The following is a 72,089-nucleotide window of genomic DNA, read 5'->3' as shown; positions in this document are numbered from 1 at the left end:
GCTGGAAGCTGCCGTAATTATGTGGCATCAGAAGATAAACTGGGGGCATGAGCCAGCAATAGGCATTCCCACCATCATATACATATCAACACTATACTTAGACTCCACTGCAAAGAGTCTGTTTGGACTTTGCCATGCTGATATTACCGATATGATTTTCCACTAGTGGACAGAAAAATGTAATCAATCCGTCCATGCGCTGGCAGATTTCTTGAAAAATGCACTCCGGCTCACTGATCCACGCCTAAACAGAAAGTCTCTGCCAGTCTAAGCATGGTATCCACAACCACAGAGGAGGCTCGGGGTGGAAAACACCTGCTTCATACGCTGAGCATTAAAGTTAAACCAGCTGAACAGTCAAACAGCAACTAGTAAACATCAAAATTCAGCCTGAAAATAGTTTTTTCCACCTGCATGAACCATAAGGAGGTGGAAATTCAGGTGTGCAGAGATATTGGGAGCAGAAGGGTGGAATGGTTCTTCTGCCTGCACAATGGGCTCACAGTAGCATGGTGGTCCGAGCCTGTGACCCTTGTGTGCGATGGTGTGAAGGTGTGAGGGGACGTTTCAGACAGCACCTAATATCCAGCAAGCTGGAACAAGTTCCCAGAGAGTTCTTGGCTTGTTCTCTGTGCTGTTGACAGCAAAGCCAGAACCCTGATTGCCTCCCTCCCTCCCTCCCCCGGCTCTTTGGACTTGAATAGCTGCTCCAGTGAAGCACCGAGAGTTGATTATGCAGAGCAACGCATGCTGGGAGAGCACCAATTACCCTGATGTGCCTTTTCATGTTTGCACATTGTTGATCAGCACATCGGCTGGTGTCCCAGGAGTGCACAACAGCACACATGTCTGAGGAGGCAGGGCCAGTGACAGCAGAGGTGACTTTCTCTGAAGGATAGCAAGAAAGGATGCAGAGCACAGTTATGATTGTCGCAGGGAAACATCATGAATATGAATATAAGTAGGCCAGAGAAAATGCCTATGAAAACTGCTGTCAGTCCTGTATTGGTCAGAGTGAGAACAAAGACACAAAGAGTCATCAAATATTCAGAAACTGTTTTAGGGTGGAAATGAAAGAGTTTTTATTATTATGAATCTGGATTTGTTTGACTATCCAATTTTATGTTCAGTCCATAAGCCAGCTCAAGATGTGTTTCAGTGATCGTAAAAACAAAGAAAAGTCCCAAATACACACTTTTGAGAAGCTAAAACCAGCAAATGTATGCATATTTCATTGGAAAATAGCATATTACAGAAAGTTAGGAAAAGTGAGAGACACACTGGAAAACATATGTTCAACATTAATGTAACTAAGGCCTAGATATGGAGACTTTTCATCTCAAATACGACCAGAAATGTTGAGTAAATCAGTCAGCAACAACAACCACAAAAATCCAGCCGGAACCAGTAGCTCACACTAGTGTTGGAAACTCTATTACTGTACTTAGCTGTTGTCAACTTGAGTAACATTGTCTTCACCTTTTTTGCTTCCCCTCTGCTCTGCTCCATGTGCTCCAGTATAGTGCATGAGTTTCTGTTTTACCATGACACACACACACACACACACATGGTGAAACAGGTAGCAGATGAATGTGAGGGAATGCAGCAAAACATCCATAAAAAACTGCCACACTGAGCTTAAATGTAATGCCTGCATATAAATTAGGTAAATAAAATACTTTTAAAACTTATTTTAAAGTTGTTTTTTGGGACACTGGCTCAGTGATCAGGACTGAATTCTTGCTTTTACGATTCGGCGTGGTAAGTCACTTATGGCCTGTTTATTAAATCCTACCAGTTTCAAAGGGAGGAGCTCAGGTGCACTAACATGCACCCACAGCTGAACTGGCAACAAAAAATACAGAGCAGGCAAGCTTGGGTTACAAGACAAATATATAGAGAGTGTAATTCATTCTCTACTAACAACAATAACACTCCACGAAACTAACAACATTAGTGCTATATTATTGTTTGAAACCTCATATAGAGAACCTTTAATAAATGTTTTACCATCATGTTTCGCTTTTTATAGTGTTTTACTGTCATAAAAATGTTGCACTTAACTGGAGTCGAACATCTGGCCTGAAAATCATATTTCATCTCCACACTCAACCACATATTACATTTTCCAACTTAGCATTCACAAAGGGCTTGTGGTTTGATGTGAACTGCAATAAATAGATGACCCCATGTCAGCTCTGGACCGGCACCCCGACCTTTGAGATCCTCTGTGCCGTTAATAGCCTCATTGGCAGTTGGCTGACGCTGCTTCTCACATTCCCCACAACACCAGGAGAAAAAAAAAGGAGGAAAATGCAAAAAAGGGAGCAAACTGCATCATTCATATTCAGAAGTGATAAGCTGTAATTTTTCCCAGCTGTATGTTAAGCTTCAGGATAACCACATTTCATTTTGTGCATTAAATCGTTTAGTATCCGTTTCAGGATACGGCCAACTGCAATGGTTTTTGTGCTGCTTTATTTAATGCATACATGAAATTACAAGAAGCTGTTGAATGCTGATGTGTACATTAGGATGAATGGAAAAAACAGGCTGTTGCATATTTATCCCGGTTTAAGCCCTTTAATACCACAAGCTTTGGCTGACTCATGGTATGTGCTTGTGTTGTTACTGGGGTAATCACACTCCCATTTGGTTGAATCAACAAAGACAGCACACACACTGTATGTCTTCTCAATACAATATCTATAGCAATGTTGTTGCTCAGTTTATATCTGATAAGATTTCAAAAAGTGATTGTTATTGTCTTCACAGGTCAAAATTTCAATAAAACAGCTCAGATGTTCAGTGGATGAAGCAAGTCCACGGTGCCACTTCTACTTTGGGATATAAAGCCACTGATTTGCTTCTAGGCTTCTTTGGAAAAAAAATATCAATTTAATTTTCGAGGTTGCTCGAGGAGGAGGCAGCCGTAAAGCTCGGCGGTGCTTTCCTGTGGGATCCGGCACGTACTACCTCCCTCTAACCTCCTGGGCTGAAAAACAATCATGTGTGAGCTGGAGGTCTCCAAGCATCTGCCTTCAGTAATAGCACCTGCCTCTCCCTGCTAGTGATGTGTGAGCGGCAGCCAGGTTGGAGGGCTTTTCAGGAGCTCGTTTTGTCATTGCCAGCTCCGGCCCAGCAGAGGCTGATGTGCTCAAACAGAGCCTCTAGCTCAGGAAGACTCAGAATAGTCGGAAGGATTGAAAAAGACAGACTGACTGAGATCCACCTACCAAGAATATCGAAGAATACTTCGTAAAAAATGCACTGGACAGAAGGGACGAAGATAAAACTGCAAAGTAATATGTCCATTAAAAGGCTTAACACAACAATATACCTCAGTCTATTTCAGATTAAATGACCAATTACTCAATAACTGGTAGCATAAACACAAGTGTTTAAGGTTTTACAATTATGAAATTGCGCACTCAAGGTGGATAAAAATTATTTGGCTGTAATTACCAACAGCATTATGTAAACACAACTCATCAAGACAGTGTTGGCAACCTAAAATGATTATATAAATCATTAAATTACAATTTTTATTTTGCATCTGAGCATTTAATTAAGTGGTGGTAACAGGTCCCCTGACTTACCTTTAAAAGCAAACGATAAAATAAAATAAAACAGTTTTGGTTATCTTCTTTTGAAGCCACTGGGTCAATATATAATTGTGGGACTTTTTGTAACATAGTTTAAAGGTATCATAGTTGACATTTTTGCTGTTTTCAGGCCTAAAATCAACATGGCCGCCTATAACCAAACACCACATGGCATTGAAGAGAAAGATTCTTCTAGATATTAGAAATACAGTTGAGTAAAATTGAAAGCTATTTATAAAGATATTGTAGCAAACCTGTTGACTACTTTATATTAAATAACTCAGAAAGCCTTGGAGTCTGGCCAGTCTTTTCTTCAGGAGGAAATGACATCATGTGCAGCAGGTCATGTGATCTGGAATTAACACACTTCCTTCAGAGGTGTTTTTGTAATGGGGAACTTCGTGGAAAGTGATTTCTGAGGCACAGATACAATCATATAAAATTTGATATATCACCAAAAAAGAAATATCTGTCATGAATATCTCAACTTAATAAAAATAAGACAATCCAAACTCTTTTTGAAAAAGCTCATTTTATTATTGTTTAGCTAATTAGAAGGTGGTTGTTTTTTTAATTCAGACGATTATTTAGTTGACATTTTAGTGATATCCAGTCTTTTTTTTTAATATAGATAAGTGATTGTTTCCATAATAAATAATTATAGAATTTGTAAAGACATGATCATAATGAACATAAAAACATTATTTTTTTTTATTTTTAATAAAAATGTATGCAAGATATATCCCATGGACTTCAAAAGTCCCTCAAATATATATTGACCCCACAGATTCTTACAGTAAAAACGGTCCACATTGTAAGGAGAGAGGATTAGCATTTCCCTTTAGCTCTTGGAAGCATTTTAGAATCTTTGAATTTACAGCGTTAGGTTCTTAGCTGCACTTTTACTTTAACTGCTCTCTTCAGGGTTGTTTTCTAATGCAATATGCAGCTGTTCTTAGCAACAAAGCCCTAAAGATGAACTGTGTGCATTCTGCAAAAACACCAAACATCAGACAGACGGCGTTAGCAATCAGCTTGTTATGAAAAGGCAGCATTTAAATGATTTGTTTCCCTCAGGAGTCTGTGGAGACCAAAACAGAGCAAAAAGAAAAGTGAATATCAGACTTTATTTATCAGGTGGAAGAAGAAAAGAGTACAAATAAATGTTAATGTTTCCCTATATGCTTGGTACAAAAGAGAGGGAACATTTATGGTATGACAGTTATAGTGCAGTAAAAGAACTTAGAAGCAGTTACTGCAATGTCAAGGAGTATTTCAACAGCATTTCTTGTGCTATGACATTTTTTCCTCTTCCCTCATTGAAAATGTTAATTATTTATTTTACCATTCAGACTCTCTGATGCAGAAATTGAAAATGTGGATAAAAACATGTGAGTGAAAATGAACCTACATTTCTTCTGCACAAACCAGGAGTGCAGGTTAGTGTCTGCAGTTCACCCACTGAATACAAACACAATTTTTTAGCATGATTCAGGCAATAAGTATGGCATTAAGTGTTTCTCTCCAGGTTAACTTTTGATATTCAGCACTGAAACCGCACAAAGCTGAGGGTTTTACTGGCACCGAGAAGCATCTGCTAGTGTTCATTAAACGTGAACATCTAAAGAATGTGAAGTAAGGGCTATTGACCGAGCGCTCCCCTCCGATGCCACAAGTTAATTCAGGCTGCATCATTAATCAGAGAAATCGGTTTGATTAAAAATTTCCGGTTAGACTGATAGATGAGGGCTTTTAAAGGGTCAGAGATCTGCAATCCCATGTGTGATATTTGGCTATAAATGGAATATACTGTACAAACACAGGGGATTATCTACAATTAGGGATGCATCCTCATGAATATGCATGAGGGGTTACAAGTGTAACAGGATTCTGGATCTTTATCAGCTCTATGGAGATACCTGGGGCCCTTTTATAGAAGAATCTTTTGATCCTCTTTAGTCGATTTATCTTTCTTCAGACTTTGACAGATTCCTTTGGCGTATTATTTTATATAAATCATGTCTCGCAAAGTAAACATGCTTGAACCTACTTTGGGTTCCTGCACGCTTCAGGTAACAGTCCTTACCAGGCTCTTAAGCATAAGCCTGTAGACGCATGAGAAATAACATATTGGCAGCGAGAAATCAATATCTGCCTCCATCTAATCTTTCCCTGACATTCTGTGTGTGTGACAGCTTTAACCAAGCACAAGGCCTCCCCGCAGTTCGGCTCACATAATGACGAGAAGCGAAAAAAGCGTCCATACTTTAAACACTCTATAGATGTTTTCCATCAGCAAGCCGAGCAGAAGGAGACAATCTTTGACTTCATCCATAAACAAGCAAGTCTGTCGATCCTGCAATTTACCTCCCCCTCAAACTGCCTCCTTCGTCACATCCAAGCAACTTTGTTCTTTAGGAAGTGCGCAAGCATGCAGCTGCCAGTACAGCTGCAAAACACAACAGTGACCTTTTCTCGGATAAATGAGGAGGAAATTCTGCGTGGCTGTTCTGAGACACTCCGTACCCGCTGCTCAAAAACTTGGCGACCTAAGAGGACATCAGCGCTGACCAGAAAGCAGTTTCCAGGGTAATGTGGCCTTCATACTTTCCACATTAAAGAAACATGAGCAGAGAGAATGTTCAAGAACCGTGTCTTCTTAGAGTTGAAATTGCAATGACAGGCAAAGGGAGCCCTCGCAGGTTTGTATGTGGGCCCATGCGGTCGAGATGATGTTTCCATTAACACACCATAACAGGCCACAGCGGCGCAGATGAAAATTCCTGTCGATCCCACACTATGATGTCCTCTATCAAAGGGAAGAGAGCTGTGATGTAGCTATTAAACTGCTAGCAGTTCCTTACTGTAAGTTCACTTGCAGATATATATTTATACACAACAAAGAGACCTTTCTCGTTCAGCAATCTGTACTTCATTTTGTTTTGAAAGTCAAATTTTGCATAAATGGCCAAAGAAAAAGCTTCAACCCTCTAGAGGATCTGCAGTTTTGTTGGTGTCTGGGCTCTGAAAAATTAATCTCTATCACTGGACCATGTGATTTACTTTTATTTTAAACTTTCTTACCCTCTTTTCTTTGTTGTGAAGAGTTTATATGACAGAAAATGCTGTGTTTTGATTGATGCTCCAAGTTTAAATCCAATGTGGCTTCACATCAAAATGCATAATAGCCGGTTAGTCCAAGGCACAAAACATAATAGTTTCAAAATAAAAGCTGTAAAATTGTGACATGCCTACATTTCTTTTGGTCTATTCTTTTCAACTGGCCAGCGACTATGTCACTTAGCTTGTGGGTTTCTTTTCATTTGCACATAAAAACAAGCAAAAAATTCAGCATTTTGATGAAAACTGGTGGTGTGCATTAACCAAACAAAACACACAAATCACAGTTCAAGTCCTATGTTAGACCTTTATTTATCATACTATTTTTTCCCTTTGCTGCATTGTCAGTCCCTGTTTTTTTCCTCAATGTCTTCAGTCACTGTAGCTACTTGTTTAGGTTTGGACATCCTACAAAACACACCCTAAAAAATGCAAGCATCTCACAATTCTTTTTGTAAAAACAATACATTTTGCGCTGTGATCAACTTACACATTTTGGTGTGAAACTAGGCTGCTAAATTACACTTCCATTTCAGTGAAGCTGTGCTGTGATAGCTATAAAAAGATCCATATGCATCTGTTATGTTTTGCTTATTTATTTATCTATTCATATTTGCACTTTTGACTGGACATTTTTCTGATAAAGTTTTATATTGTTCCCCCGTTTTTCTCTTAAAATGGCCAAACTGCTCTTAAGAAGACAAAATGTTGCTGCACAGCTTGACAGACACAGGATGTCAGGAATGAAAGTGGTCTTTGGACACAACTCTTTTCCACATTATGCAGATGATAACAGACCACAGGCTGTGTTTTCGCTCTGACGGGTCTCTGCCAAGCCATGGTTGGGAATTCAAAGTATCTGTTCTCTGCTTGTTTAAAAGAAAAATACACTGCAAATTAAAACCCTGAAAAGTAAAAAAAAAAAATCCTACCTGCAACTAATGCCTAGCTTGTTAGAATGAATAAGATAGTATCCCTGTATAGCGTAACTAATTACTGTAATCCGGATTAAAAAATGTCAGTTTAAATTTACTTTTTTGGGCTTCACAAGATACAGTATGAGTCAGACACTCTGCTATTTTTCTACTTTCTGCTACACAAATGTGGCATTCTGTTGTCTTTACAGTGCGACTGTGTCTCTGCTCATCTTTTGAGGCTGCAGTCCTGTTTGCAGGTTAATTTACAGTGTCTTCTGTCTACTTGTAAACAAAAATGAATTATTGCCCAGCAGCTGTTATATGCGCCAGAATAAGCATCCGAGACAGATCGACTGCTAAGCAGCGGAAATGAAACCTAATCCAACACTTGGTGATAAACAGCTGAAAACAAAGACGGGTACCAGAAACAGAGGTGGAACGAGTAACAGATGTAAGTTTAGAGTGCAGGTCATTAGATTTAATTCAAACAATATCAGCTGGGGAGTTACTAAGTCCTTCAAAAACCACAGAAGTGCTGACAAACAGATTTAACGTGCATGCATATGAAAGCTGAGTCACTCTTGTGTGGAAAATGTGAGGCAGTTGTGGGGAGATTGAGCTCATTCTGCCTTTGTTGTGGGACACAGAGCTGAGCCCACTTTGAACTTTATGCCTCAGTTTCTCACTGTCGGACACAGCGGGCATCATCCCACTGTTTCCCCATGAAAGCGGCTCGGACCGACCATTATCCGGCAATAAAGCCTTTGGCTCTGGTGTATGGTGGCCAAAGCCCTGGGGGATGAGATAAGACGTGAGGGTGGATTTGGCTCTCAAAGCTGTAAATCTTTTTTACATGCCCTCCTCTCAGCTCATGTTGGAGGCTGTTGCTGTCTGAGCTAATTGGCTGAAAGGACTCTCCGAGCTCAAGGCTACGAAAAGAAAAAGAGTGGCAGAATCCGATTGGTTTTGGCTGAGCAATACAGGAGTCTGGAAAATGAGTGGTGAAATGGGGGTGGAGAAATTAAGGAGAAAAAACAATGACCTCGGTGTAACAATGTGCGGCGATACAAAACTGTGTTGATATGCAGCAGTAAAAAAGACCAGTACATGAAGGAAATATTTGCTTTATAATTGTTGTCCCCCTCCCTATGAAATTAATATCACTAAATATGAAGCTAAAACCAGCAGAAATTAGCTTAGCTTAGCATAAACACTTCATCAGGTGGAAGCAGCTACACCGACTCTATCAAAAGGCCTAAAAAAGGAGAAAACATAGATTTAATTAATAAAATATAACAAGTAGTACTGACCTTTTCTCTTGGCAAAAAAGCGAATGGAGACATTTCCCAGAATTTTCGACTTGGTATAAAGTAACAAACACCAGCTACAAAACTGTTTGGACTCAACAAAAGCCTTAACTTCTGTCATGAAATCAGTCATTATGGCATCATTAGCTAAATCCCGTCCTTCTGATCAGTGTGCTGGTTGTCATGTTGAAAATAATTCCATAATTAGGTCGATATTTGATAAGACATGTATGCTTGGAAGCTTAATTGACATTTTTGGTTGGGTGTGACTGACAGACCCTTTGGGAAAAACATGCCAGGATGGTCATTAACTGAGTCACACAAAGGCTGTTTTGATTCAGTTATTCTGTCATCATTATTGATGGAGTATGAAATAAATTTCACACAGTTTTTTTTTTGTTAATTTGCTAGTTTTTCAGTTATTTGTATTAACAGAAGTGATGCAAAACTTGCATTCTTTCTGATGGCCAGCAGGAGGGTGACCCCCTTGTTTGCAAACTGTATGGAAGTCTATGAGAAAATGCTTCTCAGCTGATTTGCTACCTAATATACCTGGTCTCAATCTCTATTTTCAAGTCTTCTTCAATACAGCATGATGTTCATTTAGTTAATTATTGTCCCATTTAGAGGAAATTAGATGATAAAGTAGGATGTGTTAAACCGAATGATTCTCAGTCAGATCCATCCCTTGCTCATAGTTTCTCCTTTTAAAAGATGGTGATGGCTAAAACCCAAACTCAATGCTTCAGAATGGTAATGCACAAACCAACAAGTAGAGTCAGTGTGCTACGTCCATCTTTTATACACACTCTATGGTACTAACAGACCCTCAAGGAATTCAGAGATCTTTTTTTCTTTTGGTAAGTAAATGTTTCTTTAATGGTTTTTACTTTTGATGGATTTTATATGCAGTTTTTCATCAGGTAGAGGCATAAAATTGCCCTTCCCTGTTAGCTAACATACAGATAATTCAGTTTGGCTCCCATGCAAATCAATTAGTGACACCATCGCTCACTATATCTATCTTTATATACAGTGTATGGAGTGGAGACAAACATGCAAATTCATTCTAGTTGGCACAAAACGAGTCTGCAAAATGTCCTTAGTTGAAACTAAATCAGCTTTAGCAAAACCTGTGCTTATCCTGGGGTTTTATGAATTTTATGAATGTGGATGAAAAAATAAGAGAAACTATGTTCATGTTAAATTTTAGGCAAAGTATGTACTGTCACACAAAAACATGCATACATAAGCACGTCTTGTAACATGTGGTGCAGCATATGCACCAGCCATGTGTGGGCACATAACAGCAAATGGCAATTTCTTGTAACCAGGCCAGCAAAAACAGGTTTCTGTATTCACCCTGAACCATCTGAGCGGCTGCCTGAGAGCCTTATATAAGACGTCCTTGTCCTTCTCTAGAAATCTAAGATCAAATTGTGTGAAGATGTTCAAGCTGAAGTTTGTGGTTTCTAATTTAAAACTGTTAGGATATTCTCATGGAGACATAATGTATTCTTTTTTTTTGATTTACACATAAAAATCTGTTTAAATTTAGAAAATATTCAGAAAATTTGTACAGATATCATGACAATGTTAAACTGTGTATTCAACCAAATCAGGAGCTGAAATACTAATATTAAAGAAAGAGAGCTGATGGAAAAAACTCCAAACCGGAGCAGGAAGTGTGCAAGAAGCTGTGTTTGGAAACAGCAGCTTGGAGGCGAATAATGACCTTGGACATGTGCCCATGTCTGTTTCAGTCAGCAGACTGTGTGCTGCTGCTGTGAGCACTGCTGCTACAACACCTGAACGAGTGTGAAACAGCAAGCCATCACAATGATGCTCAAGGGAGGCGAGCTATGTGTGTGTGTTGTGTGTGGATTTTTGTGGGTGTTGGTGGACTATGGGAGCGTTGATTTGAAGGTTACAGCCAGTTCTGAGTACTAGATTCATGAATCTCATCACCGCATTACTCACTCTGACTCGAAATAAGCCAACATGTCGGAATGAAACAAGACATGTCATTTGCAATGATGACAAGCAACCCCCTGTGGCAGATTTTAATTTGAGCGGTGCTTAATTATCATCCCCGGGGAGTCGCATCTGCCTGAGAGGTCATTGTCTCAGACTTAACTTCAGTTGGGATTTTTTTTGCATTTTGATCCAAGAAAATGGGAACAAACTGATGCATTGCAGTGCAACCTTGTTTTAGTTTTGATTAGTTTTTGTCAGTCAATTAACTGATTAGTCAATCAAAAGAAAATAAATAGCTTAAAGTCTTAACCGGCTTTTACCATTACAGACAATAATTTAGCAAAAATGTCATATAGAAGCTGAATATCCTTTTAAAGGTTGTTATTTGGAGATGTCACATTGGGCTTTGGGCAATGGGACACGTCCAGAACTTTTCACTATTTTCTGACATTTAAAGACTGAATGATTAATCTCCTAATGGCAAAAAATTGTAAACAGATGAGTCATTAATTGAAATAATTATGAGCGGTTGCCCAAATCTTCTTAACTTAGTAGTATCTTGAGTAGTGTCCATCCTAATCTCTATTTTCCTATTTGGGAATGAGAATAATACTTGATTTTGCAAAAAAGAAAAATCAATCACATTTGTGTTGCATCCACTTTCCATTTTTCTTAGCATCTTTTTTTAAACTCTTGCCCGATCCTCCCATCCCACCTCACCTCCCACATTCTTCCACTTTTGAATGAAAAGGACTCAGTGTTAATGGAGGATGTGAAGTCACCCCCTTGGCACAGGAACAGAGGTTGGCACCTGGACCCAGCAGCTGTCTCGCTGTCTGTGACTGACAGATTGCAGTTTGGGAACCCGGACAAGCAGAAACACAGCCAGGCAGACAGCGCCCTGGAATCTGGCCATTCAATTAATCTCCACCACCATCAGCCCTCACAGCCATTTTGACTCAGCCGCTACTCTGCTGCAGATTTATTCACCTGTGCTCCCACTCCAGCCCAGCAGAGTGGAGCCCAATTAGACAACATCCCCCTTTTTCCATTTCCACAACCGAGGAAAAACACAGACGCGCATCCAAATGGTTCGACAGCACCGCTGGAATGCTGAATTATACACAGACCCCTATGTCTCTGTAATTGAACAGAACAACGTCTGACAGATCCCATAACGTAACTCCAACTGGATGCATTTCTACTGTAATTTCATCAACTAATCTGTTGCACAGAGGTTGATTTTGGCTCTTGTATGATTGGCTTCATTCTCCCTAATCCTTAACCTCGAGGTTAATTCATTCAATGTACCGCCTGCTCACAATCTAGAGTTTCAGTGCATGGTTGCATGAATGCATGCATGGCCTGTCAATCTGCTGACCCAAGTCACTTCTCATTTGTTTTGGAATGTTTGAATCAAATACTGACGAAGGACGATGAAGCGCACAAAGATTTAGGCTAAAGTTAATACCAGACACAATAAAATGCTTAATCTATACAAAGACAATCCATCAATTGCTCTTTCTAATCATTATTCAAGGATTCAAGGATATTTATTGTCATTGCACTTCTGCAACGAAACTTTGTTGGCACTTCCAAAAAAACCAAAAACAACATAGTATAACAAACAGCTGTATAAAACAAGTATTTTAAAAAAAAAATTTAATTAATAAAAAATAAATAAATAAATAAATTATATATATATACATACACATACAAGTAAATAGAACAAGTTCAAGATTTTTATCAGATAAAAATACCAAACATTTACTTGTTTCAGCATCCCAAATGTGAGGATTTGCTGATTTTCTTTGTTTCATATGATCGAAATTGAAAATCGTACAGTTTCAGTCTGTTAGTTGGACAAAACAAGCAAATTTCAAGACGTCAGGTCAACTTCTGATTGACATTTCACATTGAGGTGAAAAAATAAATGTTAATTTCAAATATATATCTCTCACAACTAGGGCTGCTGTAATCAGCTGGCATAGACGATGATGATTTTGTTTTTCTTTTGTATTAAAACATAATTGCTGAGTCATGGGAGCAGTTGTTTTTGGCTCCAGTCATTGGTTGGTTGCATTTTTAAAAATAACAGCTGCAGCAGCATCAAACTTGACACTATTGTAAGAGTTTTAAATTACGCAAGGCTTCAAAAATGTACTTTTGTTACTTTAAATTATCACTGAGCAAAGTGATGGTTTGTGCACTGTGCAAAGTTTCGAGGGAATACCACAGCAGCACAAGCACCTGACAAGAAAATGCACAGTTAACATTCAGAAACAAGCCTCACCAGGAAAGGCAAAACCACTGGAACTGTTGTCTGCTCATTAGTAGGACGTGCTTTTAAATATCTTTATATTAACTGATAAATATATTAATTGATAAACCCTTCTATGGCAGATAAATTGTTATTACCAGCTCTTCTGTCCACATTCAAACTGTGACAAAAATCTTCCCACATTTCTGGTTTTGCTAGTTTGTGTCAGTGCATAAAGCTCAGTTACATTTCTCACTCTCAGTTTAACACTAATACCTCTTTATGAACAACTGAAGCTTGTCCAGATTTATGCACCGCTGTGCACAGCGCGGAGCACCTGCAATCACTTTACTTGCCGTTTAGAGATATAATAGCTCGCTGTGCTTCCTAAATACACGCAATCCTCTTTAATGGAACTTATCTCCATACTCAATCTGAACATTATATTTTGCCTGACGAATTCATGGACTTTATGACCTTATGCTCTTGGAAAATGCTTATGATCACAAAAATAAAAAATAATAAAAATATTCAGGCTGCACATACAGGTTCTAACGTTTAACGAAATGGCTGCAGTTAATGCTCCTCATGTGTTGGTTCAGAGTCAATCTGCAGAATGTAAAGCCTTCAGAACTAGGTTCAATTCTCCACGGTGAAACATGGAGGCATAAGTGATAATGCTGCTGGAATATATTACATGTATTATATCATACATTGCAAAGTGCAAATGTTTTACGTTAAGCCAATTATCTATGCTTCATCTGTGACCAGAACATCAATGGGGCCTTGTGCCTGTCTAATCAGCTTTAATCACACTTATTTGCATGGAAATTGAAATTGATTGGTGGACATAGCCACACACACACACACAGAGCTACGCCGCTGCTGTGCACCGAAAACATTTCTCATTTACTCCCTCATTCTGCTCCCTCGGGAAAAAAACAACGACGACAAGATGAAAATGTGATTCTGAAGCTACAGGTCCTTCACCCGCAGGATAACGGTATGAAAAGGTGAGACTATCAAAACCGGCTATGGTATCAAACTGTTTCATATGAAGTAGAGGGGAAATGTGATCCCCGTGGTGCACCTGAAACACACCGAGCACGAGATTTGAAGTGAGCTGAATGACAAGTAAAATGTGCATCCACATTCTGGATGTTGTGCAGGATTCACAAGTCAGCATCACCTCAAAAGCCTCTGTGTGGCCTCCCTCACTTCAAACATAAACATCACAAAAATATACTCCTCAAGCTGCATCTGTGGCAACTGAACCGGCAGCACGGTGGTTTTTCTGTTGCCTGTCAAACAAGTGAAGAAGCCGAGCCAGTGGCTGAAAATAATCCAGATCTGACTGACAGGTTTCCATTACTCTGTAATAATTACTTCATCATAACCCTATTACAGTCCACCGTTTATTTACATGGCCGCACCATTTAAAATCTCATTAAATCCCCAGAAAATCCAAATGGGCAGGGAAAGAATGATATGTACTTCTATTTACCTCCAGCCATCTTTCAATTCATGTTTGTGTGTCTGAACTCCTTTGTCGGCTCATTAAAATTTTCAGTCCCAAACCAGTGATGTTGGTTTCACTGCATCCTGTGCTGGAGGAAGAATTTCTTGTCCATTAAAATAGCATGTCTGTACGTGGACATGCACTGTAATAATGTGTTTCTATACGTCCAAGCAATAATGTTGTCATTCTATTACAAGAGCCCTGTTGCCAGTTATTATAGAGAAGGATATCACAATTATTATACATGTGTAACCGTGGAAACAGCCATGGAGCATTGAAAAGAAATCCTATTTAAGCGAAGAATTTCACATAATGTGTGAAAGAAGAATGAGAGAAGAATTTGATTTAATCATCGTACCTGATTCTTTTCATCCTGATTTCTATGTGCACTATCTGCACTTTAGAAATCCAGATTCTTTCAACGCTTCCGACAAACACACAATTAAAAGTCTTGAAAGAGAGTGAGCTCAAGGTTATTTGCAGAAAATTAGACTGTTTCTTTTCATTGAATTCCCGAAGCCTCTTAAATAAATCAGTATGCATGGACAAATGAATGAAGGGGCAGGAGGTTTTGTGCGATTCCACAAAATCTTTCTCATCCCTCGCTTTAAAGCAAAAAAAACCCTTCAGTGTAAGGATGTTTTTTGCTGCAATGTTTCTTTTTTTAAGTTGTTTTGATTTATTGTTTATTTCATAAAGCATTATACAATAAATGTCCTTCAACATAACAAACAATTTGTTTGTTATATTTAAGAATCAGAATAAGTTTTATCATTATACAGTGTAACACAATATATGTAATATAATGCAAGATACTGAAATTGCATGTGGCTTATCTCCTTATATACAAATAACACAGTGGGCGTAAATATATATTAAAACAAGGAAAATATATTTTAAAAAATGTATTTTCATAATTTTTGGATTGTTATCCGGTCAGCTTGCACTATTTTCAGCATCATGTGATCTGCAGGGTTTTTTTTTTATTTGATTACTAAGCCTATACGGTGTTAAAAATGAGATAAACCCATGTGATGTGTTAAGTTTGGTTGCTTTGTGTGATCAACAGTCCAAAATCTGAAGGAATTTGATAGATTATCATAAGTGACAAAGAAATATTGTACAATCCAACATCTGATGGGGTGAAAACTGAGAATATTTTGCATTTTTGTTGGAAAAAAACTGAAACGTCATTAATTACCAAAATTATTGTTAATTAATTTAGTATTTTAAGTAAATTATTTACTTGTCAATGACTTGTTGCACTTCTACTTTCAGTTAACAAATCTATAAGCTTACTTTCACGCATTACATGTATATTTCATGGTTTTTCACACCATTTGTTTGAGTTGGGAGTGTGTTTCTGGAAACTGTGTGCATTTGTGCTATTACAGAAAAATGGGTGTTGACCCTGCCTGCTGAACTGATATATGGCATCCTGTCCAGCACTGCAGGATTCGGCTCACCCCAGAGACAGAACCTCTTCAAGAAGAAGAAAAAATCTTTTCCCACAAGAAACACAAGCAGGCCCTCATAAATCATATGTATGTTTTAAGAAGAAAAAAATCTGTTTTCCCTCCAATGACTCCTTTAGCTCGGCTTAGCCAACATGTGATGTGGTTGATTAAATCTATTGAGCACTGCAAGAGAAATTTTCAATTTTTTCATTCGTCCACCGATACGAAAAGTGCAGCCTGCGAAGCATGGAGAGGTATGAAGAAGACGATGGAGTGTGGCAGCTCCGTTCGAAAGCCTCTGTTTGCTGAAGTGCTGAGGCAGCACTGTTCACTGTGGCGTCAGGTACCGATGTCTTCGTCTGATGGGTGAATCGAATATCTTCTAGAGATTAAAGCAGATTAACATGTAATGTTTTCCCCTTTGATGGTGCCATGGGCACACATCGACTTCAGTCCTCTGAGGAACTCCTGTATTCAAAGAAAAATATTAGCTGATGGTGATAAATTTAGCCCGCGAAGCCATAGGAGGAGGATTTTGAATGATTTATTCACTTGATGTTAGTCCATAATAAACTACACTTAAAAAATGATGAGTACTTTTAAGGTCTCCTTAATGTGACGTCTCTTTGACCGGATCTAAGAAATCTGCAAGTGTCAGATGAAAACTCAAACTATGACTTCAGGGATTTGGGAACATTTCTGACACTTAGTGGGTTTACCACCTAAAGGGCAAGGCTGAAAATATTTTCAAAAGTACCAAACCAATCATAATAACCTATTCCTATTCCTCTGTGCGATAGACATCAATTACTACCACTTCCAAATGTCTTATGGAAAGTCTACTAAAACATACAAATGACTCACAAAACACTTTTCAGCACTGTGTCCAAGAATTCCAGCTTACCAAATCTTACCAATTTTTTTGCCAAATCCATTTTGAGGGAAACATAATCGTTGCTTGGACTGCGTTCAGCGGGAACATTTTCTAAATGAAAGATGTGTTCCATTTTGTACCACATGCATGGAGATGGTCAGGGCGGATGATGGACATAAAATACATATGACTGTCTGAGAGCCACTTTAGGCTTCACGTTTGGGAAGGAATCTTTTTAAAATGGAAATTATAAGTTTGGTTGTATGTCGCCAGTGGAAATAAATGGGGTTGGGACCACAGAGAGGCTATAGAAGTCACAAAATTTTAAGACAAGATTAGTGATTTGATGTTTTAAAATATAGCTAATATTATTTTTCTGTGAATTTCAAGTAAGATTTAACATGGCAATATAAAACTGTTAAGGCTGAAGGTAGACAGTAATGCTTTTATCTTGTTAAGATGTTATAAAAGATGAGGACACATACTGTGTCTTTGGCTACTGTTGTTACTGTTGTCACCCTACGTTAAAAGAAACAACAACCACATTCAAGCATATTCTGTGATTATTTGGACATTTTGCAACAGTTTTTCTCCAAGACTGATCTTATCAGTACTGGCTTTTAGGTAGAATAACCATTTTCCACAGTAGCATGGTACTGTAGTGGTTAACACTGTCAGTTCACAGCATTGTCGCATTCTTGGCAAAAAAGTCAAACATGCCAATGGATGTCACAATTTCATTTGTGACATCCATTGGCAGGATCTCAAGGCACAGCCAAGGTGAGGAGGGTGTCCGATTTGGAGACCTTAGAACTGCAATCCTTGCTTTTCAGGGACGATGTGGTTCCGTTGGTTTCATCAGACTGCGACTTTCAGCGGACGCAGGGGTGGTTTGCAGTCGAAGTGACTGATACAAGAGTCAGCACCTCCAAGTCTCATCCACTGTTCTCTGCCGGAAACCTCTGGATTGCACTCTCTGGGCAGAGGGGGGAGTTCAAAGTTACCTCCGTCGGATGACTGGGCTCAGTCTTAGAGATAGGCTGAGGAGCTCGGACATCCAAAGGGAGTTCGGAGTAGAGCAGCAGCTTATCATCGTGAAAGGATCTAGTTGACGTGGTTCAGGCATCGGAATCGGATGCCTCCTTGGAAGGAGACCCTGAGGTAAACCCAGAACCTGCTGGAGAGATTGTATATACACTACCATTTAAAAGTTTGGGGTCACTTAGAAATGTCATTCATGAAAGAAAAGCAGTGTTTTTCAATGAAGATAATACTAAATTAATCAGAAATACAGTCCAGACATTGTTCATGTGATAAATGACTATTCTAGCTGGAAACGGCTGATTTTTAATGGAATATCTCCATAGGGGTACAGAGGAACATTTCCAGCAACCATCACTCCTGTGTTCTAATGCTACATTGTGTTAGCTAATCATGTTGAATGGCCAACTGATGATTAGAAAACCCTGGTGCAGTTATGTTAGCGCATGAATAAGTGGGAGTTTTCATGGAAAACATGGAATTGTCTGGGTGACCCCAGACTTTCGAATGGTAGAGTATATATCTCATCTGACCTGGGAATGCCTCAGGATCCCCCAGGAGAAACTGGAAAGCATGGCTGGGGAGAGGGACATCTGACTGGCATCACTTCCTGCTTCTGCAATTTGACCTTGGATAAGTGGAAGAAAATGGATGGATAGAATTCACGGCAAGAAGGCTTGAACATGCTGGGGTGGCTGGAGCCTTTCAATGTGGAAACTGCATGCTCTCCCTGTTCTGATGTGGGTTTCTCTGGGTGTTATGGCTTCCTCGTAGGTCCACAAATGTTAGTGTAAGCATGCACGGCTATCTGTCGCTTAGTGCTGTGATGGACAGTCGACCTGTCTAAGGTGTAGCACAGTTCTCTGCTAATATCAGCCAAGATTGGCACCAGCTCCCTGCGACCCTCTACAGAATACAGCAGGTAAAGATGGACCATTTTTCAACATTATTTTCAAAATATGATTAGTGAAGAATAAATAAAACCATTATTCTATCTTTGAGGTTTCATTCCGTGATCTTTGTTTAGTCCTCATATTGGTGCTGAATAGCTTGTACAAACATAATAAGAGTCAGACTGTAATCTGTTTTCAGCCTTGACACACACTACATGGAATGAAAGATGTGAGTAAGACTCGGTCTGAAAAGATCCTCACAGCAACAGCTGCCGGAGCTCCTGGGAGTTAAAACCAAACTTAGCAACAAACACATTTGCACAGAAGACAAAATAAAGACAGTTCATCCCCTTTTCATGACCAAAAATATTGGAAACACATTGTATTCAGTGGAAACCATGAATCATTAAGCATGAGGTCAGCATTCTCTCTTACCACAGAAATCCCCCGCATGATTTTATCAGACATCTTTTCCACCCCCTCTCACCAACAGGCACGTGTTCAAGTTATTACTTCAAATCTCATTTAAATCTTTGGGATCTTTGTAACATTTTAAGCACTTCCTATTATGCAGAAGACAAACAGAAAATGCTAGATTTGATAGGGTTGTGCTAACAGAAGATCTGTCGGGGGTCTCACTCTGCTCAGAGACTCTTAGCCAAGTTTATTTCTCAAAATTTAAACTGGGACGGAAGCGGTTTCCTCATCTCAAGCCAGGTGAGGCAGAAACATGATAAATCCTGAGATGGATGTTTCTCTCATGCGCACAGGGGTTTATTACACAGAGAAAAGCACACACTAGTGTTATTATTGACTCAATTACAGAAAATAGCTTTTCAATTTCATTTCTTTTAGCTCCAAATTTGCAGACATATTAAACCTCAGATAAATTCATAGACTATTTCTTGGTTCTTTGATCAAATTTGGAGGCCTGATAAAACAATGTTGCAGTGGGAAACTGACACACAGAGAATTTGATTTGCTGCAGGGATGATGCAGATTTGAAAGTTATGGTAATGCCTGTAAGGGAACTTGTAATACTGCCACATATTATCACTTTGATCTTTGGTAAGTCATTTTTGAGCAGGAAATACTGGGATGTTTGTGATGAAACATAGAAATTGAATGATCTGATCAGTCATTTTTCACTGGATCAAAGGTAAAACAAAACAAAATGTGAGTATATTAGCACAAGAACTTACATATTTGGTCCTGTAGCCTTCATAAGGTGTGTGATGAAATGCACAAAACAAACTCAGGCATGCAATTTTATAAGCTCAAAACACACAGAGATAAAACGAACAGGACCAGTGAGGTTGTTTTTTTAAAAAAAATCTGTTTCCCTTATTTCCACTGGGATTTAATAGAAAATGAGGCTGTTGCTGAGAGGCATGTCTGACTGCAGACGTGGGGCACGCTGCAGGCAGGGTGACTCATATGCTCTGGATGACTTGCTGAAGAGACAACGAGCCATTACACAATCACTCCATCACGGTCATCCTCCTCATCATCATCAGCATCGTGTTGTTGGTCTGAGTCAATTAGATTGAGATCATCCCCGAGTCAGATGCAGCAAGCAGAAAAAATTCATATTGTGAGAAGATGAAATTCTTGAAAATCTATACCATCCCTCAGGTTGGTTGCTTATTGCAGTAACCAAAAGGATGCACAGTATATTGGAAATAATGGATGATGGGAGGTTATGAAACCAACACAAAGAAAGCCACAAAGTTTAATAGCACCCATTGCATTGACTGTGATGATGATGATGATGATGATGATGATGATGATGATGATGATGATGATGATGATGATGATGATGATGATGATGATGATGATGATGATGATGATGATGATGATGATGATGATGATGATGATTACGGACTCACTGACAGCAGAAACTGAACTGTGGCAGCATCACTGAAACATGATATGAGACATATTTCCCCACTGAGTGTGCTCCTAAGTGAAACTCTGGCTTGTAGACAGAAACGCGGCCACATGCTGCACAGCAACCACAGTCGAGCTTTGATTTGTCTGATTCGTCCAGATGCATCACGGTGAATCATCTCCCATATCTCGGGTTCAGATGCAACTCCCTGTTGGACTCCTTCCTGCAAGAATTGGGGTGGGAGCGTGTCTTGCTGTTGAAACAGATAAACATGCATTCTTGAATGATTGTGACACCATTGGCCTTTCCCTTCTTTGGTAAGTGCAGCACATTCTGTTATATTACTTTGTTTTTATTGTTGAAAGTCGCCCCGTTTTACCCGCTGCCACTGCTTCGCTCTGTCTGAGATAAGAGCACCACATTAGTCCAGTGATGGTCCAACAGAGAGTTGTGAACACAGGTTTATGGTGTTTTTGTACTTATTTAGTTCCTACAGAGATCTATAGAGCATTTAGTGCAGGGGTTGAAGATGAACATCAATTACTGGCGACCTTAAAGGAAAAAACATACTTTTTCTTTTACTGACAGTATTATCTAGACATGTGACTATCTGTCCCTGAGATTTCTGCTTCTAATGAAAACAGAGAACATGAATGGAGCATTTGTGATGCCTACAGCTAATAAAAAAATAACATTAAAGGATTAGGTATTTTCCTAATTAGTATGGTGAGCCGTGTCACCAAGAAATGACTTTCCGATGCAACTAAACAGTATTCTCAATTGCATTTGAAAGAAATGTTAGGTAACAGCATGACATAGTAGGAAACATTTCCACTCACAGAAGGCCACAATGTTCATGTTAGGAGGCTGTAGGGGTGCTTGTGGCTGACACAGAACTTTCACCAGGAGACTTGGACTCCATTAGTCATGTGTAGCCAGACCATTCTACAGCACAGAACAGTCTCTCTTCATCTCATTATTATTCTGCTATGGGGCTTTGCTGTATTTCTTTAAACCAATCACAGCTGTGTTGGGTGGAGCCAAGCCCAGGATGCAGTAATGGTGGTATGTTGCTAGGCTGGGGTTGTTGTTTCCGGTAGTGAAGGGGAATTTGAAAGCGGAAACATGTAGACAGCAGAAACAAAGGATGTGATGTGTTATAAATTGCAAGCTTGTACTTGCAATCTACATCCAGTGAGTCTGACTGGTGTCCCATACCAGAACATTAGACTAAAGCTTCTAAAGAATAAAGTTTCATTTTCACTCACCGTTTACTTTCATTGTCACGCCGTGCTTACTTTTCTTGTCAATTGTTATTTGCTAAGATTTACACACCAAAACTATTTAGTTTTATTTATGAAGATATCAAAGTTTGGGTTAAAATATGACCCTTTTGGAACATGTTTGAAGCTTCTTGTCCATATTATGGGTTGCTGTGGTGATGAGGCTCACATCCACGCACAAATTGTGGTGTTCATAGGAGCAGCAGTTGGAATATAATACAATTGGTAGGTTTTTACAATGGTACTTGGAAAGTGAGGGTGGCAGTGGCAACTGAGGTATACAATCAGCAGAATGAAGCCCAGTATTCAAATTTTGGCAAATCTTTGTATTTTAATGCATTATCACACTTAAATCAGGTACATTTACACAGCATGAAGTGACACAGGTTCCCCCTGACCCACAACCAGGACAAAATATCCTGATCCACGCAGTACATGAAGGCACCTTTCTATAGCATTACTATACAGGAAGGGATGGTGTCTACAAGAACAACTATCATTAATATGTACATATAATATAAACATACCTCTATTCAATTCTCCCAGAAAGTATATGAACACTCACTCCCCACTCAAACTAATTCAACCCACTTAATATACAAACAATAAACCAAACAGATCAACTGCTCCAATGAGGCTGATTAAAACCACCAGGTACTTGTCAACACCATCATGGGCGCACCTCCATGGCAATGCTGATCACAATGAATAACCTCACAAAGAGAAAAAAACATGGCTAGCAAAACAACTAATAGAAATAAATTAAAATAATGTGACAAACAACTGAATAGGATCCATGTTTTTCAGATCGACAGACTTAAAAACAAACATTGAAAAGACTGAACATAATTAACTCAATTTATAATATGAGTGGACTGTGTGGGAACATGTACTCCTGTTTAGTGAGGGGATACATGCAGATCTCTCACAACATTAAATGGCAAAGATAGAAACTCGGGATGTGACTGGCTTGGGGCTGGTCACGAGAATTTTAGATCGGTATCGGTGTAAATCTCTGTCTGATTCAATGTTTACATCAGCTGTCGAATACATGAAAAACAGATGCAAAGACAGTAGTTTAATGTCCCAATGGGACACAGGACCAATGAAATACTTTTTGACAGCTTAAGTTAACACTTGTTAACTGGCCTGAGGTCTATATCACAGTGCTCCTTTACTATCTGAATTCCCACAGCATTTTTTTGCTTGCCAACACGGGAGCAAATACCTTCTCAGGTAAACTATATCAGGAACCAGGTCCTACAGTTAATCTACGATAGTTGAAGTGTGTATTATCGAGGAAAATAGTATCAGGCAGATGCTAAACATGAAATACCTAGAATCAGCTTGGGATAAAATAAACAAATTGTCCTATACTTCAAAACCTACCTCCCTTGTTCAAAATAATCACATAAAAACATTAAAGCCGGTAGTGTGTTAATAAGTCTCTCAGTTCTTTCCTACAGCCATTGAAACCTTCCTACATCTTTACAAATAGCTCTCAAACATACTTTCAAAGGATCTCTGTAACATCCAGAACTGCCACATGCCACAAAAGGACCAACATCTCAGGCACTTTAGCCAAACCTTCCCTCTCCCTTCACCTTCATTTACAACCAGAAAGATTGTGTACATGAGAGCCAACAAAAAATAACGCACCATTACTCTGTTCATAAATGCGGCAGGAGCCAACAGTTTCAAAGGGAGGGACTCACATGCACAACATGGAACAGGGAAGCTCGGATTACAAGACACACAGATGGGGTGTGACTTCATTTTCTGCCAATGATTCCATTACCCCAGTATATGCATCTTTGCACATCGGATAGTAGCTCGCTGCAATATTAACGCAACATTTATGCTCTAAATCTTACATACTGCATCTTTAAACTTTCTGTTACCTCAATTTATCTGTGTGGTTAGCTACAACTGATAGGTGGCTGTATATATTGTTGTTTTTGTTAGCGACATGCAGTGAAGGCTTGTGGCAGGAATCCATCTGGGAACACTGCAGCTATATTCCGACGTCCTCAACCACCAGGACGAGCCCTATGATATATCTTGAAACCTATGCATGACTGCAAAACATTTGGATACATGAGAAAATGTGTTTTTTTTTCTTTATTTGAAATAGAGCATTATTGTTATGTTTACGGTACATTCGGGTGTTGTTGGTATTTGACATACTATATTTTGGGACACTCTAAATCATTTTCTGGCATACTACAGTGTATAGGATGGAAGTATTGGAACGCACCATTAGTCTGTTCATGAATGCGGAGGGAGCCAACAGTCTCAAAGGGAGGGTTTCACATGCACTCAACATGCATGTGGCTGCCAAAACATAGAACAGGGAAGCTCAGATTACAGGACACAGATGGGGTGTGACTTCATTTTCTGCCAATGGTTCCATTACCCCAGTATATGCATCTTTGCACATTGGATAGTAGCTCGCTGCTATATTAACGTTTATGCTCTAAATCTTGTATAGTGCATCTTTTAGCTTTCTCTATTACTTCATTTTATTTGTGAGGTTATTGTACGGCTGATAGGCGGCTGTATATATTGCCGCTTTTATTAGCCACATGCAATGAAGGAATCCATCTGGGAACATTGCAGCTATATGGCGACTACCTTAACCGCTAGAAATAGAACTATGATTTTTAAAAAATGTAATATATATAAATATGAATAGACCTACTATGTGTTTCATAAATGCAATTCCCTTACCTCCTTTGTATTTGGGTGCAGTTAGAAATCCGAAAGAGATATCTTGAAACCCGTGCATGACTGTAAAACATTTAAATAAGCAAGCCAATGTATTTTTTTAAAATTAGAAAATGGGCATTTATTCTGACTTTATTCTCAGAGGTACTTTTCCTGTTTGTGTAGGGATTATTATAGCTCTTGTTAAGGGACCCCCTCTGCTCCCTCCCCCATTTGCCCACTGTCACCCCTCACCCTTCACCACCTCACCAGTAGAGAGAGGGAGAGGGAGAGAGCGAGAGGGAGGCAGACAGTGGGGGAGAGAGAGGCTGACTCCCACCGTTCATATCGGCAGCTTGGGAGAGAGAAGCAGAAGAGAGGCTGTCACATAGCAGAGACTCTACAACTTGTTCTCAACTAATCGCCAGCGGAGGGAAGGGGAGAAAAAAATAATAATTACACGGACTTACAAATGCTATTAATCCCGTGACCAGGGACTCGGAATGGAAATATACGCGCCGGCAATGAGAAGTAGTTTCATGCGGCTGGTCGTGTGAGCGCTGCCGGCTCCAACAAAGAAACTCATGGTAGGTGGTTTTTTAAATATTTTATTTCCCACAGCAGCTATTATCAATATCTCCCTCCTTAGTGTCATTTATTATCATGCATTTTGATTTCTTTCAGCGCATGTATCGGATTTTCTGCGCTTTTATCGTCTCCGTGCCAAGTGAAGTTCATGCCCTCGGTTCTTTTTTCAGCTCCGTGCAGGGGAGTGGGTGCAAGAAATGGAAAAGTTTGGGTCTGATTTGACTGTGTGTGCGCCCTGTATACAACCGGAGACATCACCAATATAACGGGCTCCTTTCAGCGCCGAGAGGCTGCGCGTATAGAGGATGAATGGGTCACTATGTATTCTAATCTAACTCAAGAGTTCACTCATTTCTGCTCGCTGTTTTAAAGTGAAAGAGCTGCTGCTGCTTTTGCACGAAGGAGTATTTATTAAGGGCGATTATAAGAAATCACAACTGTGGTTGGAGATTCTAACCATGTGAATTAAAATGCTTTTTTTTATTCTAGAGATGCGTTCGTTTTAGTTTCTACAGGCAATATTTGGCTTCCCCATTCATGAGATGCAGGATTTTCAACCGTGAGAGCCAAAACAAAAGGATTCCCCGCTGACCAATGAGAGAGCAAGGGGGAAGCCTCAGGAGGCGACTGGAGCGGTCCTTCTCCTCTCTTTGTCCTACCTGAGACACCAATCAGACCACAGGCTGCTGCTGCTGCTGCTGCTGGGAAGCAAATGTGTGGAAATGTCCAAGATGCTTGAAAGTGATCACATTTATGTGAAATTACACAAAGACTTATGGTTCCCATTCAGATCATTACAGTGCGGTCAGGATCTGAGCAGAGCCATCAAAAGCACAATTAATGAACAAGATGTTTTTTGACTCACAAACTTAGCAAATCAAAGCTTTGTCTGGCCAGATGCATCTCCAAGACATCCACATTGTGCAATATGGAGTCATGTGAGGGTTCGGTTAAGGGTTGAGACATGCCCTCAGGGTGCATCACATCACTCTAACCGCCCCCCTCCCTCCCTTGCACGCCTTAATACTTTCAGGTTGGTTAAGTTAATGCGCACAGTACAAGAGTTTTTTAATTATCCAGTGTGCAGCTGCTTGCCCACCACATTTGTCTTCTGGTTTTCACTGAAAACAGAGACACAGCAGGTAAATAGGATGCAGAAGTGATGGGAAATCTGTCCAGAGCTGGAGCCTTTTCATTGATTAGTTTAACACCAGGAAATGAATAAACTATTGAAACACTTGAAGCATTTATCAAGCAATGTGTTCTATATCCTCAAATGTGTGCAGATTTAACATTTGTGGGACTATTAACTAGACTAAACCAGCATTTAAAGATGTCACCTTGTTGATTTTGTAGTTTTTTATGGCCAAAAAAACTCCAAAATAATGAAAATAATAATTGCTCTCAGCACAAAGGAGCACTTTAAAGCTCATCTTTCATAATGATGCTGTTTACATGGCTAGACATGTATGCTGTGTGTGTGTGTGTGTGCGTGTGCGCCATGTCAGGGCGTGTTTTGCAAGTTGACACAGTCCTGTGTGTGAAGCTGAGGCGTAGGCGTTGTAAATGTGGTGGGGAATCTCTTTCTCACTGCGATATATTATTATACAGCGAGTGGGATGGATGATTAGGATGATTTAAATGCCGTGACTGGGTGTAGTGTGCGTGGCCTCCAGCAGGCACTGTTTGGTTTGAGCTCATTTCATCTCTCCCCCCAACACACAGATTTCCGCGGAGCGCTTTGATGAATTACTCTGTCCGGCCTAAGTTGAGCTATAATATTTCTGGCTGATCGCTCCTGATTTAGACGTGGCATTGACTTTCCTCTTGGTTGATGAAGTGTTAATTTCAAAAACAGACACAGAACTGGCTAGAGAATCATGTTTATGTCATGGCGCTTCTGTCAGTTGTGATGAATGATGAGGTTTTCAATCAGACTTTGATTACATGTTAATGTGATCACAGCAGGAAATGCAGCCTTTAAGATGAATCCAATGTTGTTGTTTTTTTTGTATTTTATCAACAGAGATTCCTTTGATAATGCTTCTTTCAGTAATAGCCCAGCTGTAGACTCTTAATTATTGCAACGCAGACAAAGAGGGAAATCCTTTGTTATTGAAATCTTTACTGAAGATTTCTCAAGGGAAGGAAATTCAGTTTAAATAGCAGAGGGAATTCAATTTAAATGGCCTTTTTAAGGTCAATTCATCAAGAAAAGTGGCAAGAATTTGGCAGCAAACATGCGAAGAACCGTGCCCTTTTCAGACTCATGGATTTCAAGTCATTAGACAGTGACAGTGATAAAACGTATCCCAATTGTTAGACAAGTGCAGAACTACACATTGGATTAGTGCAAGCTCAGAAGACTAACACTTGTTTTTTTTCCCCTTCTTTGTGTTTTGCAAAACATGCAATTTGTGCAGCGGAGCAGCTTTTATTAGCTGAGACACTTTGGATTCAAATGAAGACTTTAACATGCGTGCTGCTTTTGTTTATTCACACAGTTTCAATTTAGTTATAAGGAGAGTGCTTTTTTTTTGGTATCCAAACATCTTGAAATAGAAATATTCTGTCGAGGCCCTGGCGGTGTAATGATTCATCAAAATGAAATCAGAAGCAATAACAAACATTGTGCTGCATGGCCGGCCTGACTTGCTGCCAGATTCCTTTTTTGCCCCACATTTCCTTGTCTTTTGTGAACTTGTCTGGGACATTTTGCACCAGACGGGGCAACTGACTGCCCCAGAGTCTCTGCGTCTGACCGGTCCTCTAGATATTCTCTGCTCCTTGGTTTTCCCAGTGACTCATGCATTCTAGCCCTGCTCTGATAACTCTGACACCTTTTTTTTCTGCTACATGTCCTTTCTCAGCCTGAGAGCCTGAAGCAGCGCTCTGTGTTTCTCAAATGAAGCATTTGACCTCTCTTTTAGGGGTCTTTTATTTCAGTCGCTGCTGCAGGATGTTTAGTGTCAAGTATGCATCGGGGGCCATCCAACAGGCCTCCTTTGGGCCACGGGGGCACACAGACTGCCCATACGGACCCTTGACCCCCCCACAAACCATATGATTGCTTTTCCTAATATGGTTTTTCCAGTTAGTCCTGGTTGATCTGCTTTAGCCAGAGTGTGCCAAGCCAACCCGCAGTGACATGTGTTTCCACAGCCAGGGATAGCTGTGGCGAGCCGCGCTGCTGTGGTCCTCCTTGGTATCCGAGCAGACCTTCCTCTCTTAGCCACTCAAGCCTGTCTGTGCTGGAGATTAAAGCTCTGTTCTTAAAAGTCTCTCTGTGTTCAGTACTTTTGCAGCTTCTGCCTGAATCTCCACAGTTTGGAGTTTAATTTCACTCCTGTTTTTTTCTTACTGCACTGTTTACTGAACGCCTTCTTCCATATTGGAGCTGTGTTTGGTTAATGCTGTTGCTGCTTCACATTAAAAATTTCCTATAACTTCCCGCCATCCCAGCGGAAATCCAATGTGTTTACCACTGAGGTGGCAAAGCATCACTGCTGGTGCTTTTCTTGATTACAAACAGGTATAATTGAATGGATATGACATATTCCCTGGTATTCTGGGAAGTAGAAACAGAAACAGCCACAGTGATCTGAAAAAGCCTCCAGGTGACAGACTCTTACTGTGGTTTACGCCAAGAACACCTCCAACACGTCATCGAGGTAAACAACTTTAACTTGCTACAGTGGAACAAAACTTGCATTTAACCAGGGTGGCTCAGTTACTCCCAGCTCCTCATGGCATGACTTGTAGTGACTAAGCACGCCACAAAAGAAAAACCCTATGACTTTACAGAACAAAAACAATACTACTTTTCTTCCTGGATTCATAAATTGTGCTTAAAGCCTCAACAATTCTAGATGAGCTGTTCATATTTGGGCAGGTTTTGATAGTTAATCTCGCTGGGACAGACGACCACTGCAGTCCTTTGCTGGGAGATTATTGGTTGGTTGGTGCTGAAACAAATGCTCAAATAATCGACAGAAGATTGTGATTATCAATAAACTATTTTAAGTTATTTATCAAACCAAATATAGAAAACTGTCTTTGGCTACAGCCTCTCAAACATGAGGCTTTTCATTTATTTTCAAAGGAATATTTGGGGGTTTTGGAATATTGGTTTCAACCAAACAGGCAGTTTGAAGATATTACACTAGGCTCTACAAAACTTTTGAAAGGGATTTTCTATTATTTTTTTGTGTTTCTTCAGACTCATCAGTAAATCAGAAAAAGAAAATTTGATAGAATAATCAATAAATGTTTGTTACAGCTCTATTATTTAAGGAAAAAGTCTAGACAGCACATTCTAAGCCAGCTACTGAGAACACATACAACTACATCATCAGTAAGTCAAAGAGTTTTTGCATCAAACTAAACAAACTGGCTTCTCAGATGCCATTTTGTTCCGAATGTCTGTTGAAGTGTCTCAGGCTATTCAGCAGTCTATCAAAACATGTCAGCTCTTAAAGATGCCATCTTTAGCTTCACGCCTGTCACCACTAACCATTTGTTTCATACATTTTCATAAAACAGACTGCTGTTTTAGTGTGCATGCATCTAAGTGACAGCAGGCTCCGGTTTTAGACTGAATGATCTGTAGCCAAGACAGTATCCGGCTGTGCTCAAGTGTAGGAGTTGGACTCTGAGAATAATGTCGCATGCAGGTCGCCCTAGTGATGGATGGATCCTCCAGTGAAGTTAGGTTATGTATCCCTGATGAGAGTAGTGGATCACTGGAGAGGATTTATGTGGCTGTGACGGAGTAACCAGAAGATGTTTGTCTGTATAAAGTTGCGGTCCAGGGCTGTTTGTCATCATGATTGATGAGCTCCCAGTGATTAAGCCACCATGCTGACAGACATTCATATGCTTTATCAAGTGAATGACTTGCATGGAAGTCTTTTTCTCCAATGTTACTGGCTCTAGTCAGTCATGTGAAATCATGTCGACGTGTTCTAATTTCATTCTTTTTCTGCTGTAAAAAGAGACATGTTGCTAATCAAATGCTGCCTTAAGAATCATTTAAATTGTCACTTGTCATTCATCCTTCTCTGTTTACAAGTGGAAAGATGGACACAGGAAAACTAGCCATTTTTAATGCTTCGTATGAAGCATTGATCCCAACATACAGTGTGAGAATACAACATGAAAACATCAGTTCACACATGGAAACCTAGATGTTTCCAAAAAGCATGTGAGCTTTCATTCTTGACAAGTTTGTAGGACAAGTTTCTTCAATAGCAGGAGAAACTGTCTAACCCATAAACTGTAAATAAAAGATGATAAAGCCTCCAGGTCTGAGAAGCGAACAATGCGAAAGTAGTCTCGCTTCGCCAGCCCATTCTGTAGAACACAATGGTCTGACTGCACCACACGTTTATTCTGCTATGGAGGAAAAAAACACATTCTGGTTGTTTGTACTCTTTTAAACCAATCACAGTCATTGGGGGCGGAGCTAATCAGAGGATATGGATTTAAAGTTTCCTCAAAATAGTGAAGAGTGGAATTGCTGTGGTGGAACATTTACGTGAGGGCTGTTTTATTACAGGATCAAAATCCTTTTCAGTTTAGGTTGTTGTTTAGATGTTTTTTTTCCCCAATTGAAATGATCGGTGGCTTATATCCAATGAGTTAGACTAGTGCAAACTTAAACCTGCATTCTATCTAATGGCCTGCAGGGGGAGACTCCTCTGGTTGCTAAACTGAGTCCGATAAATCAGAAAATGACCCGACTTCTGACTTCATTTGTTACCTCAGTAAACAGTGAGTTTATAGTCTTTAATCGCTAGATCTCCTTCAATACGGCACCACGTTTAATCCAGCAGTTATGGCCCCATTTAGATCAAAATAGAAGATAAAGCAATGCATGCTTTAGGGTCTAGCTACCTTGGCATTGACAAGTAACTATTCTATGCATAGCGTCCTTGAGTTCCGAGTCAGATTCGCTCGTGGCTCATGCTGTCCAAACCAACGGGTGACGTCACAGTTTCTACAGACATCATTTAGATAAAGCCTATGGTATAATTTGGATATCATGTTGGGACTCTGAGGTGCTGAGTAAGAAGATAAATCTGGCACCCCGCAGTTGCTGTGAGCCCCTGCCAAGTTGGGGGTCACTGCTTGTATTAATGAGGCATGGGAGACTAAACTGGCTTTTATTTCCCCTACCATCTGTACCCAGTTGTGCCATATAGATGGATTTTGGCGAATGAGAGCAGCCCCCCTTACACAGCTGGTATTTTGATTTATGGGACTGTCTTGTGAGGGGACAATAACACACATGCTGGGAAAACTATACAACTTTACAATACACGTAAATATCACCGTTTTTATTCATCAGAAGGTTTTTACTGAATTTCTAAGAAGAAATTAACATTTTTTTTCTAAAGGAACTGATTGGTTTAAACTGATTTTTACCTGATGGGATGCTGATAAAGTGGAGTTTGCTACCAGCTATCAGTGATCTTTTATTATTCTTAACCAAATAGTTCTAGTAGGTGGGAGGTCAGAAAATACACATTAAATTATTTTTAATGACTATTTTCTTTTTCTTTTTTGGTAAATGAGGGACATTCATAACTCAAAAAGGCTTCTGGTAAAATGAAATTAAACATACGGAGAAATGGCAAATTAGCCATTAATAAGTAATTAGGAAATAATTAAACCACAGAGATGTTGTGTCACCAGATTTCTGTATTATTGATTATTTCATCTAATTTCAAAGTTTTTTAAAAATAAAACAAACATACTAAACAACACAGACAAATTATCAAAAATAAACAGAAAAGGGGCATCCAGATGTGAATATTTGCTTATCACGTGTTATTAGGAAATGCTTTCACACGCATGTCTTCTGAAATATATATACTTCACCAGTGAGTCACGGATGCTTTCACATGTTGCCATGGAATCCCTTAGGTTTGCAGAAAGACCCACTGTTAGTGGTTGTGTGTCTGTATGTGCGACTCCAGTATCTGTCTTCCAGATGTCACTCTAATGGGCCTCAGCACAAACCTGTGGGGACCTAAACAACGTACAGCACCACAGAGAGATGTGTTCATTTTCCAATTACCTCTGGCTACTCCTTTTAAATGAGCAACTGTGAAGCCTTTCAATACCTCAGCCATTCCTCACTGTACTGTTGTGAATTTTTTTCTTTCCTCTTTTCTTTTAGATTGACCTACAAACCAGTAGCATTGTTCTTGATAATTTCACTGCTGACTGCTTCTCGGTCTCCTCACTGACCTGCAGACAAGTTCAATTTCTGTGTACTCCGTCTTACTAGTAATATAACTGAACATGTGGTTAATGTGGTGATTAAAAGTGCCAGCGGCGGCAGCAGCAGTCCTGAGGCTCATTTAACTCAAACAAGAGGTGGCGTCTTAACATGCACGTGTCACTTGGCTGCACGTCTGTCCGAGTTCAGAGGTCAGCATCGAGTTCCGTTTACCAGACAGCTCTGAAATGTCCAGCCAAAGTGTCAGACGCACCTGCAGGGCTGTTTACATTTTTAAGGCTTTTTGGCAGCGGGGAGACACACTCCGACCTGGCTGGGGTCACAAGGAATTTGTACAAATGTTATTTCCATCGCTGCAGCTATCATTTTGTGGGATTATCCCTGCCAAGTTAATTTGGAGCTGGGGTTTTATATCTGTGCAGGCAGCTGCTGCCAATATGAACCATTGGCGTAGCTGAGAAATTGTTGCACTTTGCAAGATGGATGTGCTGTTGTAGTTAGAACATCACTCACCCTGACTTCATTTATCAGGATGTAGCCAAGCAGGTAGAATTGTGCTTTTTTTTTTCCTCCACTCTAATCTACTTTCAGAAGGAAGTAGGACAGGACAGATGTATTATTGTGATTTACTTGACACTCAAATTACAGTGTAAGTAATCCTTTCTGCTGGTGGTGGAACATATTGGCAACCTTAAAAATTAAGATGCCGTGGAATTATTTCTCCGTATTAGACAGAGACCTCTTTATGCTCACCTTTAATTTGGAGAATTAACCTGCCTGCCTGCTAAGCCTGGAGAATTTGTCCGAGCCTTCATTATTGTGGAGTCAGATGTATAATGTAGCAGGGAGAAGATAAAGTGCAGCATCTTATAAGTTGACAATCCACAGGCCGAGTTAATATTATGGATCCACTGGGATGCCCTCGAGTAGCCTCCCTAAAACTGTTTGCATCAGGCCTACTCCCAAGCGAGGGAGCAGAAAGCCAGCCGACTTGGTAATAGCCTACGTTTTGTTAATTCACACATTTTCTTGGCAGTCACAGGCTAACGCTCAATCCATGCACATATCCTTATCTGGCAGCAGGTTCAGCGCAGTTAGAGATGAAGCTCTGACTGTTAACTAGGTGTGAAAGGCTCCTGCACAGGATTACTATACATCTCCGGGAGAACCTAAAGAAGTCAGGGAATTAGAGACGAAACAGGAAGCCGCTCTGAAAACATCACAGCCCGTGGTGCTTCTCCTCATCATCACACGCCATCGCAGATGAAAAAGAGGAGCCTTTAATAACATGGCCGACTCGGGTTCACCGAGCGGAGACGGTGCCTTACCGGGCATCGAGAGCGTCCAAGCTGCATGTGCAGAGAAAAGCTGAATTCCTCAGATTTTGCCAAGTTGCTCCTGAAATCCGCACAACTGCAGGATTTGAGAAAGATTTGTTTTTCTGGGAGGTGCTCAAGTTTCCTTCCAGCTTTAGTCTGATAAGTAAACAAGTTCATTTGATGAAAGCTGAGAAAAAGCAAGCAAAGAGCTCAACAGGAGAAAAAGTTTCTATCCAACAAATTAGTTCCTCCAAGCTTTCCTCTGCGACATCAGCTTATCCGACTGTACTTCAAAGCACCATCACTATCTTCATCTATCTGGTGAACGACAACTAAATCCTATAAAATACACTTGTTAAATGGGAATAATGACACAACACATCCCAAATATTCTTTTTATTCTTTACTAATGACTTAAGACTAATAGCACCTTTACATATCACAAATTTATCATGGAACTATAGTTCAAACTTTGAGCGAATAACCTTTAATGCTAAAAAATACAAAACAATGAAGTTATAATTGAATTGAATTGCAGTGGAGCCACTGATTAATAGGTCATGGCTAATTATAATTGCCAGTCAAGTTCCTACAACTCCACATTGTGTGCTTGAAAAATAGTTTCAAACCGATTAGATAAATTAGTAAAATAATGAGCGCTGAACAACTTTTAGTGTTTTTTTTTCTCATTTTCACCATTAAAGTCTGATGTTTTGTGTGATTGTTAAGTGAAAGTAGCAATACTGCAATTTAAAAATACTCAGTGACATGTAAAAATCCAAAAAGTAAAAGTATGTATCATTAGCAAAATGAACTTAAAATATAGCAGTAAAAGTTTTCCTAATAAATGTTAGGTTATGCTATTATATTATTAGTACTGATGCATTCATGTGCAAGCAGCATATTGCAGCTGACAGAAGTGAAGCTGAATACACTTATTTTATGTACTGTTGGGTCAATAAGAACTTATTGTAGTCTATATCAGTCATTATATCCTGATCTGTTGTAAAGTAAATAGTACCCACAGCTGCCAGATAAATGTAGTGTAGTGAAAAGTACAATACAATACAGTAGAAAGTAGAATAAAATTTAAAAACTTGAGCCAGGTACCTTAATTTTGTACTTAGGCACAGTACTGAGTAAATATACCAAGTTGTATGTTTAGTTCTATACACTGGTTTACACAAATGATGAACATATGAAGTTCTCAGGCCAAAATTTTCACTTCCTTCTGCGTTTTGCATGTGAATTATTTTCACATCTCCTTTCAAAGTGGAGAAGTAATAATATCACACGCAATCTCAGGTTAGCAACTGAAAATGCACACTGTAGGTGAGGAGCAAGTCAGCAGGTAAAGCTTATTTTCATTCACAGTTAACCTGCCTATTATTTTCTGTATAAACTAATTTATCTTGCGGTCGATCAAATGTGTGTGTTGTGTTGTTAAAACTATGCTATTATGATACAACACAATTTACAGTATGCATTATGCAACGTCTCTGACCCAGGGTTTTTACTGTCACGTCAGCAGTTTTCCAAATTCATATTGTCCTCCTTGTGTAAAAAGATAGACACTTTAGGAGATTTTACAGTGACATGTATGCTTCTGATGGCATCTCGTGATAATACTCCATCACGTTTAAAGACTATTACAGAATGAATATTGAGCTAAAGCTTGTCTTTAAAAAATATATCAGTAATCAAATTGCAATATCAGTCAGAATAGCAATTTTCTACAAAACTTCAACTCTAGCGTGTTCGCATCCTAAAACTGGCTAACACAGCTGATGCTCATGGGAATGCAATTGGTTTTGTAGGTATTAAAAGATAATTTTGGATTATTTCAGACATATTGTGGCTTGATGGATCATTTAACTTCTTAGTTTTCACTTTTGTTGTAAAGCGTCTGGGAAACAAGGAGTTGCAAGGAGTCCAGAAAACTCACTGCAATATTCAAAAAATTACAATTTGAATATAATGATCACTTAATTAAATACATGGTTGCCAGATTTTATTTGATTAGGTTTCTTTTTTTTTTTTTTTTTTTTTTTTTTTTTTTTTACTGATTTAGATAAACCAGGCTGAAAACATTATTTTGATGGGGTTGACTGACCTAGCAGGGTTGGTAATCACATCAACTTAACATTGTGTGTAATTTCAACTCAAAGTTGACTTAAAACAAAATTCAAGTCGAGGTAACTTCATAAAATAGCTTGATTACTTAGTTTTTCTTCACCTTTGGGTCAAGATTTCAAGTCCCAACTCTACTTTAACATGCCTGAACTATATCTGAAGTGTAAAACTGATAATCAAAGATACATTTGATTGTAGATGAAGAAATAATTCCACAAATTTAATGTAAGTAGCTGGTTGAACATAGTTTCTTTAGACGTTGTCATAACTCAAAAAGACTGATGTAATCTTTGCATTAATTTGTTTGGGTGTAGAGTGGAATTATGGGTAATTCTTGGGAATGCACCAATAAAGGCAGAAGATTTCATGGCAATCTGCTAGTTGTTTGTGCACTTAAATCGATAAAATCAGTCTGCTGGCCCCCCAGATGCCAGGTATCACCAAAATCAGTAGAGGAATCATCCTCTGGGGAGCATAATGTGAGGGACAAACTGACACTGCCATCCTCACAACTGCTAAACCGGTTAAGAAGATGGTTTAGTTCTGATCATAGTCCAACAACATTAGCAATGACTGGTCAAAAAAGATGAGATTTAACGAATGCAAGATTTTATCTAAACAGTAATTATTCACCCGCGCCAGACAAACAAGGGATTTTCCACAAAATCATTGCAAACTTTTATTTTTACTGTTACTGATTTCTGTTGTGAATAGATATTCAGAACACTTTGATCAACATGTTGAATTCCTTTGCTTCGTTCCTCTGCAGTGCCATCAAGCTTTTATAACATAACATATTTATACATGTGCAGCTGTGCCATAAAGTTGCATTTTAGCAGTGGTTTACCGAGCTTAAGTGTAGTGTGATTCCACCGTACAGAACAGTGTTTACAGATGTGTCCCATAACTGTCAAAAGCATCACTGGGCAACAAAATGTGGGTGGAAAAATATTCCGCAATTGCAATATTGTTTTACATCTAAATATAGTCTTGGAAGTGCTACCCACAACATTTGGATTCCTTCTTCTGCACATGTTATTTTTTGTTGCTTTACCCTAAATATCTGGTTTTCCCCCCAAAATTTTATGTTTTGGAGCGGAGCCATTTCTGCTGCTCTGTGGGTTCGGAGGCATTCTACTGGAAACAGTAAACATTCCCATTGGATTAATTACCAGCTCCTTTTCCTCTGGTCTGTCTGCTTCTCGTCAACAACAAGGATTAACAGTAGATTGAACTTTGGTCCACATGTAGAGAAGCTGCCTGTCAGGTCTCATAAAGGGAGCACGGAGGCGAGCAGGACCAGGTGTTGGCGGAGTGTTGAACAAATGAAAAGGTGGTCGTCTGAAGGTCACACTGGGTAATGTAACAACTTTTAGCATCTTGCACTTGTTTCTAGAGTTGTTTCCTGTGTGGATCTTTCTATCGTTACATCAGTGAAGAAGTGTTGATGTGAGGTTGACACTTCTGTTTCTATTCATAGTATGTGTGGGTAGCCTTGATTTTTAATCCACCTCCTAGGAAATCATATATGTTGCTGAGTTGGTAATGCTGCTCGATATAAATGTTACAGGCTGCATTTGCCTCCCACAGTACTGGCAGTTTAAAACACCAGAACTGGACCTTCAGGGTATAAAAACTGATTGATGCATCTTTTAAAGTTGCTTGAACGACAAGTTCTTGTATCCAACTCGTATTCATGTTACATACTGAGATTTTCCATGAAAATAATCCCTTTCTGCCATAAACTGGCTCAGATATAACTTAGCACTGTTGTTTCTTCTAGAATGTTTAGATCTATAAAGTCCAACCATGCATCCACTACTTGCTGCAGCTCAAGCACACCAGCTCATGTGCAATTCTGTTCAAACACTGGAAAGCTCCTCAGCATCAACACAGCTAGTTGTCATATTGGACTAATTTCAGCACACATGTTTGGTTAGCACTTTCACCGTGCAGCTAGAAGATCATTCTGCATGGAGTTTGCATGTTCTCCTTGAAAATGCATGGGTTTTCTCTGGGTGCTCTGGCTTCCTCCCACAGTCCAAAAACATGCTCAGGCTCATACTCTGAATTGTCCATAGGTGTGAATGTGAGTGTGATTGTCTCTATATGAAGTCCTGTGACAGACTGGTGACCTGTCCAGGGTGTTCCCTGTTTTCACTCCAAGTCAGCTGGGATAGACTCCAGCCATCCGTGACCCTAATGAAGATTAAGCTGTGTATAGATAATGGATGGATAGACGGATGTTTGAACTGGAAACCAATTCTGAAGAAGAATAATGACACTCAAACCAGTTTGGATGTTATCACGCCATTCAATAGATATTATCAGCACACATCATTCCCATGCATATGGACAGGTAGGGAACTCCTCCACCTCCTAGTCGGCTGTGTTATCATTCCATTTTATAACGCTGTAGGTATGATTTAGTACCTGCAAATAGCAACAGCCATCATCCAGCAAATAGACTGTGACAAAAATGGGAAAAGACACAGGTAAAGCTATCAAAAGTGAATTTATTAAATGATAATATTAACAACATGTAGACGCTCCACATTTGAAGGCTGGAAGGGATGGAGGAGGCATTAGTCAACAGACTTTCATCCATCAAACTAGAGTTCAAGGCTCATATTGAGCCACAATTCTACTCTCATTTTTTGACTTAAATCTTGTTTTGACTTTCACTTGTTTTTCACCCAGTGATTGGTTAAGTTTTGGCGCCAAAACTATTTGGTTAGGTTTAAAAAAAACGATCCATTTCTGGTTTAAAATATATTCTGTAGCCACGTTTACTTGATGTTACAAAGCTCCATTTCACCATTTTGTCGTACTCAAGAGGACACTGACGTTTTCGGGCTTATCGTCTGTTTATTGATGATCAGAGTGAAAAATATTGAATGTATATGGGAATGATGTGCGATGATAACAGGCCGTTTAATGAGCAAATAAGATCAGAATCAGGTGAGTTGACAGAACTGGTTTCTTTGGTATCTTACATATGAAATCCATGGTGTCTGAATCTGTGTTACACTGCAGCTTTAAGGTGGAAATATCAGGGTCAAGTAACCTCAAACCCAGCTTGAGTCACCCAGGAGACTTGAGTTAGCGAAGAGTTAGTGTCTTCCAGCTTATAAAAAACACCATATGGACAGGTTAACAAGGTAAAAACGTTGATTTACACTGCAGGAAGTTTTTAAAAATCCCCAATACAGCCATTCCTATTACACAGTGCTGAAAATCCATTAATGAAAGCAGTATTTCATGACATTTCCTCCTCTTTGCTTTTACTCTGCAAGTTTCCTGTCTGTCAGTCAGCGTTCCGGTAAATCTGTCTCGGCTATGTCTGTTATTTCAACCTACATCTCAAAATCTGTCAGCGAGGCCGATTAATTTTTCACAAACAAAGAATATGAATCAACATCAAGCGCCGACAACATCTGACCACCGACACAAAACACGAGGCAAAAAAAGATAACAAAGAGGAACTGAATTAAAGTGACTGGAAGATGTTAGAAAGCTTCAAAAATATCACCAAGAGTAGCAGGGAAAATACTGAAATACACACAAAGATATCTGGCAGAATTATTTTAACTCATGCGGGTATAAATTTTGAAAGTTAGATAATAAGTTACAGACACATCACATCTGAGTTCATCCTGATAAATTATTCATTGGAAACTGCTGTGTGAACGCAGCACTGTTTTGCATATGCCCCTCAAACTTGAAGCTCCATTTCATTCACACACACAAGAAATCCTTGATTGTTTATTGTGTTAAAGATGCAGCACTTCAAATAAAATTACCACCCTCTATTTATGTTTTGACGGGAAGTAGACTCCCACCCGAGATAAGACGCCTAACCCTCCACCTTCCTCATTTATCATCTTCACTCCCAATTTATCCTTATTGTATGTGTTCTGTAGAAATCGGAGCACCTCGTGCTCTTCACAACATATCCATTACTACAATCAATAATTTAAATAGCAGCCATTGTTTTTCTGCACTTTTAAATGACACCATCATAAGCACTTATCCACCTCAGAAGGAGCTCTGGTTTTTGCGAGGCTGCCAGTGAAATTAAAATAATGAATAAAAGATAAGACGGTGGGGGGAAAGTGCTGAACTGGGACTCCGTGTGAGATCCCAGCTGGGCAGCAGTTATGAATGCAGGGCAGAGGCCACGTTCCTCGCCGCCCTCCTCTGCAGCGAGAAGGCTGTGTTGATAATTTGACCCGGCGGCTCATCGGTCAGGTCGCGGTCAGATCACCCCCCCTTGGTCTCCTGTGGTGATGGAGGTGGTGGGAGTCCTCTGGTCTCCTGCCTGACTTCCTGGAGATTAGATTGTGATCTTTTGGTCAACAGTGTGTGTGATCTGGATGAAGTGTGATGGATGACTTGTTCCTGGCTGATATGATGAATGAAGCAACTCAGAGCCACAGTGAATGCTGATCTTCTCCTTGCTTTAGTTACATGGTGGGGATTTACATGATTGAACGGGGCTGCAGGGCCCCGGGGGCCCAGAGACATATGTGACAGGTCAGAGGACTCCTGCTTGCTCTAGCATCGGTGGTATTTTGTGGTACATTGTAGACACGTAGCTTAATGCAATTCCTATTTCTAGATGTTTCCCTTGTACTCCCAAACTATTGTAAGGATTAATTTCATGCATCAGTAGCTCGCTTTGCTTCTCGCCTCATTTACACTCACCAATGATGCCTTTTCCAATTGATTTCGTTTATTTAAATAAATACTCCACAGTTAAAGCTCATCATTTTCATTTTTATCACGTCATTATGTGTATTTACTTGAATGATTTCAATAAGTGTTTTTGAAAAAAAATCAATGGTTGAAAATCTGGGTTTCAAAATAACATTTACAGCAAAAACACAGCAGAGTTTAACCGTTTTTTTTTTTTTTTTTGCATTTTAGAGTGACTCTAATCAGCAGCGAATTTTTGATTTCTCACTGAGTCTCACTGCTGCTGTTTCACACAAAAATGCTTTTATAGTGAAACACAGAGTGACTTTTACTGTGGACCAGACACAGACAACAGAATTACCAGTCAGAACAGGTAGAAATGACTCTCTGATTGTTCAACAAAAATAAATCAAACCCCCCCCCCCCCCCAAATCAAGAAGCCGCTTCAGCATCATGTGTGAGTTTCAGGGGCCTCATGCTGAACTTTAGTTATTTTGAGTGGACTTGTGTAAAAACTTTTTTTTTTCCAGCTGACACAGCAAGCAGGACGCCCACTTTGTTCCTCCTTCTGACCGTTTGTCACATTCTTGTCCCGACCGTATTTCCTGTGTTTTTTGTGGACTTCAACCAAAATCCACTTCCAGTCTCTTGATGGTATTTAGAGGTCGCAGTAGCGAGGGATGACCAGATGGTTTCTCAGATGGGAACATGCAGCAAATGCGTCTCTTCAGCTAGAATTGGCTTTTACAGTCAGCTCATCAGCTTTTTCTGTAGATAAAGCCATAATGGTAAACTGCCTGAGTGTGCAGTAGAAATTCTGCTTACAGTCTGAGTCATTAGCTGTCTGTTCTATTTTTCTTTTTCTTTTACTTTCTCCTTATTTGCTTTGGAGGATCAGTAAGTGGTCCTAAAGGGGAATTGGCCTGAGAATGGTTAGTAGACAGGATTGTCCCCCGAATGACAAACTGTTTCTTCACCATGAAAGTGGATGGTTGAAATCAGTCTGTGAGAGTAGGTCGAGAGTCCTCCTGGGCAGCTGCCTACAATGTCTCTGTGGACAGAATGTGCTGTTCTATTCTCAAGGTCTCCCAAGACTCTTCATTGCATAGCTTTCAGTCCACTTCGTCATGTCGTTCTCATGTTTTATATTCCTCTGCACCTTGTACAAAGCTTGAAGTACTGAGCTCTCGGTTTTGAGTGAAACCTGCACAATCCACTCATATTCATAGTTTTTTCTTAGTACTGTAACAGATAACAGAACCTATAGGAGCGTTCCACATTTTTGAAACTCAGTAATGCATGTATTACTTCAAACGCCTGCACAGTGAGTTAGGCATAGTAAGATATAACACCATACTCTATTGTTTTCCAGTCAGTCTCACAAAACCTACTGTGTTCCCCACTGTATTGATTCTAATGCATCTGGAGAGTGTGAACATGTTTATTCCCTGGGTTCCCTTTTATCATCAGCATCTCTAATTTAACACATGATTATAAATTGGGTATCCAGTGATTAATTTGTCTCTGAGGATTTACCAATTTTTCATCGACTCCTAGTGGAAATATGCATCAGGCTTGCTCTTGCTTATTGACTGTGCAAAAAACCCTCATATAGCATTTGTCTGCATCCTGGTCTCCAGTGCGAGCTGTAATCTGCCTGTTGCTCCTGCAGATAAGTGTGGTTTAAGCTGTCGTGCAAGGTAAACAGCACCGAATAATAAAAGATAGCCTGACATTTAAAGAAGACCTCCCTCGTTTTGGTTCTCTGAGGACAGACACATACACTCAGGCAAATTGTCTTGCAGAGCGTCTTCAAGAGATTCTTGCTCCATTTTTCAAAGAGGAAACAAGCAGGACACTTTTCACTTCCTCTGTAAATGGGTTAGTGTTGTGCCCGATTGAAAAAAAAAAAAAAGACCTTTTAATCTTCCCCAGCAGTGGAAGATGAAGACAATAACACAGGGTGGTCTGTGAGGATAACTAAGATATTTTAACAGTTTTCTGTGATAGGGAGCAGCGAGTTCTCTGTAGCCTCAGAGAGAGCCAGTACTTTGCTTTGAATCAAAACAAAAAGGGCATTTCAGGGGCCCATCAGCAGGCTATGCAATTAATTTTCTCCATTTGAAATACCAGCGAGCAGAGGAAGTAGGACAGTGTGCTCTCTGCTGCAGAGACTGCTTCTCCAGCCAGGTGTAATGATAATCCACTGCTGTGATTTAAAGACGATTAGAGGGTTGTGGAGTGTTTTTGTCATTCCTATTGTCTGACTACATTTATAATGGACATGGCCATGGACAGTGTAGGAAAACAGAGCAATATTCACACATTGCAAGTGAGATCTTCTCTGTTATTTTGGTGTCACCACTTGTCTGCTTTTATCTGCAAAATCAATGCCAAAGAAAGCAAATTTTCATCTCTGCAGCAAGCTTTAATATAACCAATTTGAAATTTGATTTTCTATAACAGATGGCTTAATAGCAGCTAACAACAATAGCTCTAGACTGATGCTTTCATAAAATAATCTGTCCATTTACAGTGCAGCTTTTTCCACACAAACAAACATCTTGTACAGACAGCAATAAGCCCAAAGAAAAGCTGGAGAAAAAAAAGGTACAAAAGAGAGCGGCAATTAACTGCCAGAGTGCGAGATTGGTCGGTGTCTCCGGAGCGGAGATGGGCAGCTTTGGAGCGGCCGACTTTAAACAAATCTGCCTGATTGCCTGTTTCACTGATCTGTCCCTGAATGACAGGGTACAGTACAGAGAGGTCTGCCTCTGATGAGTTATTAAGGCCGTGGCCAATTCCATTTGCACCACACAGGGAGGAAGCCATCAGCACAGCATGCAGGCCATTACCACTGATGCCTGTGCATTTAAAGTTAATTACAATCATTATGAATTTGACTTATCTGTGTGGTTAATGTGTTTGATCTCTCTGGTCAGATGACATGTTTTTGACTCACAGACTTCCTGAATTAATGATATTTCCTTCATTAATATCAGCATATAATAAAGCCTACTTTACACATAGGTTATAATTTGTACCTAATGGTGTTATTAATTTCTAATAAAGCTTTAATTAAGGATTTATCAATCAGTAATGAGTCAATAAAAAGAACAGGTTTCAGGTTGCTGTGTTGTTAAAAAAAAAAAAAAAAAAAGCCCTATATCCTCTTACATAGGTAGTTTAACTTGTTTCTCCTTTAGCTAGCACTTTAAATAATCTTGAAGGCTAATTAGAAAGCAAGAAACTCATGACCCTAAGATCGATAGAGGTAGACCAGTAAATTAGCTAGGCTGACTGTTGGCCAGGGTCAGCTTATCGCAGACATTTCGTTATCTGTGTACATGTCAACCTAATAGTGTGTCTGTTACACATTTTGTCCAGCAGAAAGCACTGACAAATTGAGTTCAGTAAGTGTATGTCATGGTCACACTGAAAAGATTGTTGGTTTATGTCATGCATTTGCTGTAGTCCTAAGAAGAAACTACCATGAGCTGATATTTTTGGACTCAATATTATGAAAAATTTCAGTGCCGGTGGAGCTATCAATGTTAATTAAGAGTTCTTCCACAACAACAATCCACCAGAACTGCTGGTTAATAATTTAAAATGTGCTCAGATAGTACAAAACTAAAAGCAGTAACAAATTTCTCAATAGTAAAATATCTTGCTGTCACACTTGGTCACACTCTTTCCATAACCAATGTCCATATTAAAGGATGCTAATCGAGAAAACAAGCAATTTATCAAAGCAGATCTTGATTATATTGCAATATTGCATATCGATTGGTAAGTAAAAATATGCTAATATAAAGTAAAAAGCCAAAGCACATTATACTACCAACCAGACAACCTGCCAACCCTAATGTTTGCTTTTTTATTGTAGATCTATAAAGCATTAACAAATTATTTATTACCACTTAATAAAGCTTTAACTTACTCTACAACAGACATGTAGATATACTCTTGGATACAGTGTTGAGAAGACACTAAAGCATGCTAGAGGGGCAGAATAATACCCTGATAAACATCCTTTTTCAGTGCAGAAACAGTTCAAATTCACACTTCCACTCTTGGATCTGAAGGTTTGTCAGCTGGAAAAAGGTGCATGATGCAACCTTGTATCCTCTTTGTCCACTGCCCTCTAGACATATTTCTGTCGGAGTTAAGCTATTTCATCATGTTTGATGGACAGGGGCAACGTATTTGCTTTATGAATAGAGCAGATCTGTCAAGCTGCCAGTCGCCCACTGCTACAGTTAGCTGACTGATTGATTTAGGTGCAGCTTCCCTAGAGAGTGACATTCTGTCGTCAATGACACAGTCCCTTTTCCCCTCTTCCTTCCTCCTATCTCTCTCTCCATATTTAACCCCCACGGCCCCCTCTTCCATTCCTCTATCCTAAAAAGCCTGGAGCACGAGCACCCCATTGACTTCAGTCCTGATGAAGGACGTAGACAGTCGATAAGCGCTGAAGGCATGGCGATTACAGATGCATGTGCTCATCAATAGCAAAGAGCAGGCTTGTTAAGTAAAACCCAGAAAATGTCATCCTACCTTTGATTACAGTATAGTGTCCGTCTTTGTTCCGGAAAATCCAACCTGCAGTAATCATGATTCTGTTAAAAGCGAGCCTTTTTGATGCTTTCAAAATTCGACGTTGTTAAAATAGCTCAAAATCCATGAACACTGCTTGTTCTGGTGAACTTTAATGTGAAACAGGCTCTGATACTGCATCTGTGATGTGTGGGTAAACTTTAATTGAAGTAGCTATCATCATTTAAAATCCATTACCCTCAATCATTCTTTTAAAAATTGATAATAATAATCCTGCTCCAAAAGATAGTTTCATTATCTTCCTGAAAGCAAAAAGCAAAAAAATAAAAAAATATTAATATCTTGACAGTGGTTTCAGCTTCTTGCAGTGAACCCTTTGTTTTTTTTTTAACCACAAGCTGAACCTGCTGTCAGACGAACTTCTTGAAAGCTGGAAATCAGTCTTTTTCAGAGCGGTGCTCATTATTTCTACACCTTTCCCCTAGAAAGACTGTTGCTGTGGGGTTGAAGCTGATGTCCCAGCTGGGGGTAAATGACATTGCTTGAACAAGGAGGCAGGCACTCTCCAGCCGTCTTCTTATCAGCTCAGCCGCAAGCTCCACAAATACTGAGTTGGGCGAAAGGTGTGGGCGAGGGGGCGGTGGCGGCGCTGGAGGACGCAGACAATATCAGCAGCTGTGAGGAGGAGCGATGACTCACTTCCATAGTGCCCTTATCTTATGATGTATGCAAGCCGGAGCAGGTTGCAGGTGTATCATATATCATCCTCATTGCTGTGTCCGAGCAGTTTGGAGTGTTGAAGGTGTGAAACATTACCAGAGACTTCAGCCATATTCCCGAACAGTCTGCTCATCCTTTGAGAAGTGTCGGCTCTGTTGGTTTTTGTCATTGTGCTGTCTTATATTCACATCCAATCATGTTGGCTCAGCTTCAGACACAAAGGAAGCCTCAAGGATAAAAACCACACGTTGTTCCTGCAGAAGCATTATCATTAAAGATCCCCAGTTCTTTCAGCCTTTAGACATTGGCCCTCCTTTTTATCTGTGGGTGACTGCTGATCCATGTGACTTCACAGTGAGGAATACTATTTTCTGATAATATAATCCCTCCTCCGGCCCAGGCCGGGTATCTCTTATATTCGCATCCCTCCCCAGGAGAGTCTGACACGCAGCCGCGTAGTTTCCAGGCTGAATGCATCCCTCGTCCTTATCGCTGCCTCCATATTGTGACTGTGATGCAAAGAGAGGATCAACTGGGAGGTTGGGGAGGGTGTTGCTGTGCTGTCTGATTAAAACATGAAGAGCAAGGGGAAGTCAGTCAAATTACTTTAACCCTGCATGACATAATATTTGCTCACTTATTTGTCACAATCAAAATTATGCCAGATTGATGTGACACTTCCAGAGCTGTCATTTACCGGATGACTGGCTGCATTTGATCTAAATCTTAATATTCAGAGCTTTTCTCCATCAGCTTATTTTTCTTTTTGCACGGCCTGAAGTTCTATTTGTTATGTTGCCATATGCTACAACTAGACAGAAACAAAGAGGTTTGAGTGAACAGTGTAGGTGGTAACAAAGAGTTATTGCAAATATTTCTGAGAATAATTCTTGTAGCTGAATCAGAAGTTGCAGCATTTCATCCAGACATGAAAACAGTGAGTCAGTGTTGATAGCTAACTCTCCTTGTTTTCTTTTTCAGTAGGCAGGTGTCAGTGGATGAGGTGGGCTGTTCTCCACAACCCATCATGGACGTCAACTACTGGACATTCCCGCATCTCGAAACGTCCCATCTGAATGGCTCCTGCTCCATAACACCTCCCTGTGTCTGAGCTGTCACAGGCTGTGGACACCATGACGCAGATGGACTACAAATACAGCCTGCTGGGCTCCACAGTGGACGACTACCGCAAGAGGCCACTGCTGCTGCAGGTGGACGATACACCGATGAACCTGTTCGCAGTCTTGGAGGTGAAGCGGGAGCTGCCGAGACGCTGGAGCACGCTGGGATTCTTCCGCAAGATCCGTCTCTACAGCTTCCTGTTTGGCCTGGCAGTCATGTTCCTCATCATGGCTTCCTACATCTTGACAGGCGACAAGAAGGGCCTCCTCCTCACCCCGTCCCCCTACCACTTCAGCAGTCTGGTCAGCCCGGGACCTTTCGCTTTCAACCTGTCCTCAGTCAAGGACTACGCACATATCAAACTGGTGGTCAAGTCCATCACCTCTAAGGTGGAGTTTCGCAGCAGTCGACAGCTTCCAGAGCTGAAAGCGCTGGTTAAGAGTGAGCCACATGTGAGTGATGCCTAACCCAGGATGCAAATTTGATCAGAAAATGTGATTTTGTTATCAGATCAATGTCTAATTAATACCTCACTGTTATGTTATCTCTTTATTTTAATCATAACAAATGTGGCCCAGCATGATATTGATCTCCCTTTCAATTGACAGTCACAGATGTGTCGCGAAGCATAATTAAATGCTCAGTGAAAAGGTGATTCAAATCAGTATTCGTTCCTACATGCCGTCTACACATGGTTCAATACAGCTACACCGGTGCAATTCCCCACCGGTTGCAGTGTCTAATTTAATTCATAAAGAGATAAAAACCCGCTCTGAAAACCTTGTTATAACGTTTCATGCCACACCAGATAATTGCATAGGTCCTTATTTTTTTCCACAAAGGATTTATAGCTCAAAGTCATCCCACTGTCTTTCAATGCGCTGGCCCTGCAGCTTTCTTGGTGTCCGTCTCACCTCAACGACCAGTTCAAGTAATTGTTAATCCTAATGATAATGGCTTGTGCCGGGGCTATTTGCAACATAACTAATTTCTTGTTGAACAAGCTAATGAATAGGAGAGTGTGGCTGAGAGACAATCGATACGGCATCTGTGGATGGATCCGGCGTTAATTGTCCTTAAAGTAGCCGCATCTCACAGGTAGGGAGTCATAATCACAAGGTCCTTTGTTGTGTCTGACAAAAAAAAACCCCTTTGAAATCTGAGAAATGACAGTGTTGAAAATGTGTCACCTAATTTCTACACCTACAGACTGCACGTATGTTCATGTAAACCACCGTCAGAAAGTTTTGGAGCAGATGAAGGTGCTAAAGTCCCTCTCAAAGCATTGATTAAACCACTAAATACTCATGTTTGTTACATATTTAGAGTTACTTTTTTCATGACAACAATCCCTTCCTGCCTTAAATTGCTTAGACACACATGTACACAGTTGTTTAATTTAGGATATGCAGATCTCTACTCACACATTTCTACTTGCGGAAGCTTGAGCGCACCAGCTGAGTTACGGCTCAAAAACACTGTAAAACTTCGCTACACTACACGATTACATATGAAGCGTCATAAGTCTGAATCTGTGTTTTTGAGACTGTCATCGGTGCATTATACTGTCAAAGCGCTAAGCATCAGTGCACTATAAGGATCAGCCACAGCGTTGACTGTTTACTTTGCTCATGACATGTCTTTCAGCTTATAAAAATATCACAGTTAGAAAGTATTAGAACAAATAAAGGTGCTAAAGTGGTAAAGTTCCTCTCAAAGCATTGATTAAACCACTAAAAATTAATTTCTGTTGTTTGGAAACAATCCCTTAAAATGGCGTAGATGGATCTTTACATCTTGTGCTTCCTTTAGAATCTACAGATCTATGACGTCCTCACTTCTTTCTCCACTCACACATCCTCAATTGCTGAAGCTCAAGCACACCAGCTCACTTACAACTCAAACACTGTAAAGCTACTCTGTCCTACACAATGGCAAGCTGTAATATCAGAGCAATTCAGCCATATATGTTCACACAACCAATGCACAAACCGATTGTGATAAAGAATAATGATACAGGAGGTCTTCCACTACAAATGGACAGGATTGCTTCCTTAGTTTTGTTACATATGAAACCCTGAAAATCTGAATGCATGTTTTTCAAACTGTCACTAGTGTACTGTTGCATCAAAGTGGAAATGCTCAGCCCCGACGCTGACTACTTATTTCACTTACGATACATCTTCCAGCTTATAAAAAACACCATATGGACACGTGACTAAGATTAAAAAAAAAAAATTGATTTTCATCAGAGAGAGTTTTTGTACATCAATACTGGCTGAGTCCTGATGGACCTGGAGTCCAATTTAGGGGAAATTCGAACAATGATCCAAGTTTTTATGGCCACAAATTCGAATGTTCTTAACTGGCCAAGTCAGTCCCCTGACCTCAATTTAACGGATTGCAAAGGCCTCCCAAAACAAGAATAAAGTAAAGATAGCTGCAGTACAGTCCTGGCAGAGCCACAGCAGTAAAGAAAACAGGTGTCTGCTGACGTTTTTTGGAATGTAGCCTTCAGGCAGCCACTGAATACAAAGGATTTGATTCCAAATATTAAAACATATGTTAACTTCAGTGTGTTTTAAAAAGCAGCTACAGTTCCCACACTGTTCATCTGACATGGATGTCAGATATCTGTGTACTCACTTGTGTGTCTCTCTACAGCCAATTTACTGCAATCCAACTCCTCTACAGACTGTAAACGCCTGCACAAACTTGTCATAGTGTTTGCCTCCTCCTGCCAAAACAGCAGCCCAGACACAAAAAAATTTTGAGCTGTTTTGACAAACCTCTTCTTTTATGGTCTGTGGAAATGTCTGGAAATGACTGGAATGTATTTGTCTTCCATCGCTTAGCAAAGATCATCTTTGGTTTACAGAAGGCTTAGTCTGAGATGTTTTTGGGAATAATGTGACTAAGCAGCTTGATGCAACTTGCTTTCTTTGCCTCTACAGATGTTTTCTGTCATCCCTCGCAAATTCCTGCCTGGAGTCAAAAACCCCTGCTGGTATGAAGAATACACTGGGAATATCACTTCAGACCCATACAAGACAAACTTGTACGGACGCTACTCACGGCGCTTCCGGACGGTTTTTCAGCACTTGAGGAACACTTTCCAAGAACACTTGTTCCACCGCAACAGGAGACTCTACCGCATGCGGTGCCTTCCTTATTTCTATATAATTGGCCAACCAAAGTGTGGCACTACAGACCTGTATGACAGACTGAGGCTGCACCCGGGCGTCAAGTTCACCACTTTCAAAGAGCCACACTGGTGGACCCGCAAGAGGTTTGGTGAGTACAGAACTCTGTAATTTCCTGTGGCAGAAGCCTCCAGACTGGTATACAATAATGAGAGCCTGAGAACATTACAAGTGTTAAATGTGACTCCCTGCAGTACATCATTTTGGCAGAGCCATACCTCAGGGGGCCTCAGAAAAACAATCAGTGACAGAAGTTTGAAGAGGCCTCAAAGGCAGGGCTGTCTGTTCCATGAGCATAATTAAATATATCCCCTATAGTGTCCTCATATTGTCAAAATGTGTAGTTTGTGGTAATTAAATTGCATCATTTCTGCACATTCCACGAGCTAATTGGGGAGAATGTCCTCTGGGTATTGACTGACAACTCCCTGCTGTGTCAAACTGAGATTTCTCTACATGAAATATACCAAAAACTGCAATTGTGATTTTTTTTTTCTTATATAAAACTGAGCTGGTCGTGAGCCCTGAATGTGACGTCTAGCAAGTATGTCTGATGCTCACAGTTCAATCTCCCAGAGCAGTTCCTATGCAATTAACTGAGAAATGAATATTCAAGACCCAACTTGTGCCGTGCATGAGAATAAAACGAAACTGTTTATTTTCTACCTGAGAGTTGTTAGCCCTAAATTTATAGCTCTAATGGTGTATTTACAATCTTTATTGCCTCCTTCATTCAGCATTCTGAATGCTAATCGGTTTTTCTCTTCCCCCCTCGTGTGTGCCTTTACACCATCATTAGCCTCATTCCTCTGCAACTTCCTCATCTGAGGACGTGCAGTAGATGTGGTAACAACGCTCATTACCGGCTCAACTACACGCAGAAGAATCTAGACTAACTTTGCCTCACCATCATCTGTGACATAAATTTCCCTCTGTGGTGGAAACCACTTGAAACGAATACGTGAAAACTAACGTTTGAAGCCTTCCTCACACACTTTGAGCCCACACGTGTGGGTGCACCGTCTCTTGCACTTGTTTAACAAACCTTAATGCTGCACACACTCCTTGCGACACGTCTCCACCATGAACTTAGCTTCACTTACAGTGGCTGTCTTATTTCACACCTTTCTAGCAGTTCCCCTCTTGGATTTTATACTCCCATTTAAAAGCGAAACAGACCCATCATACATTTATTTAATTACACACCAAATCATCCCACTTTATGATGGAGCCGTTGCATATTTCACTAACTCTTCGGTGCAATTTCATATTCATATTTACGTTGTCTCTTCTAAATATTTGCCAATTTAGCTGGTGGAGATTTTAACACTATCTGTTAATCATTGGCTTGTTTAAGTTCAGATTTCTTAGACACACACAACCCTCTGCCACTGTTCTGCTGGCATTCAAGGAGTTTGAACAGGTGGTAACTCAAACAAGACATTTACTCAAACAAAGACAAAACCTAAGCGCCGGGAAGGATGGGCTGCCTCACAACAGACATCTGGTCGTATGGCAGTTCTGTCATCTAAACGTGTGGTTGTCGTCATGGTTTTTCTTTCTCTATGAGCATCTGTGATGTTAAAAGAACCACCACACCATCACAGATGGGTATAAAAGCCATGTGAGATCTGGCAGTGAGACTCTATTCGCCAAGAATGAACTGAAAATCCTCTGTATTAAACAAATCCAGTGCTTACTTAACTGACAGGTGTAATATTGTAATGCGCCTTTGGTTTGATTTGGTGCACCTTTAACCTGTTTTCCATTCAGATGTAGAGATTTTTAAAGCAAACTGAGCTGCTAATAATACAAGCAGTATCAGTTTTAAGTAGGCTAAGATTCTAATTCTGTCTTGTGTTTTTGTCCCCCAAAAAAGGCAAATCATCATCCCCAATTTACCTATGTGTTTTTTGTTTCCCTTTATAACCGAAACAGTCATTAAGACTCATGAATAATGGAGACTTTTGTGCAACTCAAGAGGCCGACATCCGTTGTGTGAGTCAGTGCATGTGTGTGTCACAATTGTGTGTCTGCATTTGTGAAGAAACATTTCAAAGGAAAAAATAAATAAATGCAAAGTTCAGCATTTGAGCTGTGGGCCAGTGAATGTGAGTTGCACACATACAGCGTACAGATAATCTCATAATTCTCCTTTAAGAACAGCAGCAGCACTATCACATCAGTGCAATATGAGGACTCAATTTTCATGCCGATTTCTCGCTGTGGATATGAGCTATTCTTCTGCTCAGCAATCAGTGATACATATATTTTATGCCAGAAGCTATCTGGCTAAATTTTACTTAATGATTTTATTAAAATCACTCAGGGTTTTGGTTCTTGTTGTGGATACTACATACAGTATTTGGCCACACATTTCTGGGGAAAAAAATCAGCCAAATTGTCGCCACAGATATCAAAAGAGGCTTAACTGTCACAGCCAAAGAAATCCCTTTGAAGTTCATCCAGTTGCTAACTATGCCCCTAATCCCACGGAGACTCACAAAACCTAATTGGAGGATTGATCAGTCTGCATGCAATGCTTATTTTATGTGTTGTGTTTAGTTTGAGTTGATAATTATTTGAACCTCATAAAGCTGTGGGATATGGTTGAGTTGTTCGGCTTAATTTGTCTGCCTCTCGCGTATGTTTTTCCGCAGCCTCTGATGTTTTGCGCAGCAGTAAGTGCGGCTTTATCCCAAGGACATAGGTCCCTCTCAGTTATTGTCCCCCCATGCTTTCATCTTTGCTGTCACTTTCTTTCTCGCTATCCCTTCTAGTCATGTACTTCGGGCTATGTGCTGGTAATCAGCACTTTTCTCTTAAGACATCCTTTGAGAATGCTCTGAATTCAAATGGTCTTGTTTTGTATTTATTTATTTCATTCCCCCTTGAGGCTCTGCTCAGCTGATGCTGTGAAAAGGTGATTTGATGCGATCCGCACCACATAACTTTCTTAGAGGAGCAGTTTGAATCTTAAGCAGATGTGCCTGCTGTGTACAGTTCTCATCAAGAAACACAGTTTATTTCAAAATTGCCTGACACTTCATTCATATCAAAAAGCAGAGGGAAGGGGGGGGGGGAGCCCTGAAGCAAGACACACCAGAGCCATCACACCTCATACAAGTGTGACCATTCTGGATGAATAATGATGCATGCTGGGTGTTTGGAGACATTACTAGAATTTTCTATTCATGTTTTCCTGCTAAGCAGAGAAAGGTGTTTTACTGGTACACCATCAAAGCATCACTGAAAGTAACAGATGTCTGAGTTACCTCATTATCCTTATGCTGCAAGGATACTCCTAAGTCCTACACCGCATCTCAACAATTTCCTAGTAAATTATAATTATACTGTGCACCACAGCAGCTCAGATGAAAAACACATTTGCTAGTCCTGCATTTAAGGCATTAACTTGACATTGGCCCTTAATTGGAAACACCAAAAACTGAGCGGGGACAGTATTCCCTCCTGAATTTGGATTGGGCCTGAACTCGGGTTTAATTAGGTCACTCTGCAGTCAGGACAACAATGAAGCTCTAATAACCTCTTTCAATATGATCACAGAAACACATGGGGAGGAAAGGGCAAGAATAAAAACATGCTTGATGAATACACACCCATCTTTAGCCATAGGTTCCCACCCAAAGACACACCAGCTCCAGCAGTTTATTTTTAGCCTCACGAAGATGTGATAACTTGCCAACATAAACATACCCAAAGATGTAAGTGTATACTATGAAGGGCATCCACTTTAGCTGTCTTTGTCTCTCTCTGCCAGGTATCATTCGCCTCAGCGAGGGCTTCCATGATCGATACCCAGTGGAAGATTACCTGGACTTGTTTGATCAGGCTGCTTACCAAATTCAGGGCAACCTCACAGCAAATGCCAGTGGATCCCCCAGCCACCCTAACATCATCATTGGTAAGTGAAATGACAGTGAGTTCATGTTTGAGGTAAACACTCAATGGATTTGAATTCTTATCTTATATTTATTTAAAGGATTGATGCAAAGGGGATGGGAAGGGCTGAAACAAAACTAACCAAAGTCTCGTCATTTAGGTGCATTAGTTAGCCATTTTGCCTCTAGAGTTGCAGCAGACAGCTAGACTGGCTTCAGAAGCTGCTAGAATGTGATATCTTTGCCTGGATAGTTAATGACACCGCTCCTGATTGCATTTATGCAGCTTTGCCTGCTCAACATGAATTTATTATAATGTACTCCACTTTCCACACCACCACTACAATGGAAAGTGTTTTACAGCTCCAATTATCAGGGTATCATACTGCTCAGCCTACCAGGAAAGTTTCTTAAAGGGTGCTAGAGGGGAGGCTCCAACCAACTGTCAGAACTCGGATTCAGGAGGAGTTATGCAGACTCCATTCTGGCTGAGGAACAGTGGATCAGCTCTTTACTCTTGTGGAGTTGCCGAAGGAGTTATGGGAGTTTGACCTTCCTGTCCTAATGTGTTTTGTGGACTTGGAGAACAACCCTGTAGGGGAGTGCTGCCAGAGTATGGAGTACCAGAGCTGTCGCTACAAACCATCCAGTCCTCGTTCAAAGTGAGAGCTGTGTTTGTATCCTCGGCAATAAGTCAAACACTTTTCTGTTGTGTGATGGACTGTGAAGGCCGTCCTTTACTTCTGGTTCTGTTTGTGATATTCATGGACAGAATCTCAAGGGTTAGTTGGGGTGACGAGTTTTTCTGGTTTGGAAATCTCAGCGTTGCACTTTGTCATCTTCAAAAAGCAGAGTTTCACTTCTGCTTTTTCTGCCAGGCTAATTCCAGGGTAGGTTTTCTGTGAGTCAGATGAGGAAGAATCTGGGTTGTGGATGAAATCACAATGTGAGGGATGACCTCCTTAAACAGTATTCATTCTTGACAATTTGGTCAAGATTTAACAGAATTTTTTGTACACAGTTACTATTGTAATGTTGAATACAATCTTTTAGAATTTCCCCCCCCTATGATTGTGACGTGGGTCTGTTGCCTTTTGAAGATGATGTGATTCTTCCAGGCTTCATCAGGCAATGACCTTTAGTGCACACTGGGTTGGCTTGTAGCCGACTGCAAAACAGGCTGAAGAGAGTCAGCACCTCTGACTCTGAGGCCATTGTTCTCTGCCAGAAACTGATGGATTGCTCCCTCTGAGTTGGGGGTGAGTTGAATCAGATATTGTTCAAGACTGACAGTAAAATAGAGTGTGAGATAGACAGTGACAACAGTAATGCAGTCATTGTGCTGGGCTGCTGTGGTTGGGCTTAGATAAAGTAGGTGCTCAGATATTCAGTGAGAGCTTAGGGCAGAGTCGCGGCTACTTCCTGTTGAAAGGAGCCATTCAAGGTTGTTCAAGCATCTGATTAAGATGCCTCATGGGCACCTTCCGTTGGAGGTTTTCCAAATATGTCCAATTGGGAGGAGATCCCAGTGTAGACCCTTAGGTGCTGTATATCTCATCTCACCTGGGAACACCTTGGGACCCTTCAGGAGGAACTGGAAAATGTTGCTGGAGAGATGTAATTTAAGAACTTGAATGCATTTTTTGTCTGCTTCCACCACAACCTAACCCTGGATTAGCCAACAAAATGGAAGTATGCTTTACAATCTGACCAATAAGTGAAGGGGGCCTGAGTTGGCAATTTGAATGTAGCCTGCACATGCATGTAACTACAAAAGTGCAACTACATGTTTGTGCCAAAGTGACATTGGAAGTGTTATATGGAGACTACAAAAACTCCTTTACACTTTTGGCTGCTTGTGTTTCCCACTACACCTTTCTGATGATCCAAGTGAAGACACCATGAAACTAATTTTAAAACAGCTCAGTATCAAAATTACAAAGTAGTAATGAGACAAATCAAACACCATTGCCTTGGGTTACCCTTTAAATAAAGGAAAGCAAATGCAGTTACTCTGGCGAGCATTTTTATAGCACAAGGTATCCTGATTGCATCCACTCATTGTTTCATCAGTGATACGAGCAGGTGAAATTGGATTGAAACAATAAAAAAAATCTATGCCTTATCTATGACGGGGCTGCTGTGTAAAGTAAGAATCCAGCTTCAAGGTTTGAACCTTCATTCAGCCCTTGTCCTAACCTTAAGCCCATTCATAATCCAAAAGCAACCCAGCCATACTTTGCATCTAATATCAGCTCCAGGCCCAAGATTAACTGTAACCCAGGCACTGAATATCATATTCTGATTTTGCGCTGTGCAAGCAAAGTAGAGCATAATTTCAAACTCAGCAAATCTGATAGTGAGGCACTTTATGACAAGAAGCTGCTTATCAGCATTTGTCTATTCCAATAAAGTACCACCAATCTATTACGGAGTGATTATCTTAAGAATTAGACGTTGGGGAATCTAAGACAACGAGATACAAATGATAGCAAGTAAAACACTGTCTGACATCATGCTAATCAGATCTCCAGGCAGTCTTAGTTGCACAAACATTTCCTGTTCGGTGTAATCTTTGCCTTCCTGTTTTGTAAGAGCTCCACATCATGTCAGAGAACAGCTTTCGTTCCCCACCACACTGCTGAATCATATTAGTTACTCAGGTCATGTATCAGTGCTGTGATCTGTGTGGGGAACACGGCCTGACAGTATTCTGCGCCCTCGTCAGGCTGCAGCCAATAGCGTTTGGCTCGGGGTGACCTGACACTTGCCTGGAACTTCACTTGTAATCTTGTCTCCAATATTACACGGCTGCTATTAAAGCAGCAGGTAGTGAGGCTGGAGCACAGGACTGCTCTGTAGCAGCCACTTTCACTTCAGCAGAGGGAAGGTAATGTTTAAGAGAGCTGGTGACTCAGCCCTAAAGAGAGGCTCTAACAGCTTAATAATACTGGACTTCCTTCTGCCTCACTTAGCCACTTCACTGAAGTGCTGTATAAAGGAATCATTGTTTTGTTGTGTCAGGACAGCAATAATATCCGCAGCGGGGTGGAGAAGTCTTACGAACCTCCTTCCTCTATCTGCATATCCTGTATCCAGGCCCTCTGCTCTGTCTGTCTTTTCATGTCTTCTAAACACTGTCAAAAAAGAAAAACTGCTCAGCTGCAAAGAAAAACTGATTTAAGTTCGCGACAATGGCCTTTTCACACTGGACTGAGTTGGTGCATTGAGTGCAGCTTAGCATGCTGCCTGTTTTGTTTCCCTCTTTAAATAAATAATCCTTGCAAGGAGTGTGCCAAAGCCCCTCTCAGTATTCACACCATGCCCTGGGACAGCCCAGTAAGGTGCAGGCTTATGGCCAGGATCTTTGGGCTTCTGAATCTCTTCAAGCGACAGCCAAGACCGAGTCACTGTGCAACACCAAAGGCACGCCGGTCTGGCTCCTCCATTTGTTTGCCCTATTACAGCCTCTCCCCGCAGAGCAAAATAAGCCCTTTTAATGGACATGCAGAGCTTTAAATAGCCTTGATCACAGTGTGTAGCATTTTTAGGCATAACAGCATTAGCGACGATCCTGTTTCACTCTCACCGTTGTCATCAGAGAAAATAGGCCCTGGCTATCATCCCTTTCTCCGAGGAAGTGAGGCAGATAAGGCTCGTGTGTTGTGTTCCCTCCAAATACATCACGGCTTCACTTCACAGATAAGAGGATAATGAAGGCACAGACAGCCTAATGAATCCTGGATATCATTTCTCAGCGCAGCCTGATAAAGTTTCGGGCCTCAAATTGTTTGAGAAACGACATCCTCTGACTTGTTATGAGCGCCGGTGGCGTCGCTGTGTGAGCTGAAGTTATTTTGTAGTTTTGCTCACAGCTAGAGGTGTAATTGCTGTTGCCTTTTTTTGTTTGCGCACTTGCTTTAGAATCCTGTGTTTTATTGACCTGTTGCTTGTGTGTTGAGAACATGCTGTGTCTGTCTGTTCCAGCCTTAATTTAGGGGAAATTGCATGAAGAAGCGGTTATATTTATTTCGTATTCTTGTTTTGTAAAGAGAAGTCAAGGGATTTATCTGTTTATTTTGATTATTTTTCAAAAAGTGAGTGGAAAAATGATAAAGAATACAAATCTGACAGCAAACACTTTAGTTGCTTGGAGGAAGTTTGGAGGATAATCAGCCAATTAAAGATTTGTACTGTCAGTGTCACAAGATGCGTGTAAACTAAAATGAAAGCATCTTTGTGACAACAGGCCTTGATTTATACAAAAAAAGACTGCCACCTTCATCATCAAAATCATTTCCTTCTTTATATACTTGACTGATGTGTTTGTTATTTTTAATTAGAACAAACGTTTTACAAAAATGCCTGTCACCAGAGTGCAGGAGCTTGTTTTCACATGTTTGTTTTGTCTTACCTGCATTCCAATAGTCAGTTTACGATGATATATTTCAAAACGATGATTGACTAGACAGCCGTACATACAGTATATTCAGCAAGACACATCAAATGGAATGCCATACAGTAAGAAAAGCCAAAAATGTGTTTACACGTGTGTTTTGTTTCGTCTTTGTGGCTACATAATCTTGATGTGCACATATTTTTATTTGAACCGCCGTGGGTGCATCTTTTGCAGGAGAAGCCAGTGCATCCACCATGTGGGATAACAACGCCTGGGTGTATTTCTATGACAACACCACAGAGGGAGAACCTCCCTTCCTCATCCAGGACTTCATCCACGCCCTGCAGCCTGATGCCCGCTTTATTGTCATGCTCAGGGACCCGGTGGAAAGGTGGGAGAAACATCCGTTACTGTGTCACCAGCTGCACATCTGCACTAAAGTGCCAGTAATTATTCAGACAGTTGTGACACGCACGTCTAACGCATCCCTATCATAACCGTTTACTCTGCTGATACAGACCGATACCTTCCCGGTTTATAGGAAACAAAAGACCTGTTGTCGCAAAAGATGTGCCTGCTTTTACTCACACTATCTGTCCTAGAAGTTTCATTATGATGCCTTTATCATACACGTGCTGCTGAATGCCTGAGAGGTATTCTGTTCAAACTGGGTTTTTTCATGCTGTTAACGTTGATTTTTTACTTCTGAAAATGTCTGAACATGCTCCCTGTAATTGCCTTTGTCTGTCAAATCAGAGCCCATGCAACCTTTCCCCAAAAAGCAATTCTGGGGGAAATGAATTGCATGCTCAATTAGATTAACCGTGCCATTTTTATTACGTGAGACTTGTTTACAACCGAGACATTTTCCTCGGTACAGACACTAACATCTCAAACTAAATTGCAGTGGAGCGTTTATATGGCTCTGTGTCTCCTGCATTGCTTTTTTTCCATACAGACTGACATGAGGCGCCAAACACATTTTTTTCCCATCATCAGAGCTAAGATTAGAAGTCAGCTGAATAAAACTTGTCTAAAATCTGAGTTGAGTTTACTGTCATTCCCAGGCTCATTATTTTTGGTTCGCTTTATTTATGTAAAAACTGTTGGAAAAGGGATAAAAATATCAATACTATAAATTTTCTTTTTTTTTAAACCACCACAGTGAATGCATAATCAGCTGCCTTTTGCTGCTTCGCTTTGTACTGCTGGAAGTGTTCTCTGCTGTCAACGCTGCAGTCACACCTTGTTTACCATAAACTACAGAGATCTGTCCCTGTGTTGCTGCAGGAAGCTTTGCATGAAGACGAAATATGGGTTCAATTAGGTTTAAACCCATCTGCTACATGTAAAAAACAGAAAAATAATGAGTTGCATGGTTATTTTTGTTGTTCATATTTGTTTACAGAGCATCTCTGTCGTCTTGCAGGCTGTACTCCGACTACCTTTACTTTGGAATTGCCAATAAGTCTGCAGAGGATTTCCACGAGAAGGTGTCAGAGTCACTGCAGCTATTCGAGGGGTGCCTTACGGAGTACACAATGCGCTCCTGTGTGTACAACACTACTGTCAACAATGCCATGCCAGTGAGTGTTCCCTCCCTCCCGCCTTTGTCTCGTGGCTCTGCTGAAAACCGGCATTTAGCGCCCCGGTTTATTAGCTGGTGGGAAGGAAGAAATAGAAAAGGAGCGAGAAAGACAGATGGAGTGAAATCCACGCTTCATTAGTACATGCTAAAGCTTGCAGGACAGACTTTATGAAAGGGATTGGCAACACTGCTGAGCCCACTGAGCAGTTCAGTGCCTTGAGCCTCTCTGTGCAGCACAAAACCTAGTTTACCAGTGCTGTGAACTTCCTTCTTACTCCCAGACCAAGTCTTAGTGTCAGCCAGTGCAGGGCCCCGGTGTTAGGCCCCTGGCCAGCTTTTCCCACAGTGCCCTGAGGCAGACTGGGCGAGAGAGAGGGGGAGGAGGTGGAGTAGACTGGCCTGTCCTTATTTTCTGGCTCCCCCCCAGGCTGCCTTGTATTCAGAGGTCCTCCTCTCCAACTGCCACCGACAAGCTTTATGGCCCTCCAGAGCATGCTCACTCTCTGCCGCTGGCCTAATTGTCCATTCACTAATATCTTCTCAGAGTTATAAGCCCATGTGAGAACTGCTACAGCTGTCCGTACAGAAGCCTTTGCATGCCTGCCGTTCTTTGATAAAAGTTTTAGAGCTCAGATTAGAGTCCGGGGAGGAAAACAAATAAACCGAAGCGAGAGAACAGGGGTTGGCTTGAACTGTTGTACCAAATTAATTTAACAAAGAAAGTTCTGCTGGTCTGGCTTGTAATCATTTATTCTAACAAGCCTTTCAGTTTTGCTAGGAAGAGAAAAGACAAAGTTTTTTGTGGATACTGTCACAAAATATCCATTTTATCAACAAGTAGGATAATGCAAATGCTTTGCAGAAATCTATAATATGAATCAATCTTTGTCTTAAACCAAAAAGGGAAAAATGATGAACTAACAGTCCAAAATCCAAAGATATTTCAATTTACAGCTATATAGACAAGAGAATAGCAAACCATCTTCACATCTGAGAAACTAGACCAGTTGAATATTTGGAAAATTATAACAAATTTTATTGTTTTCCACAATGGTCAGTGCCATGCTATGTCTCCCTACTGTCAGTGGTGAGAGTGTGTGTGTGAGTGTGTGTGTGTGTGTGTGTGTGTGTGTGTGTGTGTGTGTGTGTGTGTGTGTGTGTGTGTGTGTGTGTGTGTGTGTGTGTGCGTGCGTGCGTCTGTGTATGAAGTGAGGGAGGGAGGGAGGGATGGGTTTTCTTGTTTTTAATGATTTTAAATATTGTAAAGCACTTTGTGTTGCTTTAACTGTATGAAATGTGCTATATAAATAAAATTTGATTGATTGATTGATATCAATAACTGGCCTAATGTCATTTGGTTTCACCTCATTGTGGAGCAAAACCAAATAGCATCATCATGGAGGGGTATGAACTGTTTCAGTGATTCAGGTTTCTCATTCTAGAGGTAACATCTTTCCCATCCTGCTCCACATAATTAGCGCCACATATTACCAGCACATGTTCACATGCCCACACGGTGTCCAGCATTACCCAGCCGAGTTCATGGGGAAGATGAAAGCTGTTGAAATTCCCTCCCTCCCTCTGTTCGTCTCATTAAAGAAGTTTATGCATGCACCGCCGTGTCCCCCTGCTAAGGAGGAGGTTTCGTGGACAGAACTCGCCTTTTCCTCACGTCAGTTCTCCTGTTTTGTGCCCTCAGGTTAGATTGCAAGTCGGCATATACATTGTGTACCTAATGGACTGGCTGACGGTCTTCAGCAGGGAACAGATTCTGGTCCTGAGGTTGGAAGACCATGCCTCGAACAGGAAATACACGATGCACAAAGTCTTTGATTTCCTCAGTCTGGGTAAGTGAGCATCACATCCCTGAAGTGTGACCTCTGTGTAATCACTCCCCCTGGGGATCGGTTTAATACAAATCAGCTCACTAAATACAAGCAGGGGTATGTCATGTTGCAAAGGCTGTGATTATTAGCAGCAGGAATCTGAAGCAGGTGCTGATTAAACAAATTTGATATCAGGCAGCCTGTGTTATTTTAGAATCTGCATGGCAACAATATGATTCGAGTTGGCACTGGTGTAAGAAAACACCCACGGTTTCACACAGATTCAAGATATTGAAAAAATTATGCTCGACGCTGCAAAGTGTCCTTGGATGAAAGGCGCAGACAAATAAAATTTTATATCATTATTGTTATTAAAGTCTGACAGCATGTGGTATTGCCCGGAAAGAAAAGAAAAAGACACTTGGTACACGGCTTTTCTTTGCAAAGGTCATTCGATCTAGTGGGAAGTGGAAAATAAAACCTAGTCCTGAATACTTTAACTCCAGTGCAATTCAGCCACAAATGCCTGCATTAAGAGACAAAACAGATTAAGGGAGGAGTTTCTTTTTCTGTGTAAATGAGCGTAGTGAACATATTTCATTTACAATGTTGATTTTGAAGTGCTTCAGTCACTACAGCCCACAAGCATAGAAAAAATGTAAATTAAATTTCCATCAGCTACAATTCTGAACTTCCTTACACCTTTCATATTTTCAGTATCAAAGATTCCAACCTTTCCTTTGGGTATACATGGTGCAGACTACAGTTTATGACAGTTAAAAACAGTTCTGCCCTGTGGTACAGAAGCCCTCCTTACTTTATTCTTACTGGTGTATTCCACAGTGTAATTGCCCCAAAGCTCTGACTTTGCTCTTCAAACAGCTGCCATCCACCATCCAAGGTGCGATTACCTCCCAGAGAATCTTCCGCTTCAGAGTCCTTTTTAGACTGTTTTGTTCCATTTGTTTAGTGCTGCAGGAAAATGTGACGTCAGCTTGAAAAAGAGGGGATGTGAAAGTAGGTGTTTGTGTCTTAACAGGGCCGCTGACGAAAGAAATCGAGTCAGAGATCACAAGAAGTCCGGCATCAAACACCAGGAGGCCAGCCGACAAAAACCTGGGACCCATGCTGGCCATCACTAAAGAGATCCTGCGGGACTTTTACACGCCGTTCAACGAGAAATTGGCAAAAGTGCTGCGGAATGACTCCTTCCTCTGGGAGAATAACTCTAAACTCTAAAACAGCCCACCTCCTGTTACTTCAGTTAAAAACCACTGATGCGTCAACCAGCCCCTTTGTTTGGGTTTCATCTCTCTCAAGTGCCCATGAAAATCAATGTTTTTCTTCTCTTTTTTCTTATTTAAATTATTTTTTAAGTTATAAAATAACCAGAGATGAATCAAAGATAGAAAAATAGCACAAAAGCGAGTGTGGTGGTTTAGTGTGTGTGTGTGTGTGTGTGTGTGTGAGTGTGAGTGTGAGAGAGAGAGAGAGAGAGAAACAGAGTGAGTGAATACAAGAGATGTTGGCAGGTTCTTGATTGTTGTTTTCTTGTGACCAGATGTACAAAATTAAATAGTGAATTCAAAGATATTAAAGTGTTACGGTGTCTTTTCAAGTTTGGTTTGATTAATTGAAAGATAGTCACAGAACTGAAAAGATGAGATCTATTAATTTTTGCCCTTTTCATCCAGCACAGTTGGAATATATTCAAGTAGACTTGAGTCTTTTAAATGTTCAGGTTCACTGGCAGCTTCTGTAATAAAAACACAGTTTACTAGTGGAACAACACCACCCTCTACTGTAAAATACACGTAGCTGCAGTCTTCCACCACCACTGCTCCTAAAAAGCTAAAAATACAGACTCTAAATTGAATATATGCTGCCTTCAAATGTAAACTTCATCCAATAATGCGCTTTATTTGGGTGTTACGAGTGTTTAAAGTAAATGAAAGGCAATTAAAAGGACCATTTGCTTTTCTGGCTGAAATTGAGTCAGTTTCCTGAAAGGCAACTATGTAATTACTCTGATCAAGCCTTCATAATAATTTTCTCCCCCTCTATTGAAATTTTGTCACAAACACTGAATAATTACCAATTAGTGACGAGCTCAATTAAAGTATTTGCGATTAGAATATGAGACAATTAAAATCTGGCAAATTAATTTAGCTATTGAAAGGGACTTTTGAGCATTTTAAACAGAGGCAGGTAGGAGAGAGTAAAAGGTAATCAGGAGCACATCAATCAGCAGCAGTTTCATGTCGCTAAAACGCTACAGAGTGATTTAAATTGAAGAAATGGCATGTGTTGACAGAGTGAGTGTGTGCTGGAGTTGGAGAATATCCATTTTCTACACCAGAGGGCAGACAATCCTCAACAGTGTACAGATGAAACTTGGACTTCAGAAATTTACTATGCTAGGGCAGCAGTAAAAACAGTGCTTTATCACCAACAATGTTCAGAAAATTGGCAGTTTCTCAAGAAAAGTTACCTCAGTTTTAAACCAGGCTACAAAGAAATCACATCATGTATTATATTATGTGCCATGTCTGTTTTTTCTGGAAGCCCTGAAGCCTTCCTCGTCAACCTCCACTTTAAGAAAAAATGACCCCAATAACTCTGTAAAACCTCTTTTCATAATTAACATTCAACCTTCAGTGTCACAGGTTTAATTAACATGAGATCCAGCCTTTTTTTGCAGCTCCCTCACTGCACAATCTCAAAGTGCCAACAGCCTTTTCCTCACTGAGATCAAGACAATCTGACTGGGGAGAAGAAGAAGAAAATAAAGTGACTGCAAATTATTTGCATATTTTGTTTAGAGTTGGACGGTTCATCTGGCCGGCTGAAGAGGTTCCGCTTCACTGAAAGCCTCAAACCCACTTCAATTTCCTCGGAATTCACAAATATTATCAAAGCTCCTTTCATCCTTGTCTGTGCTGTATCAGAATACAGTGACTGACAGGAAACAGGACAAGCATTGCCCCTGAGAAAACTCCAGAGAATTTTTGGAAACGCACATTTAGCCTCTCTACTTCTCATTTCTTTGCAATGACTTTGTGCAGAATTTTTGGCAGCACTAAGCACAAAGAACACAACTTGTCATCATGGGAAATTACCGTTTTAAATAATGGTAATACAGTTGGCATTCAGACTTTGACTTCAACACTTCCCACAAGGATACAGTAAACTCAGCACAGCAGAGAGTAGAGAGTGGAGATAATAAACTTCAGCCCAGGGGAACTTAAAAGTTTGCCTACAGATGGATGCTGGGGTGGAGGTGGAGCTTATGAAATGCTGCAGCATTAGCAGCAAGTGTAGTGCAGGAGCAGCATAGTAGCAAATACTGTTAACAGCAGACGACCATCGGAATGGAAATGAGCTCAAGGTTGAGAATGAATGCAACTAAAAGTAGCAGCAGCGTGACACACAGTAGAGCAGCAAAATGTAATTATGAAAATAAACAGTAAAGCATAACTCAAGCTCAACTAAATCCTTTGTTTTGACATAAATGATATCTCCAATACTTAAGCTGAGCATGAATTCTGTGTAGAAGAAGAGAAAGGGACTAAAACCATTGATAGTTTCTTTGAAAGCCAAAAATATCGAGAAATAATGATATAAATGGACTATGAGCAAGTCAAGTTTCCTCAAACAAAGAGCTGCACAATATTTATCCTTGAGCGCAGGCATGAAATATGCAGGGAAACCAAATCAGAACAACAATAAACACATCTACTGCCAATAAAAATGTATGACATTAGAGCAGTAGCAATATAAAAGCAAGCATTAGACAACAGCAAGCAACACAACAGCAGCACCGCAGCAAAATGGTGGCCCAAGGTGCCCACGGCCACCTCATGCTAAAGTTTAGACCCTCCACACAACCAATAGGGACTCATTGGAGTGCTAACACAGAACAACTTCGAACAACAGTTGGAATTTAAAAAAAAAAAATCAATTCAGGGTTGCAATAATGAGCTTATTATTATCAAAGACAAACAGTACTTGAAGGGCCTACCAAAATACAGACACTAACAACGACAGTAAAATGACCCAAACATGAGCTTTAGCACAAGCTGGTTCCCAAAAATCAACCACAACCCAGATAAAACAAGCAGACAGCAGGCAAAACTAAATCAAAAATCCAAAAGGTAACAAAAGCATGGAGTAAACAAAAGCAAACAATTAAGGAACACAAAATACTTACAGACCAGGCCCTCAGGTAACACAGGGAAGGCTGTGCAGAGATAAATCCTGGGATAATGGCAAGATGGCACAGCACGAACCGGTAACTGGCGACTATATACACTCACTGAGGCAGAAAGTACAGTCACACACAGGGGGAGCACATTCAGGTGTGGCAGGTGATCACACAGGTGGCAAAGCAGACAAAGACCTGGAAGTACAAGCACATGACAGGAAGTGCCAAAACAAAACAGGAAATGAATAAAACCTGAACTTAGATGTGTGTGTGTGTATATATATATATATATATATATATATATATATATATATATATATATATATATATATATAGTTTCTGTGGCATCCCAATGTCAATACAAATGCATTAGTGCATTAATGCATTAGTCTGTTTTTGAGTAATGTTGCTAACAGACAGACAGACAGACAGATGGCCAAACGTACGCTGTGGACTTTTTGGGACTTATCCGTCGGAAATCACACAAGGACCAATTGATTAAATTGTAGGGGTGTTTCCAAGTCCCATCAATTCCTGGTGTCCTACATATTTAGATCACGCGATTCGGTATCCTTACATAACGTACACATGAATAACTCACGCCTGTGCTCAGCGCAAGGTCATTTTGTTTGTATACATCTACAATAAAATGACCACATTCTATGCTGCTGTGATTTCTGTCATGACTTTTGTCAAGATTTCAGCCGTTGGAAATAACACAACGACTGAGCAGCCTTGGCGAGGACTGTGCTCTGAGTGCTTTTCTTGTTAGCGATGTGTTCGCCACACAGATTCATGTCCTCATTGGGAGCTAAAGGGCTGCACTGTGAGCACCAAGGCAGGCTATTGGGTTGGAAAGTATTGAATGGCTAAAGCATTGATGGTTTTGACCTTTTCATAGAATTTGTTCACACAGATGCACATATGATAACGGTAACCTTGTCCTTTTAGAGGTATTGACTCCATTCGCCTGGTTGCTGTATGGATCCAACATGCTTGAAAGAAAAATCTTCTTGAGACAATCAGCATGAAGATGGAGTCCTTGACCCTGTAGCATGCTGGGAGGACATTTCAGGTTGTATGTATGGTTTCCACAGCAGAATATTGAGTGTGTTAAGGAGAAATTGTCTCTCAAGGTTCATTTTTCATCTATGAATTTGGATGAGCTTGAAAGCAGGGCTTTAGGAGTAATATCTTTCCCACCACTCTTTTTTCCCTCCTCATTAAGTATCTCTTCTCTCTTCCTTCTCATCACACTTCAATCTCCTGTCATTGTGCCATTGTGTTGTGGTGCTTCTTGATGTTAGAGATGTTTGTTCCAGGTCTCTTAAGTTCAGACCTTTTACCAACACAATCAGCATAGGAAATAATCAAGTCTACAAACTGCCACTTCTACTGCTCCTAACTATCCCATGATCCTCACAAACCAGCTGAGTAAGAATGAGAAAGCCTCTTTTCAATCGTCCCTCTGTGTCTCACTGCTGTCAGTGATTAATGGAGAGTTTCTTGAGATAGCAAGAAAGGAAAAATCTGGATAAACAAGTTTATGCAACTAACATTTGCAATCTATCATGCTGATTGAGTGCTCTGATAGCATGCCAGTTGTATCTGAAGAGGCTGTGTGAGGCCCGGTCATGCCCGCTGATGATGGAGAGAGTGAGGAAAACAGGAAAAGAAACATCTTCATAATTACTGTTGTCTCCGCTGGTTGAGATTTATTAGAGAAATTAACAGTAAAACAATGTTTCCCTTTTATATTATACACAGTAATCCAAAAATAAGATGAGGATATTAAAAAGAGAAGAGCCCTGCAAGTCCTGCTCAGTTCTCTTTCCTAACATTTGTTGGAGGAGCTCAGCTGAAAACATCTGTTTGTGATATACAATGCTATGCAGTTTTTATCTGTTTTGGACACATGCTGTAGAAGTAGAAATGGTCCCTGGCAGAACTTGTGATTACTGATTGCCCTGCTTATTCCTTCACACAATCTACTAAGCTATGCTAAGATGCTATTGTGATGTTTTCAAGCAGCGAGAACTTTCCATGCTCTTGTAAATATTGATGCCCAGGCTCTTTTAAAACTTGTGCTTTTGTTTTTTTTAGGGTTGGTTATAACTCAAAGTTAGTTAAGATGCTCTTTAGAAATGTCTTAAACCGCAAGAACATGTTCTCATGTGTGTTTTGCATCCTAATTATTTGTCCTGACGGCTCAGTTTAGGGATGGCAAGTGTCCATATGGCTGCATCAATCGATTCAGCTATTTTTATCAGACAGAATTCTTATGAGTGGAGGATGTGCTGCACCAGATGTTTCTTCTTTTTTTTCGCTGTCCTCTCAGGCCTCTTGTGCCCTTGCAGTGTTCAATAAGGTTCAACGCATCCAGGGTCATTGCTCTGCATTAGCTCTCACCTCAGACTCCAGCCAAGCATTTCAAAACAGGGACAGTACAGAATTCTAATGTGGTTACATCTGTTCCTGGGCGGACCGTCTTCTCAAAGCAGCAGCTCTGACAGATGTCCTTCACAGAGCTTGTATTGTAGGACACAAGACCACCTCTTTACAGTTTCCTGAATGCGGCTGTCTTATAAAACGCTTGATGATGAAGTATTCAGAGACTGATAACCTTTTCATTTGTCATTAGTGTGTCCACAAAAGCCCTACTTAATGATTTGTACTTCCCTGACACAACAAAACACTTGTAAATTTTTTACAGCAAACAAACAGCTTGTCAATACACACCAGCCACATGTTGCATAAACTTTTATTACAACTGATTGTGCTCATATGCATATTCATTCTTCCGTCAGGATTCTCTTGACGTTCAAATTAACCGTTATTAGATGCAAACATCTGGCTTGTTTCGGTCACATCCAGCTGGATCGCGTCCCAGCCGCAGTAAATGCGCACAAAGAATTAGAAACGCAGGTGTTCAGGAAGACAGCGTTCGCAGGGAGGAAGCTGAGGGTGGCTGTGAACCGAAACGTATCGGGATCTAGGCCACCATGTTGTAAAACTGACATTGTTATGGAGCAGCTTGACGTCGACGCGTGTGATAAATAGATAAAGACGCCTTTTCATCACCACAGATCTCTGTTGTGACATTCTGAGCAAACAAACCACAAACAATAGTAAATTGTTGGTAATTGTAGAAATAACACAACTTTAATCGTTTCTGCAGGGATCATAGAATGTGGTTGTGACACAGAGAAGATGGGGAAAGTAGAAAACCATTAAAGTAGGTTGTAGTCAGTGCAAAAGACAGATGTCCAGAGAACTTTTTCTCTTAACTGGCCTGAATAAACAGCTTACTCTGCAGTCTGACAAGACATTATTAACATTCCAGTGAAAACATTTGCTGCAAACATTTAGACAAAGTAACTTATGCAGACTTTCTAAATCATCACATTCTATAGGTTGTTTTGTGTGCAAAAACCCAATTAGAGCTCCCAGATTAATGTAGTAGAACAGAATATATCTCTCTGAGAGGTGACGCAGTTGAAGTAGAATGCAGCAATAAAAGAAAAAAACTTGCACAGACCTCAAACTTGTGCTTAAGTACACCATTTGAGTAAATGTTATTAGTTACATTTTGTTTTGCTCTGGAACTCGTGAGGCAGATCATCGAAATGTTCCACTATGTTTACCAGCTAGTTGCTAACATTGTGTTTTGTTTGGTTCTGGGTAAATAGCATGGAGTGTTTCATTTTCACTGGAAACAGATGCCTGCAGCTTCTGGAAATGATGCTGAAGAGAGCAGAGTGACGCTTTGTGGAGCATTAGGCCACAACAGTAAGTTAAAGGACACGGAAACGCTCTGTATCAAGTCTAACACTTTCCTTTGGCCAGAAGAGTGAAAAAATACTAATAAAAACAACATCTAATGAAGCTAAATCAACTCTGCTTCAAATCCAGTAACAGAGAAAGACATAAAAGTCTCACTGTTATTTGCAAAATACCTTAAATCCATTTGAGCATTAGACAATAAAAAGACATGCCACCGCCTAGTTTTAGTGTTGGCTCTGTTGAATATGATCACACCAGTAAAAACGGCTCATATTATCTTGACTGGTGAAATGGGTTGGAAGTGCTGAGTTCCAAGAAGGACACCATGAAAACATAAACTGACACAGACCTCAAGTCTCGAAGCATGCTGCTCTGCATGTGTGCTGGGTATAGCAAATTGACTATTGCCACGTTTCACACAGTTTCCATGGACACAGGAGAAATATTGCTCAGATCCAACACCAGGCTGTTACTTTCTCCTCTAATCACAGAGTGATCAGAAATGTTTACAGCTTAACTGAGCCTATTTTAAAACTATACAGAAAACATTTCTAATTTATGGATGAGATTATAAAGCACTGGTACACTTAATGTAGCATGTTGACTGTAGTTGAAGGTGTTTTTGGTGGATTATTAAATATAATGCTTCTGATGTGCTTTGCAAGCCTCTAATTAAACTGAAGGAAAAGTGCAGCTGTATTCACCCTCACTAGGCCATTCAAATTAATACAGCACTATTAAAAAGTTGTAGCAGTGACACATTGAGCTTGTAGATTTAGTTTTCATGCTCATCCAGGTATCACTAAAGCCAAGAGTTGAGAGTCATCCGTAATGAAATGCACATGCTTTAAGTAGTAAAACCCCAAGGTTGTAATACGCCACTGTTTGGATCCATAAATGTGTCACATTACATTTTGGTGAACAGGTGCATAAATAAGACAAGGTGGGTTTGTCCCTGTCAGCCAGGACCTGTTTGTCCTCAATGAACTCTCAACATCAGAATTCATTAGGAACATCGGCCACCAGCCAGTTTGACGCTCTCAAGGTTGTTTTTGATGGATGATCACTGAATGTCTTTGCATGCATATATTTTTGTCACTGTGTGTATAGACGGTGTAAGATTACACATAAATCTGATTCTCTCTCCCTTGTGCAAAAATACAAAGCACTCCACATTTTTAAGCCAAACTGGGTCCATTACCAACTTTTATTTATGTAATGTTGTGCCTTGTGTGTGACCTTGCATTTGCTTTTCATTTTGTGTTGTAAGTATCACAAACTGCTCATTGTTTGTCAGGGGAAACTTGCCCTACTGAACAGTACCAAACCACTGCGCATTATTCTCTCCATCCTCAGATTCTCTAGCTTAAATCAGTCCCTCTCCTTTCAGAGACAGAGCAGCGGTGGGGAGGTATTTGCCATTAAACCGCTAACCTGTCACTCTGGGGCACCGACGTCCAATTAATGAGAATACAGCTGCGGATTTTCTCACCATAAGAGATTATGGTGAGAGGCGGGAGCCATCAGTCTCCTACCTTGGGTGTTCTTCACTGAGAAAGACAACTATTGTCACAACATCCCTGCCTCCAGCTGCTCTGCTTCACAGCCTGATAAGCAGCTGTTTGATCCCCCTTTCTCCAGACTATAGCAGGTATTTTAATGTGGACTTTGTGGCTCTTTCAGGGAGAAGGTTTAAGAAATCATTTCAGGCTTTAATAAATGTCGACCTTGTTGAACGAACCTCTAAACTCCACTATAAATGGTCATGCCTCTAGCAGCAAAGATTACATATCACATAAGGGGTGTGTAAATGCTTCTTTCCAGAACATCCAACAGAGAATCAGTGAGATTAAGATCTAAGGAGGGCAAGGCCAAGATCTTCAACTCTTGGTCATGTTCCTCAAGCCACCTCTTAGTGCATTTTCCTGTTGAAAGACGCCACTGTCAT

At 40.4% G+C, this 72,089-nt stretch overlaps 1 protein-coding gene across 1 annotated transcript; it reads left to right on the top strand.

Annotated features, from left to right (window-relative positions):
- The first annotated feature begins 25,156 nt into the window (after window positions 1-25,156).
- On the top strand, window positions 25,157-63,772 carry LOC111570635 (carbohydrate sulfotransferase 15-like). The gene is made up of 8 exons (XM_023273501.3): window positions 25,157-25,437; window positions 47,096-47,688; window positions 50,191-50,530; window positions 54,221-54,364; window positions 58,975-59,131; window positions 60,170-60,326; window positions 62,028-62,175; window positions 63,194-63,772. Exons 2-8 carry the CDS (start codon window positions 47,248-47,250, stop codon window positions 63,391-63,393), a joined length of 1,587 nt encoding a protein of 528 aa, XP_023129269.1. The 5' UTR covers window positions 25,157-25,437; window positions 47,096-47,247; the 3' UTR covers window positions 63,394-63,772.
- The last annotated feature ends 8,317 nt before the right edge of the window (window positions 63,773-72,089 follow it).

The sequence above is a fragment of the Amphiprion ocellaris genome, chromosome 18 (genome assembly GCF_022539595.1).
Source record: "Amphiprion ocellaris isolate individual 3 ecotype Okinawa chromosome 18, ASM2253959v1, whole genome shotgun sequence".
Taxonomy (NCBI): domain Eukaryota; kingdom Metazoa; phylum Chordata; class Actinopteri; family Pomacentridae; genus Amphiprion; species Amphiprion ocellaris.
This window is presented reverse-complemented; position numbering and strand designations above follow the sequence as displayed.

Excerpts from the sequence above, each read along its gene's own strand:
- LOC111570635 (XM_023273501.3), top strand. The coding sequence starts at position 47,248 with ATGACGCAGATGGACTACAAATACAGCCTGCTGGGCTCCACAGTGGAC. Across the intron at positions 50,531-54,220 it reads GTGGACCCGCAAGAGGTTTG|GTATCATTCGCCTCAGCGAG; the intron begins GTGAGTACAGAA and ends TCTCTCTGCCAG. Across the intron at positions 59,132-60,169 it reads CTCAGGGACCCGGTGGAAAG|GCTGTACTCCGACTACCTTT; the intron begins GTGGGAGAAACA and ends GTCGTCTTGCAG.